This window comes from Raphanus sativus, chromosome 1 (genome assembly GCF_000801105.2).
Source record: "Raphanus sativus cultivar WK10039 chromosome 1, ASM80110v3, whole genome shotgun sequence".
Taxonomy (NCBI): domain Eukaryota; kingdom Viridiplantae; phylum Streptophyta; class Magnoliopsida; order Brassicales; family Brassicaceae; genus Raphanus; species Raphanus sativus.
In genome coordinates this window covers 5,180,952-5,245,845 of record NC_079511.1, presented here as the reverse complement: position 1 = coordinate 5,245,845, position 64,894 = coordinate 5,180,952, and the positions used below count along the sequence as shown (strand labels likewise).

At 30.8% G+C, this 64,894-nt stretch overlaps 7 protein-coding genes across 8 annotated transcripts; 3 read left to right on the top strand and 4 right to left on the bottom strand.

The window, feature by feature from the left end:
- The first annotated feature begins 21,329 nt into the window (after positions 1-21,329).
- Positions 21,330-22,659, top strand: LOC108814602 (AP2/ERF and B3 domain-containing transcription factor RAV1). Its single transcript, XM_018587209.2, has one exon. It carries the CDS (start codon positions 21,451-21,453, stop codon positions 22,486-22,488), a length of 1,038 nt encoding a protein of 345 aa, XP_018442711.1. The 5' UTR covers positions 21,330-21,450; the 3' UTR covers positions 22,489-22,659.
- Positions 22,660-27,306: 4,647 nt separating this feature from the next.
- LOC108814501 (zinc finger protein WIP6-like) lies at positions 27,307-28,801 on the bottom strand. The gene is made up of 2 exons (XM_018587090.2): positions 28,397-28,801; positions 27,307-27,920 (listed from the first exon to the last, which is right to left on the bottom strand). Exons 1-2 carry the CDS (start codon positions 28,745-28,747, stop codon positions 27,345-27,347), a joined length of 927 nt encoding a protein of 308 aa, XP_018442592.1. The 5' UTR covers positions 28,748-28,801; the 3' UTR covers positions 27,307-27,344.
- A 5,795-nt stretch (positions 28,802-34,596) lies between these two features.
- On the top strand, positions 34,597-36,247 carry LOC130498488 (transcription factor HRS1-like). Of its 2 annotated transcripts, XM_056991933.1 has the most exons (5): positions 34,597-34,775; positions 34,884-35,167; positions 35,249-35,429; positions 35,551-35,627; positions 35,738-36,247. In XM_056991933.1, the coding sequence occupies exons 1-5, from the start codon at positions 34,640-34,642 to the stop codon at positions 36,101-36,103; spliced, it is 1,044 nt and encodes a 347-aa protein (XP_056847913.1). In that variant the 5' UTR covers positions 34,597-34,639; the 3' UTR covers positions 36,104-36,247. The 2 variants fall into 2 exon arrangements, with proteins under 2 accessions (XP_056847913.1, XP_056847885.1); XM_056991905.1 differs by having other exon boundaries at positions 34,884-35,429.
- A 4,792-nt stretch (positions 36,248-41,039) lies between these two features.
- Positions 41,040-44,224, top strand: LOC130510449 (homologous-pairing protein 2 homolog). Its single transcript, XM_057006774.1, has 7 exons — positions 41,040-41,175; positions 41,280-41,305; positions 41,498-41,765; positions 41,835-41,905; positions 41,985-42,173; positions 42,259-42,364; positions 43,952-44,224. Exons 1-6 carry the CDS (start codon positions 41,148-41,150, stop codon positions 42,355-42,357), a joined length of 681 nt encoding a protein of 226 aa, XP_056862754.1. The 5' UTR covers positions 41,040-41,147; the 3' UTR covers positions 42,358-42,364; positions 43,952-44,224.
- LOC130495909 (uncharacterized) lies at positions 42,398-46,339 on the bottom strand. The gene is made up of 5 exons (XM_056987512.1): positions 46,166-46,339; positions 44,215-46,051; positions 43,953-44,084; positions 43,873-43,892; positions 42,398-43,236 (listed from the first exon to the last, which is right to left on the bottom strand). The coding sequence occupies exons 2-5, from the start codon at positions 44,674-44,676 to the stop codon at positions 42,567-42,569; spliced, it is 1,284 nt and encodes a 427-aa protein (XP_056843492.1). The 5' UTR covers positions 44,677-46,051; positions 46,166-46,339; the 3' UTR covers positions 42,398-42,566.
- Positions 46,340-47,862: 1,523 nt separating this feature from the next.
- LOC108853372 (uncharacterized) lies at positions 47,863-48,819 on the bottom strand. Its single transcript, XM_018626791.2, has one exon. The coding sequence runs from the start codon at positions 48,760-48,762 to the stop codon at positions 48,127-48,129; it is 636 nt and encodes a 211-aa protein (XP_018482293.1). The 5' UTR covers positions 48,763-48,819; the 3' UTR covers positions 47,863-48,126.
- Positions 48,820-60,968: 12,149 nt separating this feature from the next.
- LOC130509132 (homeobox-DDT domain protein RLT1-like) lies at positions 60,969-63,689 on the bottom strand. The gene is made up of 4 exons (XM_057004804.1): positions 63,396-63,689; positions 63,302-63,331; positions 62,998-63,224; positions 60,969-62,822 (listed from the first exon to the last, which is right to left on the bottom strand). The coding sequence occupies exons 1-4, from the start codon at positions 63,426-63,428 to the stop codon at positions 62,804-62,806; spliced, it is 309 nt and encodes a 102-aa protein (XP_056860784.1). The 5' UTR covers positions 63,429-63,689; the 3' UTR covers positions 60,969-62,803.
- Positions 63,690-64,894: the final 1,205 nt, after the last annotated feature.

Genomic DNA, 64,894 nt, shown 5'->3' with positions numbered 1-64,894 from the left:
CTGAGAAAGTACGCTGTGTGGTAGATTTGTAGTGTAATGAATGGTTTCCCTCATAATTTATGTGTTATCTGGTCTGTAACATTATTTAAGGCCCGATATTGTTATATCTGTGAAACCCAGTTATAATGGCCCAATATTTACAATTTATGATGGATAGGAGACGAACTTTGAAAAAAAAAAACCTGAACCTACGTAATGAATAAAAAAACATTCCAACTATATTTACCAAATTTTTGTGAAATTACAAATTTAATTTTTGGTGTCATAATCTTTTGTTGTTTCTAATCATAACATCAAATTTTAGACCAATTACTTAATGTTTTAGTTTTAATTTTTATTATTTTTTGATTGATAAATAATTATTTTATCACATTTAGATTATTAGTTACATTTTATTATATTTATAAGTGACAAATGATATAGTCATAAAGTGATTTATTGTGAAAAGAATAATTAATTATGTGAAGATAAATTAAAAATACAAATAATACATTATATTTATGTATAATTATAGTAATTGAACTATATTATTAAATGAAATATAATAAAAATATATTTTTAAAATATTAGTGTAAATTAATAGTGAGATTTGATGTGGTAAATAGTATTACACCAAATTTAGCGTAATAAATATTATACTATATTTAGTGGGAAAATATCAATTTTGTATTTTTTTGGAGATGATAAGTATTTTATAGTCTGGCTGGAGGATGACCTAAAGTAAATAAACATTATTAGAACTTTGATCTCCTTGCATTCTTTTAGCTTTGATCTACATCGTATTTTTTTTTACGCAGTCTTTAATACTGACTTTCAGCTGTAGGATAGGATAAGAAGACAATTATGTTGAGAATATAATCCCGCTTAAGTAACTGAATATTTGTAGCATGTTAGAAGGAAAACATTTCCATATGATGATTATTATAGTCATGCACTTGCACGAAGAAACTAAAGAAAACCAAAACATTGACGGAGCTTAAAAGACAAAATGAAGCGTACAAGTAGGCAGATAGCATAGGCTCATAGCATAGAGACTTGCGGAATTAATTAAGAGTCTAAGGGGGTTGTATTGAATTGTGGATTTTAAAGTGTTTGGTTTTGTTTTAAAATCATCTGTTATTCAACTAAGGATTTCTTATTTTTTTTCAAATCATCTGTTATTGAATATGACATTTAGCTAAAATCACCACAAATCACTTGTAATCCACTGTTATTCAATTAACAATTTATTAAAACTAAATCAAATTCACTGTTATTCAATGACAAACAATTCTAAAAGAAAAAAACTAAAAAAAGGATTTGAAATACGCTTTCTATCAATTTTAGTCAGAACTATACGTAACGAAACTCACACTTGTATACCTGTTATTTGGAAAACCCCATAATTTTAATATATAAAATTTGGCAGCGAAGAAAAAAAAAGACCTAGCGCTGGTGATGCTCCCAGACAATATTCCCCTCAGAGCGCTCTGTTTCCACCCCTTTCCGACGCCGAAGGAGCTCGAGCTCACCGGCTTCGGGACCTATCTCGCCTCTGCATATATGTTGTGTCTCCGACCTTTCATCTGGATCTCCTCTCTGCTCTGTTCTCTCTCTATCTCTTCTCCGATGGGGAAAAGGTTATACTTGACGTACATCACTCGTTCCGGACTCTGTTGCTCTGGAGAGCTCCGGTCAGACATGACTGAGGGTCGCCTCTGTTCACTGTGACCACCGCTGGAACGTCTCATCCTCTTCAAAGTCCTAGATCTGCTATCCTCGTTCCTCGCCGTCAAGGTCTTCACCGTACGACGCCTCTCCTTCCTTTGCAAATTGCAACCCCTAGCCACTCGCTTAGCCATTGACGTTCTGACGACGAGATCCGCCAACTCGCTTTCATGTAAAGTTTGATACAGCTTGGTGACAAGCGATCTTGGTTGGTCTTAGGCAAACTACAGATCCATCACGGAAATGTTGGATTCCAAAGTATCTGTCTGAACTCAACCATAGCTTACTCTTCAACACTTGTCAAGGTCACATCATGTACCCGTATTTACACAAGCAAATTTTCCTCTCTACATCTCTCAATCTCGGGGATGTCTCTACACTTTCTCTCACAAGCAGGACAGTGAAGATGAAGCTTCTGCCACCTCGTCGATTCCTTAACAGGATTCTCTACAATGGAGCTTCTGTGAACATTATTTTGTTGTTGGTCAGTGATATGTAATGACTGAATCAACTGCAGTTGAAACAAGTTGCATCACCACGTTCTTAAATATATGAATGATGCTTTATTGGAAGAAGAAATATTTTATGAATTCTTACTTCACGTTCTTTAATATATGCAACAAAATAAATTATTGATATCAAATGATCTAAAATACTCTGAAACTTTGGAATAAATCCCACCCAATTTTTTTTTCCTTTACTAAATCCTAACCATACAAATGAGATTTAGGTAAAATCTCTTCAAACTCTATTTTTTCACAAATCCATCCAAACTTTTAAAATCCACAGTTCAATACACCCCCCCTAAGACAATGAGAAATCATTTTAGGTCGACCGTGAAGTTTTTTTTTCTTTTTTGAACTTTCACCGTTAAGTTCCAGTGCTGGTACAACTATTCTTGCGTGTATTAGGGGTTTCTAAAAACACTTATATGAACAAAATCTAGGGTGCGCTATAAATATCGTACATATTTAGCAAAATAAATAAATTATAAATATCGTACATGTTCATTTTATAGTCATTACATCAAAAGATGATAATTTACTATACTAATTATTTTTGATATGCTGGGTCTCTCTGACCAACATTAAGATTTCAAAAAATATCGGTCTATAATATCCATTAACTCAACTCATCCATATTATATTCCAGTGTCCTGCACTGTAGAAATGTTATCATCTCTAACTAACAACATTTTAATTATTTGTGCATGGAAGCATGGGATTAATTTGTCAACTCCTCCATGCGAAATTTTGGTTAAGCTTAGTGTAATGGTTTTCAATCGTTAGAAAATGTTTTGATCTACAATCGATTTTTAACATTTGTGTCTTCTAGATCAAACCTGTAAGTTTTTTTTTTTTGAATAATAAACCTGTAAGTTATTAAGTTTAAATCTGGAATGGATAACATAATATATTTTGATATAATATGTTTGATGTTAACCTTCTAGTCTGAAGATAATTCATCCATAACTTTCCTTTAAAGACGTTTTAAATCAAACCAAACTATCAGAATTTTCCATATACACGTATCTGAATGTAAAGTACTCAGGGTACACATGCACTTTAAACATTATATATATATTTGTATACGACTGAATTATCATTGATAATTGATAGAAGCGTCAAAAAGTCAAGAAAATATATTTGCAAGGCTGGCAGATAGACTTTGATGGACTTAGAAGGAGAGAAGACTTTTATGGAGATTGGTGTTTTTTTGAGAATTATAAAGAAGAGCAAGTGGGTACTTTCTTTTAAGGACCAATGACCCATCTCTTGTTTGTTTCTAAGTTGTGGTTACAAACAAACTAAAATCACAAATAAATCATACTAGCATTTAGATTATCTATGTCGATTACCTGTGTCCAAACTCCATGTCGTAATCAGATTGATATTTGGTGCCAAATAATATAATTAAAGAGTAAACGTAGACTTATAAGCAGAGTTTCAAAGCTAGCTATGATGTTGTTGTTAATCAGTTATCTTGTATCGAAGTCTAATTGTAACATTCTATCGTCTACGATTAATGAACCATCCACGTCCGCTTACTTGGTCTATGAGTCTCATTTCATTCGACTGCCAATTCGTTAATTTTTTCAGAGACTCAAAACTATTGTTTACTGTTTTTACAATCACCATATGACTTTTTTCACGTGCTTCGATTTCACTCGCATGTTATTGCGAATCACTTTACGATAAATTACATATTCTTCCATTACCTAATTAAACTACACTTAACTCTAGAATTTGAAACAGATGTGTGATGAAAAAGTTAACGCATTTTGGAGATATAGTTAACCATATCGATTCTGTTAAGATTTTCATATATTACAACTTTGGAAGTTACAATTTACTCTCTCTCAAAGAACTTAACATTTTCGTTGCACTCCACGCAAGTCAAGGTGCCTCTCGGGTTAGAACCGAGATAACTAACCAGCTCTGATAATACTTGTAGCGTTCCGACCGTCATGATTAATGGACCACTTATGCACGTTCACTTGGACCTTCGGTCCTTTCTCATCCGACGGTCGGTTAGTTAATTTTTTAAAAGTTTGAAATTATTGTTTAGTGATCCTACAATTACCACATAACATTTCTCTGTACTTTGACTTTACTTGTATGCTATCGTGAATCACTTTTTGATAGATCATTAATCTTTTTATTGTTCCACTTCAAACACACTTAATTTCTGAATTTTAAACAGATTTGTGTCGGAAAAGATATGCGCATTTTAGTGATGTTGGTAGTTGAATCAATTTTTTTTTTTTTTTTTTTTTTTTTTTTGAATCAATTTTCTTATTCCTTTATATATATCACAATGGGAAATGTTACACTAATGATTGATCTTTGATTATACATACTTTTTAGAGTAACATGTATCGTTACCAATGAATATTATATAACATGATTATGAGAGAAGCATAAACGGTAGTTATATGTACGGGTTTTTATTTGTAAACTCTTGACGGTCGCAGAAAATATTTTGACGTTCTACTATATCGAACCTTCTTTTAGTTATTGACTCTTCGTTGTTTTGGATTTTTTGGTCAACTGTTGGGCTATTTTTTTATTGTAGTATTGAACTTTTCTTCTTTAGCTATCGTTATTTTTCATGGACATTTAAATACAAAAACGCGACTTTGCTTTTGAAGTCTTCGACCTCATTTAAGTTTTGACTATTCGGGAATAAGGTTATTTCGCTCGAGGCAAGAAAAAAGGTTATTTATAAACTTTGCTCACGACCACTTCCAATAAATAAAGTGAATCATTTGCTTAGTTTACATTTGTTTTGTAAAGACAATATGTAAGTTAGTTAATTTTCTTTCACTCACGAACGATACTTGGTTTTTTATTATTTAAAAGATACTATACTCGAAACCCCAAATGCATTTTCAGAAGAAGTAATGGTAATTCGGAAACAAACACGAAACCTATATTAAAATTAACAAGTAGATGTACGTAATTATATTTTAAGCCGTAATTGTCATTTTAAGGGCAATTGTAATGTTGGACTCCGTCAAAGTCATCGGTGGAATGTGTAACATCATATGGTGTTTCGAAATTGTCGGTCCCTTAATATATACGTATACAGATATATGCAATATGTGTCTTAGGGTTTGGAAAATGCATACATATTATATAGCTGGTAAATATAAATAAACATTTTGTTTGACTTCTTGTAAGATCCATGAAAAATTGGCTTTTCGGTTGCAGAGAATGGAGGGAAAAGAAAACCCAACTTAATCGAGGTGTTTTAATAAATATACTGGATTTGATTTAGTTCTGAAATTTATTTTTGGAGCATCAGTAAATTATGTATAAATATAAAATGCTGTCGGAATTTATTTGATGAAGTGATTGACAACAGAAGAGATAAAAGATTTATGCTAGATATGAAGTTCATACACCAATATATGCCATTTTCCCACAGATTGTATATACACCAATATATGCCATTTTCCCACAGATTATGAGTGTAGGTTACTGATAATCTAATCCCTTATTTTATGGCTGTAGTTGGTAAATTAAAATAGAATTAATGAAACAAAAACAATTGAATGATATGAATGGAATATTGAAAAAAAAAATAGAATGTATTCCATTCACTTATGACCAAATCTGTTATGAAATAGTTTTTTTTATATTTTATCTAATTATTTTTTGAATGGGTGGAAAGATCATTCCATTTTCTTCATAACAAATGGTAAATAATTTATAAAGTCAATGGAATCAACAATTTCACATCATTTAATTTTAAAATATTGTAATCCAGTTGTATCTACATTTTTTTTTCTCATATGGAATATGTTGTATATTTTAGAAAATTAGATACAATTGTACGAATTTACGATCGTAAAAAAGAAAAAAAATAATAATCAAAACATATTGAGATTTTAAGAGGAATTTATATAATTATACAACTTCGTTTTTTATGTTTTTCTTATTTTATTATTGTGTTTTTTAAAATACAAATATATAAACCCCGGCTAAAGCCGGTTTAGACTACCTAGAATACCCACATTCTCAACCAATGGCAGAGTTATCCGCACACTGAAATAAAATGGGTCCCACACATATGTATATATATATATATATATATGTTTTCTATAAACATAGTCAACAAAAGCAACCTCAAGTTAACATGATAAAAAAATTAGCTCGTGAATTTAATATAATTATTAGTTGCTAATATTCATTTTACTATTAGATTGCTTTACTTTATAGGCATGATTTTAATTCCGAGCCCGTCATTTATTTGATTTGCAAATAATTCAAAACTCGGATTATGTATTACAGAACATACTGGTGATGAGTATAATTGTTGGAGTACTATTCGATTCAATTTCAGATTACAAGTTCAGTCGAATAACAATAAGACACACGTTTATGGATAACTACAGCAGAAAAGTTAAAAAATCCATTTCTAATCTGAAACTAAAGATGAATTTGAAACTTTTTTAAAAAATTACAGTTTGACCTTTTACAAAAGAAAAAAAACAATTTATGGTCTGACTGGTTTTTTCGCTACCATCCGCAAACGTAGCTTTTGCGGTTGGTAAAAGTTGACAGCGTTTCAAAACAATAATACAAACCGCTACAAATCGCTTCAAATCGTTCTAAACCTCTTAAAATCAAAAGTCATTTCCAGTTAGCGTTTGCAGTTGCGGGTGGATAAATATATAAATTTATTTTTGTCTAAATATTTTAAAATTTACAATTAAAAATAGAAATATTATAAATAAAAATATATACACATTTAGTATATTAATTTAAATTCACAAACAATATCATAAATTTTTTTATAAAAACTTTAAACTAGGTATTCATTAGAATTTTTTAAAAATTAATATACATACATGTCTAAAGATATACACATAAATAAAACGAAACAAAATATTTTTTTAAAGTTTTAATATAAATCTTCAAAAATATATTAAAATTATAACTTCAACTAATTAAAAATTTTAAATAAATAAACATAATATTATTATTAATCATATTATATTAATAGTTATAATATTTTATCACAATAGTATGTTTTTATATTTTTATAATGTTATAATATGTTTATATTGGTAATTTATTACCAGGGCCGGTCTAGAGGGCAAGCCATCCAAGCAACCGATTAGGGCATCCAAATTAGTGGGACATATTTTTTTTAAAAAAAATTAGTTGTATCTATAAGTAAATAAATCTTGTAGGTTTTCTTGTTAAAATATAATTTACTAAGCATTTTTAGTAAGAATAAAATTTGTTACAGCTCTAGTTCTAATTTCTCTTGAATTCAGATTTGAGTAATTCCAAAATTATGAATTTTTTTAGGATTTTTGTTTAATTTTTAAAAAGTTAATAGATGCAAGCGAAGATATTTTGAGGACATCATGTTTGAATCTAGAAGTTTCTTTAAGGAATGTTACGCTTTCATATGTAATTGGTGATGATTTATTTAAGAAACTAAAGATTCTTTGATAATCAATGTCCAAAAAAAGTTCGAAACACATAAATTGTTTATCGCATATTCGATGTAGTCGCCACAGTTGAGAGAAGTTTTTCAAAATTGATGCAAATAAAGATTTATTTGCGGTCTTCCATATAACCAGAAAAAATTAAATGGGTTAGTTATATTATTAATTGAAATAGTTATGGTTTAAAAACTTGATTATATGATTCTAATGGATGATTTTGTAGAAAAAATGTAAGTAAAATTATATTTATAATAATAAGTGTATAATATTACTGTTTTTATAAATAAATTGTAGGTTTTGATTTTTTAAATTAATATTTATGTCATTTTCCACTGTTTTACGATATTGATAAAATCTATGAAAGGGCATAGTTTTAAATTTTGATTGTGGCAGTATTAAATGTCGGTCCGAGTGTGTTTATTACTATCAATCCAAATATTTACGTATATAAAATGAAATTTGGTGGCTATTAATTTGCTAATCGCGAACGCCAGCGTTTTCTAAGTCCCCAAGGCACAAAGGTAAAAGTCCAGTAACAATCGAATCTATCTTATTAAAACAGAAACATTCTGTTGGACCTAACATTTATTTTGTAAGTTTTTAAATTAAATACACCTTTATACTTTATAATTAAACCTACATTAAATCACTAATGTTTCTTTCTTTATACTACTATCCATATTTCCAAACAATATACTTATTTCTTTATACTACTATCAATGTTTCCAAACAATATATTTTTATACTACTATCAATGTTTCTAAACAATACAATAATTAATCTTAATATTTTATATCTATCATTTTCTCTTTAAAATTTTGTAGAAACATCATAATTTCATAAATTGCAAAATAATGAACTTTAAAATTTGGATTATAAGATTACAAATTATGAAATTATTACAATTTAAATCAAATTAGATTACATATTGGCCATTCATCAGTTCAATCGGTTAGTCTCGGATTTTAGTGATTTTTGTTAATATGAATATTTTAAAAACCTAAATTGAATTGTCAGATCTCCGGATTAACCGGTATAATCACAATCGGGTTGAATTTAGAAACACTGATTTAAATGCAAAAATATTTTAAATACACTTTTTAAAAGTTACCAAAATATTTGTTAAGTTATTAGTGAAAATTTTCATCGTAAAATATTCCGCGCTTCCAAAGCGCGGATCATAATCTAGTCATTTATTAAATAAAAGATCATGTTTGGCTCCAACTGGTGTGGTTTACGTGTGAACATAAAAAAATGCAACTTAACGAATCAAAACGCATAATACGCGTGACATCTACGTGGCATAAAGTTCCTATTGCTCCAACAAAATCTCTTTTGTTATCTTATGATAAAATTCGATTTCTCCTTTATATATAGTAGTATATTTTTGAACTCTGAATAATTTATTTGATTACTTATAAAAATAATCAAATTACAGTACACCGGATGCCCCCACTCTTATCACAGTAGTCCTCCTTTTCGACTGACCAAAATCTTCAATAGTTATAAATATCTTTTTTTCTTTACCAACAAACAAATTTCGAATAATAACATAACATAACTTAGATTAATCTCCTTAACATTTAAATTCACCAAACATTTTATAACCAATCAAAATGTTACCTTAACTATTAATAAAAATACTATTATTTTATATAAAAATTCCAAAACAGTTGAAAAAATGACGCAAATTAATGATGCTCACGCTATTAACAAAACCCTAAATTTTAAATTGTAAATCATAAATCCTAAATCTAAATTCTAAAACTAAATCATATACCCTAAATTTTAAATTCAAACTATATACCATAAACTCAAATCGTAAATCTTAAACCCAAATCGTAAATCGTAAACTCAAATCCTATACTCTAAACCTAAATCATATCTCCTAATCCCAAACTGTAAACCTTAAACCAAACCTGATATCCTAAACTCAAATTATAGACCATAAACTCAAATCGTAAACCTTAAACCCAAACCTTAAATCCAAAAACTTTAGGTTTGGGTATAAAGTTTACGTTTTGGGTTTTAGGGCCTAAGATATAGGTTTAGGCAGTACTGGTCCTGAGTTTTCAGAGGTCCTATACAAAAAATTTTAAAAATTAATACCATTAAAATATATTAAATAATTGATGCAAAATTTATTTATTATAATAATTATACATTTTATAAAAAACAATCAACTAACTTAAATAATTTGTTAAAAAATCTACATATTACATAGTCTAATTAGCTTATTTATATTAAAATTTTTAGTTTTATATATTTTGTAGTTTTATTTTAAACTAAATATGAAAATAATTATTTTATAAATATTTTTGTCTAAAATGTGGGCCCCATTCAAATGCATCACAAGTATGTGGTCAGGCCCGACACTGGATTTAAGGTATAAAGTTTGAGTTTAAAGTTTACAGTTTGGGTTTAGAATATAAGATTTTGGTTTATGGTTTAGGATTTGGGTTTATTGTCTAAAGTTTGGCGTTAAGATTTAGCATATAGGATTTGAATTTAGAGTTTGAATTTAGGATTTATAATTTAAGAATTTATAATTTTGTTAGTGGCATTAACATTACTAAAATTAGCATTATTCTTTTTTCAGCTATTTTTAAAAAATAATATATTTTATTAATAGTCTAGTCAGTACTTTGATTGTTGATAAGATGTGCGGTGAATTTAAAAATTCACTTTAAGATGAACCTAAATTTTGTTTGTTATAATAATAATAATAATAATAATAATAATAATAATAATAATGCGTTACAAATGCTACTTGTACCCTCGATGTTAAAAACCGAGATAAAATTTGTGGTGCAGCTAAATTCAAAATATAAATTTCTGGGTTCATTTGTCTTAGTTCTTCATTCAAATGTAGTATGTGGTCGTTCTCAGAGGTCTGTTTATATTATATAACGAAATCTCTTGGTGAATATATCTTTTTCTCCCTGTAACTTTTTTGTTTTGGTTCAGTTTAACTTAAATCTGAGATGTAACTGATAATTATTCTATAACTTCTAATTTTGGTATATATAAAAAGAGTTAAAAATTGATTTGGCTTAATTATATTACTAAAATATGTTATTTTTTGGCATACATCTTTTTAACAAAATACATTATTTTCTGCATAAATCTGTTTAAGACTTTAGAACTAAACATGTTTGAACTAAGCGGAAAAATAAATGACTTACCGGAAAGTGATTCGCGATATCGTGCAGATGTGACCAAAACATGGAAAAAGTTATATGATCATTGGAAAGTCAATAAACAAAAAAAAAAAGAATGCATCGATCATCAGATGGGACATGGCCCACATGCCGAGTGAGCGGCGTGGAAAACCCATTAGCGTGGATGGTGAGGGTATTTGATTGGTATTTGAGTTGGTTAGCTATGTCGGTTCTGATTGGGAAAGCATCTTGAAACCTATCGTAGTGTGTAACGTAAGCATTGCGCTCTATGATTGAAGATAAATTGAAACATCCTGATTTCTGGAATATGTGGAAAATACTAAAAATTGATCTAGGTACCTATGTTTTTTTTTTTGCTAAATTAGGTACCTATATTACAAGACATGATTATATTTTTCGGTACTAGAATCAAATTTGTTTGAACTCGAGTAAAAATAGATTATCTACCAAAAAATGATTTGTGATATCATACCAGTAAATCAAAAATACGGAAAAACATAATATAGTGATTATAAGATCAATAGGCAAAACTTTCAAACCATAGAAATACCGTTCGTTAAATAGAATATAATCCACGTACCAAGTAAACGTCCAAATCTATAAGACATGAACGGTTAGAATATTACATATTTTTTTGAATTCCGCAACAAACAAAAACTTTACGTTTTTGAATGGTAACCAACCGTTCCGCACCGCACCATTGTTAACATAGCAAAAATCTAATCTATGCATATATATATATATATATCTATACATTTTTGTTACTATTTGAATCGTACTGCACTTGTCTCCTAGTTACTTCGCATGTTACTATTCAGACCCGTAGTTTATAGACCATTCAGACCCGTAGTGTGAGATGGGAATGACACATTTTCATCTGTAAACTATTTCCCTTTGATGTATCGTGGATTATTTTGTAGACAGTAATCATCGTCGCTGTCTGACTTGAATAAAGCTATCTGACTTGAACAAAATAAAATAACTTTATGCATTCTCTAACCAAGAACTTATCGAGTTATCTCCAACGTCACGAAAGGACAATGATACACACACATATATAATATACTTATCAATTTGCACAAATACTTTACTAGAATAATTAAATCCCTTCATGTGACGAGATCGACTCTTACAAGAACGAGAGATTCGTTTTTGTCACGGATCCTTATCTGTCTGCAATTGTTTTTCAGCAATATGGAACTAGTTTAATAATTTTATTTCCTATTAATTAGTGCCATAAATCTATCGTTTTGGAAGGTATCTAACGTTTATGAAAATTTGAAGTCATGTAAGTATTGAACTGTGATCGAAAGTTCGTGGTAAAGGTTGTCCTAGTTAATTTTCTAGAACCCTAGGTCGGTAGATCGCAGTCAATCACAAACAATATTCACACAACATTTTCCGTCTACACTATCAGTACATCACCTCTCTTAACTTTTTTTTTTCTTTTTTGGACAAACATCACCTCTCTAACTAAAACAAAAGTAATATATTAATTCTACTCAGTTCATAATTGTAATGGTGTCGGCCAAACAGTACCTGGATTGGACCAACCGCTTTGGAAAATAATGAAATACTAGATCTTGACCCGCACGCCCGTGCGGGTGTATTTTCAAAATTATGTTGCTATTTATTTTTATATTATTAAGGCTGAATAAATCTGAAGAACTAAACTGATTCCGATCCAAAAGAATAGTACCAAACTCGAACCAAAATGATTAAATATATAATTATTCAAAATTTTGATGTTTTAGAGAATCGAAACCGGATCCGATCCCAAGTGAAGTATTTCAGATACCAAAATGTATCCGAAAAAAAGATTTATATACTATATATATTAGATTTAATGTATATCAAAATATCCAGAATATATATGATACTTTTAAGTTGGTTTAAATGCTTAAAATATATAAAAATATTCAAAAATAAATATCTAAAATAGTTAGCATACTCATAACACCAAAAATACAAAATAAGTATTGATTCTCGATCCAAATATTTAAATCAAACCAATTTATATGTTAAGTTTAGGTATTCAGACATTTGTTATTCAAATTTATATGTAATATATTATTTATTTATAGATTTTGAGAAATTTAAAGTATATATAATGAATTTTAAAATTTTAAAATTAATTTAAATAGATTATATGAACCCAAACCGAACCCACAAAGTTTCGAATAGAATTCAAACTGAAATTTAGAAATATCTGAATGGACTCAAATCTTTGATCCCGGAAACCCGAAACCCAAATAGATCCGAACCAAATCCGAATGGATACTCTAACGCCCACCTCTAGTCACTATTATTTATGAAGTCACTATTATATATCATAAATAGTCATATAATTAATAGTATTTTATATATACTATCATATAAATACTTACATATATTATATTTTTAAAATTTAATGTGAAATATAAAAACCATAACTTAAGTCGGTACATTAAATTGGGGTTTTTATTATTTTTTTGATATATATTGAAAACATTTTTTAATTATGGTTATTGTAAAATATTTTAGTAAAAATAAAATTTTGAATGTATGCATATTTTAAATAAATTTCTGATACAAATCAACTTTAAATTATTATTTTGATTTGAAATATGTATATAAAGTTTAAATTTTATTTTATGATTATATTAGACAAAAAATGTTTTTAAGTAATTAGAGTAGTCCATTTTCGTATATTTTAAAGTTGACTCAAATAGATAGTTTTTCATAATATAAAGTCTTCTAATTTTTGTTAATAACATAAACCCATTATTTTTATTAGTATATTGCTATCTATGTTTCCAAACAACAATATATTTTTATAATGCTAATCATGTTTCCAAACAAACCTATTTTTTTAATTGATATTCATATTTCCAAACAAACTTGTTTTTAGACTGTTATCCATGTTTCCAAACAAATATAATTAGTACTTCAATTTTAATAATATAGAATTAGAGCTTGATCTTATGTTTGAAAGATTAGATTTATTCTCGAGCAATATTGCAATTATTAAATAAATAAGAAAACCGAATGGTTTTTACTCCAAACTGAATTTGACAAACCAACTGGTTTTGCATCGGAAAAAAAATGGTTTTGCATCGAAGTATATTATGTAAGAAACCAAAAATATTGATATATATAGTTATTTAGATTTGTGGTAAATCTCTGACCATCGTTTTAATATCTCTTTTGGTAGAAAACAGTTGTTATAATAGTTTAGATTTGTGCTCATGTGAAATATGATTATAAGTCCAATTTATGGTTAGAGATGGTTAGAATTAGACATGTGAACTGGTTAAAAATGGTTAGATAAAATACAATTAGGTCCAGTTAAAAGTAAGTTAAATTAAAAATGTCTAGCCCATTAAAAATTAGAACAAAAAAAATGTGATGGGCTTAAAAATACTCAAAAGATTTTTAATTTAAAGCAGTGGCAGTCAGTTGTAAATAATGAAATGAAGTGAGGGTTAATTCCCATTTGTACTTCACTTTTAATAGGATAGATATATTTATGTGAATCCCCTATATATTAAAGGAGATGCATTGTCATTTAATGCATTCACATTACGTTTGCCACGTGGAAGCTTCACAGCGATTTGAGAACAAATACGCTTACGTGTCACGTGCAGAGGGCTCTCGGCAAAACTCTACATGAATGCGTTCACACTATATATTATTTTACGTTTGTTTCAATATAAAACTCACATGCACGGTTCTACGGGTTATACAAAATTCTACATAAAAAGATAATTTACAAAAAATCATTATTGTCTATACTTATTTTATTTTTACTTAGTTTATTTTAATAGAATAATATTTTGCATGTGTTATTTTGAAAAAAAAAATGTCTTTTAGTTTTACGGTATCCCCTATATATTATTTGAGGATCATTTAAAAAGTATGAACCTTAGTTTTGTAAGAATTAAATGATGATTTGTTTATGATGATATTAATGAAGCAAATAATTTCTTAGTGTCAAATGATAATTTATTTATGTTCTTATAAATTATATTTTTGTAACTAAAACAATACTAGAAAAATCAATTCGATTGAATTAAACAAACACAAACAAAACCAAAATAAAAGGAATTAAACACAAACCAAACTAAACTAAAACTGAATTGAACACAATCCAAACCGAAATAAAACCAAACACAAATCAAACTAAACTAATTTGAATTGACTTTGGTTAAGGGTCTTTTGGACTTTAATAAACCAAATCGAACCTAAACCCGTAGTTATTTTTTAACAAAATCTAAACATGTAGTTAAACTGACATGTTTATTCCTAATAAAACCGAGATATTACTGATTTGACATCATTTTTCAATATTATATATTTTAAATATTTATCATAAAATTCATCATGCGCAAGGCGCAGGTCTTATCCTAGTGTTTATTACGTGGCATGTCGTTAGTAGATGTGGACTGAGATGGCGCAGCCTAAGATATTTTAAGTCATTCTAACTAAAGTTATAGTTATTGTATCAGTTAATCACTAACCGAAAGCGTTCTCTGTGGCACCAAAGATAAACTATAATTTAAACATTACCGCATTATCCCCTAACAATAATCGTGATTACTATAAACTAATTTAAAAGTATTCATAAGTAGATAAATACGCACTTTAAGGAATTATCTACTTTACAGACGATATAACGTTTTAATGATCCGACGATTTACTTTGTTTAACTAAAAAGAATGTTCCTATGACACATCACCGACGAAAAGTTACACACTTAGTTGACTACCATCGTAAGATTATGATGTGGAAATCGTGATGAGGATTGCGTTTGCGTATATATAAAAATTCATATTTTTGTTACCCGATATTCCGATAACCACACGACATCATCGAAAATTGGTTAGTGGAATAATAAAGATTACTAGATTAGACGGCATTCCATCCAATTCTCAACGTTTATCTGTTACATTGTCACTTAGTAGTACTATATTTATTTTTTTATAACATTCGATCCGCTTTCCCTATATCTTTTAATTACATTATGACTATTGAATTTCAGTTTTTTTCTTTGTAAAATATATTATATAAAAAAATTAGTATTGAAATACTATATAAAAAATAAGTGTCCTTAAAGATAAATTGTTTCCTCTAATCACAAGAAAATAATATATCGTGCTAGGTGATGTTCTCAATTTTGGCCATATCCAAAGCTAGCCATTTTTTTGTCTAACTCTATAATCATTACGCAATAGTCAAAATAATAAGAACATGTTTTTCTCGAGGCTCCATCTAAACCAGGACTCTTGTCTTCTTTCCAAAGTTACGTAAATATTTAATACCAGCGAAATACTATAAAAGAAAGAAAAACAACGAAGACATCATAAGAAATGGAATCGTTGAGTTGGATACAGGTAGGAATCCGAATAAATAATTGGGTTTGAAATGTATGAGCATGATGTAGAAATTTGATACTCCCTCCGTTTCAAATTATATGTCGTTCTAGAGCAAAATTTTTGTTTCAAAATAAATGTCGTTTTCGGTTTTCAATGCAAAATTTATTGAAAATATTCTCTATTCTATTTTTATATTGGTTGATGTGTATTGATAATAGTATTTTTATTTTGGAAATATGTAAAATTAAATGTTTTTTTAATCTGTGTGCAAAGACTTAGAACGACAAATAATATGAAACGGAGGGAATATATATCTTAGATACTAACCAGTGGCGGAGCTGAGACAAGAGTTTTGTAGGAGCAAAAAAAAATTAGAATTTCAATTCATAGGAAGCGGTAGAAAAAATTTTACACATTAAAACCAAAAAATTGGATAATCAACAAAAATTAAAAAAATCAGAATTTCATAGGGGGCAGCTGCCCCCATTAAACCCCCTCTCTCTCCACCACTAATACTAACTCCTCCACCCAAAATACGAACTATTTCTCTTCAGTTTCTTTTTTTTATAAATTTGAATAACATATGTTAGAATACGTAAATTTAACATATAAATTGATTTGGTTAAATATATTGATAGAGAATCAATAATTATTTTAAGTATTTTTGGTGTTTTGAATAAAATTTAACTATTTAGATTTACTTTTGACTATTTGTATATATTTTCAAGTATTTAAATCAATTTAAAAATACCATATATATTATAGAAGTTTTTATATACATTAAATCTAAAAATAATTAATATATATACGTATATAAATCTATTTCAGATACATTAGAGTATCCGAAATACTTCAGTTCAGATCGGATTCGGTTTCAGTTATCTAAATATCAATTTTTTTTAAAAAAAATGGATTTTAATCAATTTTCAGTTCAGGTTTGGTACTAATTTTTACGAACAAGAACGGTACAGTTTTTTGAATTCAGATTTTTGGCCCAGCTCTAATATTGACATGAAAAAATAGCAATATATTTTATTAACATATACATGCGCAACTGTGCGGATCAAAATCTAGCTGTGGTTAAATACCATTGAACTCGCAAGGCGTTGGAAAGAGGGATGATTAGCAAGTTCTTTGACCTAAACCTCGGCATCCAGATCTTTGGGTCTGGTTCGGATCGTGTCTTATCTGTTTCGGGTCCTTCGAGTCTTGTAAATTTAGACCTATATAGGTATTTATAATTTCCAGGTTGGTTCCGGATTGGGTTTTATCTGTTTGGGTCGATCTGAGTCTATAATTTTAATGCCCACGAAATACCCATTATTTTGTGTATATTTCGGATCCGGTCGATTCAGGTATCTAGGACCCAAAAATAACCCAAAATACTTGAATCAGACCCCAAAAACTCGAAATTTTTTCCAAAACTTTAAAATACCCGAAAACCACAAATATACTGAACATTTATTTAAAGTTAGACCCGAAAACCAAAAAGATATCCAAAATTATATTTGAATAACCGAATTGTATTTTCTGAAAATCTAAAATTTACATGAAACCTAAAATTATACACGAAAACCTGAAACCAAAAACTTAAAAAAATATTTGAAATACCAAAAATATAACCAATTACCTAAATATACCTAATGTATTCAATAATTTTTGGGTACTTCGTGTACCTGATTGGGTCTCGGATAGGACCCAGATCCGAACCGAGACTCATAAGTCCAGGAAAAATACCAAATAAATACTTTAGCATGGACCCAAACCCGAATCTAAACATGTATGTTTGGGTTGATTCCCGATCGAGTCTTCGGATCCGGATAAAATGTTCAGAACTAATTTGACCATTGCGCACTGCCATAGGTTTACCAGTCCTTCAACTAGGATTTAGCTTTAATATTTTAATTTGCAGTGTGCTTACGGTTAATGAAATTTAGATTAATATTTGCAATGAAATATTAACATATGAAAGTAGACTTTTTTTTTTTTGCTTTCGTTCTAGCTTTAAGAGTTTCATCTATTTGCTATGGAATTTTGTATCTTATACTATAAACAAACCAAAACAACAATTTTATTTTTGGTTAATGAGTGTCTGATTTTACGACATAAAATTTTCAAACCTAAGTAAATACGAAATCTTAAAAAGCTAATCAGCATATTGAGTGTGAAAGCTATGAAGTTCAGAAGATCCATGTTCAATAGAGCTACTTAATTATATAAAACAGCTGGAGTTTTTGAAGTACATCTCTTGTGCGAATCAGATATTTCCCAAATTCGCATTTTGTTTCTTCCACTAATCGATATACCGTCTGTTTAAAACTTGACAAAACTAAAGGAAGGGACTGAAGAAATTTATTTAAACGACAAAAGAATATATTAACAAATTGACAAGCTAGTGAAACTAAAGGACCAAGTTTTTTTTGAACAGAGCTAAAGGACCAAGTTGCGAAAATATGGGTTCCACCTTCGGACCAATAACCGATCGTCCGTACAAATAATGTCATTTATACCTATGTTTGGTTGTTTCATTTTTGCTGTTTATTTAGCATCATAAATCATATGCTATTACTGTACTTCCTTTAAGTACTGTATTTATTTTTCAAGTAAGTCTTTTCACTATTTTCAAAAAGAACGAACCTCAAGTAACCCCTCCTAATATTCAAATATATGAAATATAAATTCCAACGAAAAATTCCAAACAGGCAGGGAAACCACCTTTATTATAAAATGATAAACTAAGAATAGTGTACATAACTATGAAAATCGTGCTGGTGAAAGTGCATTTATTCGATAATTATAACATTTTTACAGTTTTCATAACTAAAATGAAGGGTCTATCACTTTCTAAACAAAACTAGATCTCAAATACTTGAATCATAACAAGAAACACTTATGAGTCCGATCTCTATTACAGAGACAAATTCTATAAGAAAAGAAAGGTAAGTGAGGATGAAGTGCCAACAGCCACGTGAGAGAATAATCACATAGTTCTACAGAAAATTTAACCATCGCATATTTTTCCTTTCTTTTGTGGCCGCATACTCATTTAGGACCATTCGAATTTAAACGCCTAGAAATATTAGGTCGAATTTGGAAATCAGGTTGTTGTGATGTTTATTTTATTTTTTGTATGTATGGGTCTGTGCAGCCAAAAGTATAATCTGCCATCTATTTTTTTAACCAAAAACAGTAATCGAATACAACGTTTAGATGACACAGTCTAGAAAGCTTAATTAGTTTAAATCTCACTTTATATGATAACTAAATCTTATCTTATTAAACAGAATATCAAACAAAATATATAAAGTTTTCGAAAATACAAGAATCTAAAACTAACAACGTCTAGACGATCTACGAATTTGAAGTTTGACCACATGTGTGACACCAATAACCAGAATTATGAAACCTTGTTTGTACCGGTCCTATACTACATTGAACCATCAAGTATAATTTTGAGGAAAAAAAATTGATTGTTCAATAACACTAAAAATAATTGTCCCGTAAAAACCATAGGTTGAAAAGAAAAAATGGAAACACGGATTAAAATGGAAAAACAAAAAGAAAAGTAGTTGTGCTGCTGTCAAGAAGCGCCCATATTTATTCATCCACACAAAACACGTACGACCATGCCTCATAGTGATTTGTCATTGGCCCACCTCCCATCCTAGTGGATCAAATTGAATATAATAAAAAAATACAAATCAAATAGAAACATGTAAATCAAAGATACAAAAATGTCAACAATATTTTTATTGGAGGAAGGGAGAACCAATCAAATGTGGATCTCACGATATTTCGCAGAGCTCTAATTGGTTCTTTGCATAAAAACGAAACCTAACTAACGCTAGAATAATGCTTTGGTAAAGCAACAAATAGATCAGATAAGATTGTAAGCTATCCACATCACTAGTTTTTGTTTGCAAACCATATTATATAATGCATACGAATTTATGGTATTATACCACAAAGTAGTTATTTTCCATAAGAGTAAAAACACAATGAAAGCATGGAATGTAATTGCTTTTGATTTTACCAGTATATGTATATTTCTGATGTTGTCGGTCGTATTATATTATCGACAATAATTTCCAATAAAAATCGTCTTCCATAGTTCCATACAATGTTATGAGATGGGTTAACTTTTTTTTTTTGATCAATGAGATGCGTTAACTAAAAACAAAATATAGAGAACAAAGTAAAGTATATTTTCTGATTTTGGATTTTTGAGTGCATACACGGACGGTCATCATGATAGCAATATACGTTTTTCTATAAAAAGAAACGTAGGATAAGACCGAAGAAAGAAAGAAGAAGAATGAAACGTCTACAAATGTAAAATAGATCACAAGTCATGAATAAAGATGCACATATATATATACCTTTGCCATACTTATGTCATTAACTAGGCAACTATTTGTAATAATAAAAGAAATCATCATTGAAGATTGAAGAATAAAGATCAGATTTGGAGTATGAAATTTTTGAAAAAGAGACTACATTAGCAGCAACAAAATCTCAACACGATAATCAAATCCAATACTATTTTGGTTATTGTTTTTTTCTTTATATTATTATCGTTATTATTTATAAAGAAGCATCAAAACTCAGGGGGGATGAACTTTGGTAAAAGGATGTCAATTTTTCACGTGGACCCTTTATCTAATCCTGGTCCACACGTCGGACCCACGTTCCCATGCACACAGCCCACAACATATTCATTTCTAAATTTGTTCATATACTCATAATATTTATTTTGCATTCAACTAACTAAAACAACGTATAATATTTTAACAGCGCAATGAGCCATGCATTGACCTAATATAGTAACCAAAGTAAATGCGAATCATCATAGTATATTTGTAGTATTAGCTATTTCATATGCTCCCACGAAGCTTCCTTTGGGGTCATTGTGTGTTAAGTTGACCCATACACACAACCCATGTTACTTCCCATACACCTGCCCATATATTATAATTACTCCCCTGAAACACGCATTCTACAGATATTATTTTTATGTGTTACCCAAATAAAAAGTGACAATAAAATAATATCATATGTGACACTTGCTGTTTCTTATTTCCCTCCCTTCACTCTCTCTCCTTCTTTCTATATATGCACACACACATACATACACACACCACAAACACAACATCAGACTATCTCTCAAAAATACATTTTCTTGTCTCTCCATTTTTTCCATAAGAAAGTTTCAAGAAACAGAACAAAAAATTTCAAGAAGTCAATGGAAGTGAGTAGCGTAGACGAGAGTACAACGAGTACAGGTTCCATATGCGAAACCCCGGCGATAACTCCGGCGGTGACGTCGGTAAAGTCGTCGGTGAATCTGCACAGGATGGGAAGTGGATCTAGCGTGGTGCTAGATTCGGAGAACGGAGCTGAGGCGGAGTCGAGGAAGCTTCCGTCGTCCAAGTACAAAGGCGTGGTTCCTCAGCCTAACGGACGGTGGGGAGCTCAGATTTACGAGAAGCACCAGCGCGTGTGGCTCGGTACTTTCAACGAGGAAGACGAGGCGGCGCGTTCTTACGACGTTGCGGTTTACCGGTTCCGAGGACGAGACGCCGTCACGAACTTCAAAGAGGCAAGGCTCGACGACGGAGAGGTCGAGTTCTTGAATTCTCATTCGAAAGCCGAGATCGTCGATATGCTGAGGAAGCATACGTATAGCGAGGAGCTCGAGCAGAGTAAACGGCGAAGAAACGGTAACGGAAACACGGCTAGGACGTTGACGTCGTCGGTTAACGGCGACGGTGTTTCCACGACGGAGTTCAGATCAGCGGAGGCTCTCTTTGAGAAAGCGGTAACGCCAAGCGACGTTGGGAAGCTAAACCGTCTTGTTATACCGAAACACCACGCGGAGAAACACTTTCCGTTACCGCCGAGCAACGTTTCCGTTAAAGGAGTGCTGCTGAACTTCGAGGACGTGACGGGGAAAGTGTGGAGGTTCCGTTACTCGTATTGGAACAGTAGCCAAAGCTATGTGTTGACCAAAGGTTGGAGCCGGTTCGTTAAGGAGAAGAATCTACGTGCTGGTGATGTGGTTAGTTTCAGCAGATCCGACGGTCAAGATCAACAGCTATATATTGGGTGGAAGTTGAGATCCGGACCGGATGTAGAAACGGGTCGGGTTTTGAGACTATTCGGAGTCAATATTTCACCGGAGAGTTCAAGAAACGACGTCGTAGGGAACAAGAGAGTGAACGATACTGAGATGTTATCGTTGGTGTGTAGCAAGAAACAACGCATCTTTCACGCCTCGTAACAACTCCTCTTTCATTTTGTTTCAATAGTTTTTTTCTTTAATTCCACTTTCGATCTCTTTTTCAGTTGCATCAGTTTCTACTTATTACCAAAGGTTCATGAGTTCTTTTTCTTGTAATGATGAACTGTATATTATATTATATTATATAGAATAAAGGGTTATTTAGATCTCTCTCGAGAGTTTTACTAACATGAGAATGTTTTTAATTACCTTATCTCGCTTCGTTTCTTTCTATTTCATGTGTATGTAGAACACATATGTATGCATTAGCTACTACTGCTTATGTTAATTGGTGACGTTCATACGAAAGATACCACGACTAATAATATAACCGATGTTCTAGCAATGAGTCGAGTAGTAATTTAGAAAATGTTGTCTTGTATCAACTGCTTATGTTAATTAGTGACGTTCATACGAAAGATTCCATGACTAATAATATAACCGATGTTCTAGCAATGAGTCGAGTAGTAATTTAGAAAATGCTGTCTTATTGATATATAAGCCAAGTTTTGAAGCGTTATTAGAACATAAGTTTCCAACGAATTACTTTTTCATAGCTGCGACATGACCACTGTGCTGATTCTGAATACATATAATTATGATATATCGTACTCCGATTCACATAGCAAAAGAGATAAACAATTTATAAATGATTTTTGAACGAAAATTGAATGGTCAAAACGACTCACATTTCAATTTTTGTTGAATAATGTTTCTTACAAAATGATTTAGGGAATGAACTGAAGTTTGTTTGTTTGTTAATGGTATGGAATGTGCGTATTAGTACGTAGATATGTATTTGATCTTAGGAATGTTTCATCTATATGGGTTTTCTTCAGTTCATGAACGGCAACATTATTCGAGTATAGAATAAATTTTGTATCAAACAATTAACTGATGCCCACACAATTCGAGAACACATCCACATATATATAAAGTTGAATTCGAGTAATAATACATCAGGGGAATAGGTTAAAATTACAAGACGATAAGTCCCAAGCAACAACATAATCTAATACTAATTCATTCTTCTTCTTTTTCTGAAACACTTTTTTTTTTAAACGCAATACTAATTCATTCTTATAGTTTGATATCAAACTATATATATTCATTTTTGTACGATTCACCGGTCAGATGGTAGAATATACATGTTCGCCAATTAACGTTTGGTAATGATCACCCTAATTTGTCCTTTGAGGCATATATAAGATAAAGTAATCGAATGTAATATACATATTTTACCGAAAAGGAAATGTAATATACATAATACATATAAAAGGCTATGATTCCAGCTTGATTGTAAATATATATGAAATATAAAAGGTGTTGGAGAGAAGATCCTACATTAAAAATATATATGAAATTTGAGTAATATATAAGAGATTTTGGTTATTTCACTTATTGTCAATTGATTTTTAGTTGAAAGCGCAAAAAAATTTAGACCAACGTCCTGATTCATTAATCTGGTTCGGACAATTGTCCGATCAATTTCATAGATGTATGATGGATTGTGTGAAATTAATGGTTATTAATACTATTATCAATTGATTTTAAATTGGAAGTCCAAAAAAATTATCATTTGATTGCTCTTTTTTTGATCAATTTGCAGGGAAACGATGAGCATGTGCATATATGGTCGAGGGACAAACTTTCACAACTAGTTAGCAATTTAAACTCTTACATGTCATGGTGTTCATTTTTCAATCAATCTGCAGGGAAACAATGAGCATGTGCATATAGTCGAGGGACAAACTTTCACAACTAGTTAGCCATTTAAACTCTTACATGTCATGGTGTTCATTTGTTTTTTATATACGATTACTGAATAATAATAAATCCATAAAGGTTTTGCAAAACCGACTATCAAAGTTATTGGAACCACAAAAACGTGTAACATGGCCACGCACACAGCCGGTCCTGACCTCACTTTTGGGAAGCTGATAAAGCTCACCGGAAAACATGTTGAGCCGTCACAGGATGTGAAGGCGACCGCTCAGCCCGGTGGCACAGTTCAAAATGTTACTGTTAACCGTCTCAGTTGATCTCTTTGGATCTTATTTACTTAAGGGGCCTATGTTTTATTGGCATTTTAGAACTCTTTCTCATACACCTAATGTCCATTTAGCTATGAGACCATATTGGGCCTATATATTTATCCATTATTTTAACACTGCTATAACAATTTATAGCATAATGCGCTTAATTGTTGGGCTTTTAGTTAAAAGGTTTCATATTGAGCTTAAAATGGGTATTATAGAGCCGCTTCTCGTTATGTGATCAAGACTATTATATTTTGTAGATTTTTATCGTGGTATTACCATGTAAAAGAGGATGGGCACCCATTCATTTTAGTTATATTCGAGTTTCAAATTTTCAAAGATTTTAGCCTCATTTAAATATTTAAGAATTTCGCTTCGGGTTCAATTTAAATCTTTACAGGTTCGGTCCAGGTTGAATAATCCATTTAAATTATTTGAAATTTTTAAAGTTTATAAAACATTTAAATTCTCAAAATTTCAAGATAAAAATTATTTTTTAAAATATAAATTTAAATAATGTAAACCAATATTCCTAAACTTAATATAAAAATTGGTATGTCTTGAATATTTGGTTCGAGAATCAATAGATATTTAAAGTATTTTTAATGTTTTTAGTATTTTTAACCATTTTAGATATTTATTTTTGACTATTTTAATATATTTTAAAATATTTTAGACAACTTTAAAATATCTTGTACATTTTAAATATTTTGGATATTAAATTTAAAAATAACTAATATATTCAAGTATATAAAAATAATTTGGATAACTGAAATATTTTAGTTCGAACCGAATTTAGAACAATTATTTAGATACCAAAATTTTAATCCAATCAGATATTTAATTAATTTTAGTTTGAGTTTTTAGGGTTTAGATTTTCGAGCCACCTTAATGTAAAACTTCCATGTATGGAAAGTTTGGCTTGTTAGGCGCGTGGCCATTTTCGAGCTCAGAGCCTCAAACTCATAAAAATAATATTTTGAAGAATTATAACGTAACTTATATACTGATACACCCATTTATTTCACAAGAAAATTAGTTCCCCACAACAAAATGAATAATATATTTCCAATAAATAATATTTTGATAGACGAGATATTAATATTTTCCTTTTTTCCTATGTACTAACTTTTTTAAAAATATAAATTGTATTTACTGCACACTTCTATGGAATTATATTAGATGGAATATCATGTACTCTTTCAATACTTCCTCTGTTTTATAATAAACGTTATTTTAAATTTTTTATTTTATTTTAACATTAATTTTATTTTATATTTTTAATGTATTTTGTACATTAAATCTATTTTTTATTTTTTTAAAAAATCAATAGATTCTTATTTAAATCATTTTCATGTAATTAATTATATATTAAATATATATATATATATATATATTAGTCTATTATACAATTTTTTAATCTTTGTAAAAAATATCAAAGTGACCAAGAAACGGAGAGAATATCTATCAGATTTTTTTTTAAAATAATACTCCTTCCGTTTCAGATTAGTTGTCGTTCTAGAGAAAAAATTTCGTTTCAAAATAAGTATCGTTTTCGAATTTCAATGCAAAATTTATTAATAAGATTCTTCTGTCTATTTTTTTATTGGTCAAAATATAGTTAAGTGTATAGGTTATTGTGTTTTTATCTTGAAAATATATAAAATTATATGTTTTATTAATATGTGTGCATAAATCTAAAACGATAATTAAAATGAAACGGATGGAGTATCTACTATCAGTTTATAATTTCCAAAACAACATTTAATACTCCGTACCTTGTAGGATCAGTTTACTCAAAGTTTGAAACCAAAAGTTCTACACAACATTTTATTTATATTCGAATCAAGTTATTTATGACAAGTAGTCTGACAGTTTAACCAGCTTACGTAGTTTTTCTGTTATAACAGTGTGTTGTAAAAATAATCACTTTGTATTTATTTTCTTTTGACAAAAATCACATATAGCATGATGCTATAGAGAAATGATTAGATAAAATAAAGAAAATGATAGAGGGAGGGAGAGTGACAGAGAAACTGAAGTAACCTTAAGAGTCGTGAAATTTCTCTCTCCAAATGTAACATAGACAAATGTGTGTAACGTTAGACATCACTACATAAAGTGACAACAGACAGTTTCTGTGTTTGGATAATTCGAACTGCCACTTTCGACGATGTAATTACCATTATATCTTACCTCCATTATTTATCACAGAGGTGCGCTCTTTTATTTTCACTACAGCATATTTTCATTTTAATTTACGTTGTAGATGTCGTTTATATAAATCATCATTTTGTAGTCCAAGAATATGCTTGATCTATCCGTTTACCGAACGTTAACTACTACAATCGGAATTCTAACTTAGGACAACACTAAGGACATATGCGTATTGTGGATTGCTCGTAAATACCAGCTTTTATGTCCATAGATTGCTTAGCATGTACACGTTATACTGTATAGCAATGAAAAAAAAAACGTTTATGTATATATGTTATCGCAAATGTTTTCAAGAGATAAGTTTCTTGCTAGGTTGAATCAACCCGAGTACTAATTAATGTATCTAACCCATTGCTTTTTTAAGGTACGTAGGAAAACTTCTGAGCTAAGAAGACAGATTAACTGTCTGATGGAGCTATGACAACATTGACAAGGTTAGAAGCACTTATAATCCAACGCCACAGATATTTCGGGAACTCATAATAAAAAGGTACTTTTAAGTTCGCTAACGTAATGAAGAGGTATATAATATACTACCACTCCTAACTTAAAATAAGCCCTACATAAAACCCATCGATCATAATTAAATTGGCCACTTAATTAGTAATTATCATTAGAGATTTGACCATAACGGCGAAATTGTTCATATCTAATCCCACAGTTCTTCTCTCCACGACCACTTTCTCCATTACCATTTTCTTCTTCTTCATCATCATCGCCTCGTTCATCTTCGTCCTCCATATAATCGTCATCATCATCTTCTTCTTCTCCATCTCCAAGTGATACAACACGATCACCTACAGTGTGAGCCGCATGACCATCGCCAAAAGCCCTGACGTGATCTTTGAGAGACCTCTTATGCTTAAAATCCGATCCGCAAACGCAAAACCACACCTTCCCACAGTTCTTCTCGTGCGTTCTCCAATCGCCTCTCACCGCAAACGTCTTCTCGCACTTTTTGCGGCAACGAAAAGGTTTCGCTCCGTGCTTTCGCTTGTAATGCGTTTGGAGCGTTCTAAAGTCTTTGAGAGGCTTTGCTCTTGGATGGTCTATGTTATTCTTACAACCTTCTGCGCAACAGTAGCATGGCAGCCTTAGTATCGAAGATGATGATTTCGTCCCTCTCAGAGACTCTGGACCCTTTCGGTATTGCGAACCATGACCCCACATATGCATCTTCAGAAAGAAAAAACGAAAGATGTAACTTAAATAAAATAGTCATTTGGTTATTTCATGTTTCACGTCAAGTTCATCTATCATGAACATTTACTTCGTCGATTATAAATCATCTTGACGATTATAGAAATATTTAGGAAAACATGATAATTATATACACATATATGGTTAACATAACTAGTATTTATGAAGATAATATGAGATAAATTTTTGTCTAGCTGATATCCTTGAAACGCAGAGAGGTATAGATTCGAAGTTATTCAACAAAAAAAAGTTGATAATTTATTTATTTTTATAATGCTTTTTATAACGATTTTAAATCAGCTAGCAACACATAACAGATTATTTATGTAGATAGTAATAAATGTGGAACTAAAAGGAACTAGGGATATAAATGGGAGTCAGATCAAGAAAATTTCCCGTAATGATAATTACATAAGTTTTGTAGTATGAATAGTATATAATGATATTCAAACCTGCATGTTATTGAAGCGGTTGAAAGTTTTGTTACAGACAGAACAAGAGAACTGAGTGGGACCAACAAGGATCTGAGAAAGAGAAGGAATCCAATACTGTCCCTGCCTCGCCGTCAAACCCTCATGGTTGTCCCCGCTGGTATCTTTTTCGGAAACCGGAGGTCCGATATGAAGAGCTACGGTGACTTCATTAGGGTTTGTTAAAGGGAGATCATGATAGCTTTCATGATTCGAAGAAGGTTTAGTGCTGGTGGGTTTGTGATGGTTAGGGTATTGTTGACCAGGAGGTCCAAGGCGGAGGACTACGGAGTCTTCGTCGCCGGAGATGCAATATTGGTTATTACTATACATTGAGGAGAGAGAAGGAGATATAATAGAGAAGATGGTTTCAGGAAATGGTGGAGAAAGACAATGGAGGCTGGACGAATTGGTAACTAATAAATGGTTATTTATTTTGTACTTACTTTCACTTTTATTCAATCCTCGTAAATTGATGTGTGAGTGAGTTGCAGACCCATGTTTGGTGCCAAAACATAAGATACGTACTCATTAGTCATGAATCGTGATTAATGTTTGTGGGATGTATCTTTTAACGTTTTGGATATGAAATATATATTGGTAACCTTTCAATGTTCCCTTCGTTATTAATCCCTTCGTTTCAAATTAATACATGTTTTAGAGAAAAATGTTTCAAAAAATGTATATTTTACTTTTTCAATGCAATTTTATCAATAGGTAATAATGATAAATATTAAATTTCAAAAAATTAATTGTATTTATTAAATTTTGATTGATTGAAAGTTATGGAAAAACATGATCATAAAAATATATACATTTAATACTAAAATTTTAATGTGTTTTACTAATAAGTGTGAAAAACTCAAAACATGTACTCCTTCCGTTTCATTTTATTTGTCGTTTTAGGTTTATGCACACGTATTAATAAAACATATGATTTTGTATATTCCCAAAATAAAAACACAATTACCTATACAACTAACCATATTTTAACCAATAGAAAAATGAATTGGAGAATCTTATTAATAAATTTTGCATTGAAATCATAAGACGACACTTATTTTGAAACGGAAATTTTGCTCCAGAACGACATTTAAATCGAAACGGAGGGAGTACTAATTAATATTTTGAAATAGAGGGGGTACACTATTACATAGGACAGAGTTAGGATTGTATTTAAGAACTACAATTGATATACGTACAGAATGAGTTTTTTATATCAAACATAAACAGCTTTCATAAGACGACTATCATTATCGATGAATGGAGCCCCATGGGTGATGTTACAAGAAAAAACAAAACCAAAAATTGTTTTCAGTCGTAGTTCAATTTAATGAAGTGTTGTGTTTGAAACAAAAATCTCGTGTCAAAAGATCTACTCCCTCTGTTTTTTAAATATGTATGTTTTAGAGTTTTCACACATATTAAGAAAACACATTAATCATGCATTGTTTTTAAAAAATATCAAATTTCAATGCATTTTAACCAATAATCTTTCAATAAATTCAATTAATTTTATTGAAAATTGCAATTTTTATATAGAAAACATAAAAAATACATCTTTTTTTAAACAAATATTTTTTCCAGAACATGCATCTTTTAAAAACAGAGAGAGTATTATATACTGTATGATATAACCAAGGAATGTAAAATCTAAAGTTTGGAGCTCCATTAGTTAACAAAAATAGAAGTATTCTTAATTGGTCGCAAAAGGAAGAAATAAAACGTTTTATTTCTTAAAAACGTAACTTCTTAAAAAATATACATATGAAATTATGCATATTCTTATTATCTTAGCTGTGTAATCCTTATCGAGAAATTTTTGAATTTTTACCATCATACTAGATAGAAAACGGAATGAATCATATTTACGTGTTACCATATACTAGAGAAAAAACCGAGTGAACCGTAACATTTACATTTGAATTTTGTATTGCCTAGTGATTCATAGCCGAACGAACCACGTTCCAAAATATCGGACATGGATACAAATATATTTATATAACGTGAGGAAAATGTTCTAAGTTAAAAAATTAATGTGGGAATCTGTCACTCATTATTAGCAAAGAATGTACTATTTCACTTGGAACTCGGTCTACTTTCTAGGATCTCAAAACCATCCTTGGTTTCACGACTTCTCTCTTTCAGTTTCTTTTAATCTATTTAATACATTTATGCTATATATTATCTGAGTGACCATTTACTCTCCTCCCAAATCAGAAACCAAAAAAGAAAGGTGAGAGTACACTCTGATAAAAAAGAAAGGCAATAGACATGGAGAAACGTGGCGTTAACTGTAGATGCGAAAGCTTCTGTCTCTCTCCACTTTCATCATCTAGGTTCTGAACCAACTTACTGAGATAGTGATAGTCTCAGTGATGATGATATTATTAAAGTTCCCATATTTAATTTTTAAAATAAATCTATGCTACCACAAGACACCCTAAAGGCCTAAAGGCCCTAAACTATTCTCACACTTTTTACTTTAGTTTAAAATATAAGGAAAGTGGGGAAGTTTACTTATTTGCTTGTTAATGGAACTGGAATGTAAAGTTTGGCGAAAAGTGTACTTTTTGCTTTGCTTCAATGCTACAGTTAATGCTAAATGCATGTGGTATAAGTTTTTTTTTCTCTTCGAAAGAGGTTACCTGTGTTTGAATCTGTTTAACGTAACTAATGAGGATATTATTTTTCTGTGATGTATTGTGAAAACATGAGTTTGTAAAAAAATGGATCAAGTGTTATGATATTTTATTATTTAATTTACATTTCCATTTGGGATTTATGTAAATTAGGGTTTCAATATTTTCTGAATAGTGACAGACTTTTAAAACTTCATTTATACTTCTAAAGTAGATATTTTAGTGTTTTTGTTTCATTAATATTCAGTGAGTCTATTCAAGTTTTGCTGTTAAAACCAGTTATTTTATGCCTGATGAAAAAATTAACTCTTGTACATGTCGATGTGAAACATTTGACCAGCCAAAAAAAAAACATTTGACCAGCCTTCCTATAGTCAGAAAAGGACATTGGTTTTAACTTTTAAGGTTTGTGCTATAAATCAAGGGAAATTAGGCCAAATAACAAAAACACAAATTCACTAACTAACCAAAATTACCTTCTTTTTCCTATTTTTTCTTTCTATCTCTCTATCTTTTCTCTCTACAAAGATAATTTTTTGGGGTTATTTGGCAAATAAGCCCAGAAATTAAATTACTGGACTAGTTGCAACCATTTTCAAGATACGTGTTTTCTCTATTGCTGCATCAGTATAATTAGATTAACATGATTGTCGACTGTACGTTGTTGGTAACTGTTTAAACAGAATCTTCTAACCTCGCTAAATAGTCCACGAGACTTTAAACTGAGGTACTTTCTTTTTTTTTTTTTGGTAAATAAGTACTTTCTATTTTGATTAGACATATCGAAGAAAAACCTTAAAACAATGTCGTAGAGAGAGAGAAAAAAAGTTAGCGAAGAATCACACAAACATATATTATTTGAAATCTTGGTCTGATCAAATTCTTTTCATATTTTTGGTTGATTGAGGCAGTTAGATTCTGAAACTTTAAAGAATCCGAAGCAGAAAAACACAAAATAGTACGGCTGAAACCAAACTGTAGCTCCCTCATCTCCTGTGTATCTCTCCCTATTCTGTCACATTATATTTATTAATTAGTTTAAACTGTTTTTTTGTATATCAATGAAAATCCGTGGAATTGATGAACACACGAAAGTTATTTTTCAATGTTTCCTTTTCATTCCTGTTGTTATAATTTTATTTTCCCGTTTTTTTACCTCACAACTATTCTTTCATAATCCCAACATTTGCTTATCCTTTTTACCTTTTTGTCTAAAAATCCCTTTCACCTGTCATAAGAAAACATGAACGTCTAATGTAGAGTATATAGTGTAATTTAATTTGATGCTCGATTGATAAAATAAATTGTAAATCTGGTGACGTCCTGAAAATTTTAAAGAGTGTACTGGACAAAATAGTCTACTACTGTGAAAGGCTTAAATATGGCTGTCCAACATATGGCCCTATTGGGCTTGGAAATGGTAAGCAATGCAAACAGGTTCAAAGACGGCGTCGTTTTACAATGTGATTGCATGTGGTTTGATGTGAGTAGATGTGAGCCATTAAGATAACTCCTGAGCCTCTGAAGAGTCAATTGAAAGCAAATAGAGAAATACACCGATAGGATGTGCCAACTCATTTCACAATTTCCAATCTAATCAAAAACGAATTGACTCAATAATCACCGAATTCAAGCTTATTGGCACGATAATAATCATTAAAGGTAACAGCTAGATCGTTAGTGATGTCTTCTTTTTTTACATGAAAATATCATCTAAACAATATAAAGGAAAATAAAAGTATGTACGAATCAAAACTACTGTTGATTGTGAAAGGCATTGGCGTACCATTATCTTGGAAACTTGGAATGAAGCATGAGGATCTTTGCTAATACAGTCCAACACGTTATGTGTGTTTTTTTTCATGTTTTACTTGGTAATGATAAAGATTCAACTAGTTAATATTACCGGTCTAAAGTCAAATATATTATACACATACATATACAGAAAAGAAAAAATAGATATATAGAACGAATTCAACAAAGTCAATTTTCTATAGAATATATGTGAATCCAAGTGGTGGATAACGGCATTTTATTTTGCATGAAAGGACAGAGAGGGAAAAAACTTAAGTGAGGTTATCTTCTTGTACAGCCTTTTTTTCTCCCATGATTTGGCTTCTTCACGAAGAGACATTTGGCTTTTGAGTTTGAAGTCATATATTAGTCAATACATGTTTCTTGATCATCCTCTAACAAAACCTAAATCTCATCATATTTTGACAATTTTGTACAGTAAATTAGTACTGTACACTATAGCAAGCTCATGCATGCCACTTTTCTTTCCGGGCTTATCTAAATATTTAATACTACTATATAACAAGCCAGCATTTATTCCAAAATTCCTAATAAAAATAATTTGTGTGAATTATGTATGATATATGATTATTGCTAGAATAAGATTTTTTTTCAAAGGAATGTAAATAAATGAAATTATGGAATACGAAAATATAATTTTATTTCATCTCATTCCATTTTATGCATGATTTTTTAATCATAAATGTGATATCACTTTTTATGTGCACAAAATCATTAAAATCAAGTCTAAAGCACTTCAAAGATAACAACCAGTACTGGTATATTAAACGGTAAGATGAACAACAATAACAAAAAAACAATAAAACAATAAAACATGGGACACAAGTATTAAAATGAGATATTATTTCAAAATAAAGAGATCCGCGAATAATTTTCATTTGAATCTTTAAAACCATAGTTCAAAATAATCTGAAAAGACGTTGAAATACTCTAATGAAAAAAAATGAAAAAGAGAGTAGGAAACTGATTGAGGCTAAAGAACCCGTAAAACAAGAAAAAATGACTGCAACCGTTTAAATCGCCCCAGAAGACTAAATGAATCTCAAAAGATTCGATTTTTCATACATTCCACAAAAATATAGGAATGAGTTTGTTTTTATAATCAATATGAATCTATGTTATTAATTCCATACCGGAAAATTTGCGAGACTCCGACTGTATCCATTACCAAATGATGATAAACTGATTCTTTTTTTGTTCAAGATGATAAAATCTGACTTGATTTGTAGCATGAATAATCCACTATAGCTTTCCTCATATTTTATAGAAGACAACTGCAATTTCTTATAAATACAACTGTAATATAAAAACTATACTTAATTTAGCATTTGTATTTGACTTTTATTTTCTTAAAGTCAATTTTAAACAAAAATCTCGAAGAATAAAAACCAATATTTTATTAACATTTTCAAGTGCCTTTTTTTATTCTTATATAACTAAAAACTCCGAATCACAGTACCGAATACTCACCACTCCCTATCTACTACTATAGCATAACAAAACATATAACCATATTAGTTGTGTCTTTTATAAACATAATATTTAAGCACATCAAGGCGTATAAAATATAAAAATAAAAACATGAACCGCAAGATTCGTCTTGTAATGCCGACTATGTTTTTTATTCGACTATGTTTTTTATTCGATCAAGATAGTGATCCTTGAGAGGCTTTATAGAGCCATATATATATGTGTGTGTTGATCCTTCTTCTCTAAACAGAATAAATCTCAAACTAGAGGTGAATTATTAATTTATCCCTAAAGCACCATGATTAAGAAGCTAAGCATTATGGACTACAACCGGGAGAGATGTGGTCAATACATCGAAGCTCTTGAAGAAGAACGTCGAAAGATTCTTGTCTTCCAACGTGAACTTCCTCTTTGCTTAGACCTCGTAACCCAATGTACGTATAAATTCGAGATTGCGAGTTATGTTTTCCTTTTCTTGATTAAAACGAATAAAAAAATAAAAATATATATGAAAAACTTATATTTTTCTTTTGTTTGTTAAGCGATCGAGAGGTGTAAGAGGGAAATAACGGAGACGGGCACAGATAATGTGTACGGACAATCAGAATGCTCCGAGCAAACAACCGGACAATGTACGCCTGTCTTGGAACAATTTCTTACCATCAAAGACTCATCGACCTCCAATGAAGAAGAGGTAGAAGAAGAATTAGAGGATGAGCAGGGAAATCACGACCCCGAAAATGATTCTGAGGACAAGAACATGAAGTCTGATTGGCTTAAGTCTGTTCAGCTCTGGAACCAACCTGACCCGCTTCTTCCAAAAGAGGTAACTATATTAGAGAACCCATATCGAACCTCAAGACAAATCTCACGAGGACAATCTAAATATTTGCATTTTGAGTTTCAGGAACAGTCGCAACAGATGATGGAGACGGAGGTGAAGAGAGATGAAAGTATGAGAGAAGATCCAATGGCTAACAGTGGCGAACGAAGGAGAAGAGAGACGGAGAGAAAGCAAAGAAGGTGTTGGTCGTCGCAGTTGCATAGACGCTTCTTGAACGCTCTCCAACACTTAGGTGGACCTCATGGTGCGTTTTTGATAATATTTATATACGGGGTATATAATTTTCTAACGATTTAGTAAATAAGTTTGTATTTAGGGTTCATCAAATTTTAAGTTAGTATACTTACTTTGGTTCCATTTTGCAGTAGCTACGCCAAAGCAAATAAGGGAGTTTATGAAGGTTGATGGATTAACAAATGATGAAGTTAAAAGCCATTTACAGGTAACGCGTGCATTTCTTTTCTTTCTATTATTTGAATTATAAATTCAGGGCAGTAGAAACTCTATTTTTAGACAAAACTGATGTTATTTTTTCAACTGGATATATAATAGAAATATAGACTCAATAGAAGAAGACCAAGCCAAACAGTCCCTAACAACGGGAACTCTCAAAAGCAACATTTCGTAGTCGTCGGGGGTTTATGGGTACCACAATCTGACTACTCTACGGGAAAGACCACCAGAGGAGCCAGCACTAGCGGCACTACCACGACAACGACCACAACCACAACCACCACCACCGGGATCTACGGAGCAATGGCCCCACCACCAGCGCCACAGTGGCCGAGCCACTTCAATTTTACGCCGTCTATTATTGTGGATGAAGGATCGGGAAGCCATAGCGAAGAGGTGGTAGTCCGATGTAGCTCGCCGGCGATGTCTTCCTCTACTCGCAATTATTATGTCACTAAAAATTAATTTGTTTTACGTACCCTCTCTAATGTATCGATTCATTTTTATTGTGCTGTTATTGTGTCCCATGTTAGAAAATGTGATACCGTGACTAAATGAGTGTATAGACTATAGAGTTTTGCACCGGAAACAATACTATATATTAATATTCAGGATACATGCCATTTTTTCATTTGCATATTATTGTTGCTCTATTCGTTTTTCTATTATTTCAATTTTGTTTACTTGTTATATTCTTGACATTAACGCATATGTGAAATAAGAAAATATGGAAAACAAGTTTTGGGGATTTGTTCTGTCCATATTACAATTCAGTCATATTGTGTTCAAATTAGAACAATGTGTTATCTGTTATTGTGTTTTTTTTTGTTTCAGAGGTATATCGGTTCTGTGTAAGAGCTCAAACTAATCTTCAAATGAAAATGTATAAGTTTCTTTTTGAATATTCAAATGGACCATAAGCAATAAATTTATATACGTAAATAGCTTGTATAAACATGGCGGCAGAGTACTAAAGGGATCTTAAAAGTATATACTTTTTTTTTGTCGACCATATATATTTATAAGATGCACAAAACCACATGACAACAAAGTTGATTTATTATGATAACAAGACCCGGAAGAGGACTGACTTATTGAATTGGTTGCATTGACGGGACGAATATGCCCGAATCCGAATGCATAACTTACTATACTTATAGTTCTATATATACCATTGTCAACATATTTTCAATATTTAAATCTGATTTCATGTTACCTGAATATTATTATAAATATGCACGTTAGCTGCTATATATGCCCTTGTCGTAGAGTATATTCCCGGGAAATAGAAGACTTTTATCCATTAAGGGGCTGACTGGTTTTCTTGCTACCACCCGCAAACGCAGTTTTTGCGGTTCATAGCGGTTGTTGGCGTTTCGAAACAATCACAGAAAACGCTATAAATCGCTTCAAACCGCCCCGAACCTCTTAAAATCAAAAGCTGGTTCCAGCTAGCGTTTGCGGTTGCGGGCGGTTGCGGGAGGGTAAATTTTTTTCTTTAAAAACAGAATAAATAAAAATAATAGTAAAATATCCGATAAAAAATTTCAATTGAAATAATAGAAATTGTAAAATGTATTCATATTATATTTCAATTTATATTATAAAAATTCAAAACTAAAATATTTTCTATAAATTTTTAAAATTGAATAATATGATTTTATAAATATAAATTTTATATTTATCATATTATTATGATTTTTAATATTTTTTATAATTACATAAAATGTAAATATTGTTAAATTATTATTTAACAGATATTGCGTTTGGTAGTTTACCAGTCATGAGAGTCCCGCAAACGCAACAATTTCTAACAATTGTACCAGTCGTACAAATCTCTAGAAAACGCTTAAAACCGCAACCATCTGCACCCACAAACTCTCGCAACCGCAACCGCAACCGCTGCAGTTACACCAGTCAGGCTCTAAATAGCCATGGGTAAGTTAATATATTTGCCTATTTGGGCAGTATCTCTCCGAATCTTGAATTAATCTAAAGATTGTTTTAATAAATTTTATTAGTCGTACCGGTCTTACAGTTAGGTTTGCCTTTTGTGGTGGCTCTAGGTGCCATGTCGCCTTTTAAAAACTTATGTCTATACCAGATTATTGGTGTGAAAAGTATAAAAAGTGTAAGATATAGATACTAAAACAAAGATGTTTCGCGATATTACTTAACAAACCATATTCTCTCTTTCACTTTTATATTTTTAAAAATAACGATTTCTTTCACTTTTATATTTTTTAATTAATTACAAATTACATAGCACTTAATCAATTTAATACTCAAATGTATTATTTTTATGTAAATGATCAGAGTGAACATATATAGTCTAGATGTTGCATGAATTTTAAATTAAATTAATTATGTAAAATTTATGAAGTTTGTTTTAAAAATATTTACTACTTATATATGATTATACATATTACATAAAATGTCTAAGATTTATCTTTTGGTATCCTAACTATTTCAAATAATGTCTTTAGAATTTTGAAAAGTAAAATGACATGACATGAAATTTTTAGAATTTTAATATATTTCCATTTATTATTTAAGGATGCATATTTCCATTTTGAGATAAGCTTGTTTTCTGACGTGCAGATTATCAATAAGATTGTTACAGAAAAAAAAAGATTATCAATAAGATGACTCTCCTCTTCAAGATCGGATCAACCTGGCGAAAATTCTGTGTAGAATAAACAAACAAATTAGAACAAAAAAATTAGATTACATTTTACTTTGAAAATATAAATAAATGTATATATGGTGTATTGACGAGACGACATCCAGATGACCAGGAATCGGACTAGGACTTCATTAAGTATGGGTTTAAAAATAATAATTACTAATTAGGTTGGCTTGTTAGTTAAGCTTTAAGCATGAGTTTATGTGACCTTTCACACAAGTTAAAGAACGAAATGGCTCTTGATACTTATTTTGAGAGAAGTATTTATAATTGAAACAAGGGAAACATACAGTCTACAGATAATTAAACAATCAATAAACCTCATGCTTTATTGGTCTACTAGTATTATTCCCATGCTACGCATGGGTCAAAATAATTATATTTAAAATTATGTAATAATAAATTTGTAATTTTACAATTATTAATCAAAATAAATAATTATTTTAATTAAATACAGTATAAATATAGATATGAATGGCCTGTGAGGTGGTTGCATTCAAACTAAAATGTTGGGAACTATAAAAAAAAACATTTCTTGTATTTTTTTAAAAATATAAAAAGTACTATATTTGATTCACTTGTTTTCTTTGTATTTTTCTTGTAAATAAATATTCCATATAGAGCATAAGTTTGTATTTTTGATCATAAAATAGTTATAAAGAATATATTTTGTATAATTAAAATTACAGTTTATTAGGTAACTAAAATTATTATCTTTTTAGTCTTTGATTCTCATTTATATTTTTTTTCCTTTAGTTATATCTTTTATATTTCTTCTTTTCAAAGTTATATTTTCTCCCACATTTTTGTTTCCAAATGACTTTACAAATATGGTAACACTATATAAGAACTAAAGCAGTATATATATATGTATCAAGCGAAAAATAAACAAAATAGTATCTTGACTGTATTAATATAATCTAAACACATAAGAAAAACAAAGGAAGACCAACCTGATCAAGTTAGGCTTTTATCCATATAATTCTTCTATCACCCGAGTTTCTTAAGTTCCATTTGTTGTTTTCTAGTTATCATCACATTTCCATCTTCGGTGCGTCTCACGTTAAAGGCCATGTATATGTGCTTTACTGTGAGTCTCTCTTGCTCTTCTTCCCTGAATTATCACCACCACGCAAATAAGCATATTCCAGCAAACTGGAACTGATTTAATCAATTTTGAAAATGTTATAGACTTGTTTTGTTTATGTTTATCTATTTCACCATGCAGTATGTAGCATTTTACTATTTCTATAAAATCAGAAGTCATATACAGATTTGAATAAAAAAAGTTTATGAGAAATGTTTTTTTTTATGAAAAATAAATTATCATACCGCAAATATGCTTTGAGCATTAAGAGTTTGGTATTTTTAGTTACTAACCTGGCGTTCAACTTTGGAGTATGCATTACCTATCCCATCCATTGCAAATTTGTGTTTCTTCTCAATCTATTGAAATATTTATTTTTAAGACTACTGTTGCCACCTTTTGACTATATTGATATGGATCCAGAATTGTAGACTCCGAAGATTGAATATGCTCATTATAATTTTTTGATTTATCACACTTTAGGGAGAGTTGAGATATGTTACGTACAAATAATAGAGATTTTGAAAGGAAATAGAGATGAATTTAATGGTGTTGTATAAATGTAACGGTTGCAAAAATTATGAGATCATGGTGAGAAAAATAAGGAATTTTGTATTTTATAGAAAAACTTAAAAGAAAATTGAAAGCAGTTAATAACAAATTGGTGAAAAGCATGAAACTGACTTTTGCATTCAAATTCTTTTGTTTTTACATTTTTCTTTAAATTTTAAATATATTCCATGTGTCAGATTTTTATTGGTAAGGTAACTTGTGTTTTAGTATATAGGGATATCCAACATCTAAAAATCATAAACTTTTTTTTTACTAAAGAAATATTAATTTTGTAGGAAGAGTACATAAAACTTGCGTGGGATAATTCGAATTGGCCTAATTAATTCGCTATATCAAATTTGTAGGAAGAATACAAATTTTATGTACGACCTTAACTTATCATCTTCTGTACTGTATGTATACATATTAAGTACGTGCTAATCTTGTTTTAATCTTCAGCAAAATGGTTGACATTGTGAATATAATTTTGGTTAAATCTTCAGCAAAATGGTTGACATTGTGAAATAACTAATATTTATACTGTCTCCCAGCAAATTACTGGTTGACATTGTGAAATTAATCATTGACTATGTAATATAAACCCTTAAGAAGATCCTTCGTGGTGACTAGTAAACTAGATAGAAGCTCGTAAAAATATTATTGAATATGTTTAAAAATAATGAGATAGTTAAAAATTAAGCGATATGCATTGTCCAGGCAGTGTGTATCTGTGTATTATTTGAAGGTCATACTCATCACCTGAGTCCTAAGATATCAATAACGTTATTAAACAAATGATTTTGGTTCTGACTTTTTAGTTCTGATATTTTCCCAATGAGAGAATGATTCTCCAACAATATGTCCAAACTGTGGGCTTGATGGGCTAGCCCATCTTTAGTCCACAATGTCAGATGCCCAATCACCACCCCAAAAACAAGCCAGGTCTCAGCTGAAGCAGCTGCCCATTTAATTGGGCCTAGAAAGAAGAACTAAATGGGCCTAAATATAATGGCCCATACGTTATGTCTCGACTAATACGACGTCGTATAAAGGAAGCTTCTCACTCACTCACTCGTCAGTATCATCAATCATCTTCCTCCCGGAAAAGAAAAAAAAAAGTTGCCGTCGCTCTCTCTCTCTCTCTCTCAAGGGTTTCTATTTCCCGCGCATTATAGACGAAAAAAATGGCTCCTAAAACGGATAACACAGAAGGTATAATAATCTCGCGAACGAACAAATCATCTACTCTCTTTTGATTTTGATTTCTCTCTCTCTCTCTCTCTCTCGTTTCCTGAATTTTTGTTTCGAATCTGCAGCGATCGTTCTCAAGTTTGTAAACGAGGTAATAATCACTACTTTTCTTCGATTCCGTTTCTGCGTATCGGTAAAACCTAGTTTATAGACATATATACAACCAATGGATTCGAATCCCGAAAATTTGAGCTAAAGTTTTAAGTGATGGTGATGAAACTGATTCGCGAATCGATGTGGAAAAAAAAAAATCAATCGCGTTTTGAATTATTGTGTGTTGCAGCAAAACCGACCTCTAAACACGCAAAACGCAGCTGATGCTCTGCAGAAGTTTAGCCTCAAGAAGACGGCTGTTCAGAAAGCGCTTGACAGCCTCGCTGAATCTGGCAAAATCACTTTCAAGGAGTATGGGAAGCAGAAGCTGTACATTGCTAGGCAAGACCAGTTCGAGATTCCAAACGCTGAGGAACTTGCTCTGATGAAAGAGGAGAATGCAAAGCTCCAGGAGCAGCTTCAAGAGAAGAGGAAGACCATCAGTGAAGTCGAGTCAGGTTTGTGTTGCGTTTGAATCGCTTCATAGTTGCACACGGATATCATGATGATCTTATGGTTCTTTGCAGAAATAAAGAGCTTGCAGTCAAACTTGACACTAGAGGAGATACAAGAGAAAGATGCTAAGCTGAGGAAAGAGGTAAAATGTTCTCTCTCCTTGAGTAAGCTTTTTAATAGGTAAAAAGCTTAAATGGTTTGAGTTCAACATTGTGTACCAGGTTAAGGAAATGGAAGAGAAACTGATCAAACTACGCCAAGGTGTTACGTTGGTGAGGCCGGAAGACAAAAAGGCTGTTGAAGATATGTACTCTGACAAGATCAACCAGTGGAGAAAGCGTAAGAGGATGTTCAGAGACGTTTGGGATACTGTCACTGAGAATTTTCCCAGAGATATTAAGGAGTTTAAGGTGCGAAATCCATACAAATATACTTTTTTGCGTAAGTTTTTCTCTTTCAAACTACATTATTATTAACCTAATGTTGACTTGGTAGGAGGAGCTTGGAATTGAATATGATGAAGATGTCGGCCTAAGTCTGCAGGAATATTCTGACCTGATTCCACATGGTAAAAAGAGAGGCAGAGGGCAGTAATTTACAGGTAACTTCTTTGAAAGTTCAATTTGTTTCTAGAAACTTAGACAACATATGCCACCACTGTTCAACATTATTGAAACCTAATATCCATAAAGTATACAATACAATAATGTTACACCCTTGACCAAAAAATAATGAACAGAGAAAGAAATTGTACAAAACTCAGTCATTATACCATAGATGCACCTGACAAAATTTTATACTTCTTAGTATCCACGAACCTGTCTGGTCCTGACTGAAATAGGACCCTTTAAACTAGCTTTACTCATAATAGGTTCTTCAACCGAATGAACCATGCTGTCCACATGTCCTGTATCCGCTCTATCAGAACAATCCTTAAGACTTTCCTCATCTTTAACCTCAGTAGTAGTATTAGTCTGAACAGTATGTTTGGTTTCTTCCTCACTGTCGTACACCACAACAGCCTTCTCCAACAGCTTCACAGGGTCTTCTCTAAATGACATCACATCCTCAATATTATCTTCTGTATCCGATATAGACTTCTTAGATTCTGTGAGATCTTTTGTATCCAATATAGACTTCTTAGATTCTGATCTCACATCCGCTTCACCTTCTGAAAGATCATCGTCATCATCATTACCTTCTTGTTCTGTTTTATTGTTTCCAGAACCACTAGATGAACTTCCCCCACCAGTATTACCCGTATTGTCTGGTCCACAAGGCGCAAACTGACAAAGCTCTACAGCTGCTCGTGCAGCCGCTGCTGCATGAGCTGCTGACACAAACGCTGCTTGCGCAGCATCAGCCACATCTTTGTACTTCTGCTTTCCTCTCTTAACCAAATCAGACAACCCTAAGCCTTCTCCTAACTCATCTTCTCCAACTTCACTTGCTAACTTAGCCTTGGAAATAGGCCTGGGCGTTCGGGTACCCATTCGGGTACGGGTCGGTTCTTTCGGGTATCGGGTTTTTCGGGTTTGGAAATTAAAACCCATTCGGGTATTATAAAATTTCGGATCGGGTTCGAGTCGGATCTTTCCGGGTTCGGGTGGGTTCGGTTCTGATGTAAAGGAACCTGAAAATAACCGAATAACCAATGTATCCGTAACGGGTTCGGATAATAGTACCCAAAATAACCATATTACCCGATTCGGTTCGGGTATTTTGTATCCAAACTACTCAGATGTACCAAAAAATAACCAAAAATACTCATTTGACACAGTTTTGTTTAAGTACTTCTATCCAAACTACAATATTTTATCCGAAAATACACAAAATTATTGAAAATAACTAATATATTAAATTTATAATTAAAATTAAAATAATTATACATATAATTATAAATAATATTTTGAAATCTATATTTTATTTCAGATATCTTCGGATACCCATTCGGTTTTCGGTTCGGGTCGGGTTGGATACCGGTTCTTCGGATACAACAGTTTAGGACCCAAACGGTTATTTCTGAAGAACCGAGTAGACCCGATACCCTGATTTTTCGGGTCGGTTCCGGTTCGGGTCCTCGGGTCCGGTTTTTGTGCCCAGGCCTACTTGGAAACATCTGATTTTCCCTGCACGAATCAGAATATTTAATGATTAGCTCATTTTCAAAATTTGTTTTTGATTGTAGGTTTACTTACCTCATTGGTCGTAGAAGAAGCAACTTCTAGTTTCAGAACGATGTTATTTTCTGCAGCAATCTCCTTCAAAACCTTCATCCTAGCTTCTCTCGGTGGATGTCTTGTCGACAACTTCTGAATTATCTATAGTAGTAACACCAAAAAAGAAACATGAATATATTAAGTTCAGTAAGTATTTTCTTCTGTATGTAGAGATATACAATACAAGGTATTTGAATACATTATAAGGTTGAGTTGAATCAAAGTTGCTTACTTTGGGATTAACCCCACAATCATTGCGCAACTCGATGGACCTAGCCGCGATATCTTTACCAAAACGCGAAACCAAAACGTTACGAATCTCTTGAAGCTCAGGAAACTCTCCTATTCTAGAAGCTGCAAAAAGCAAACTCGAAACAGCTTCTAGAAGCTCATCAGGGCAATCTCTGCTGTGTTCGAAGAGGTGAACGCGGTCGAGCAAGAGAGTGAAGTAGCCATGGATGAAAAAGAAAACATCGAGGGTGTTCTGGTCTTTAATGACTTGGTCGACTCTCTGGTAAGCGTTCTCGTGTTGGCCAAGCTTAAGAAGCTGGGTGACATCAGAGGTGGCCTGAGAGCATTTGACTTGACGTTGGTTCTTGAGAATAGAGAGCCTGGTGAGAGCTAAGTTGAGAAGAGACTTGAACTTGTTGGTTTTGAAAGTCCGACCAAGCAAAGCGTCTAGCCTCTTCCCCATCTGCTCTGAGATAAGATAAAATAGGTTGAATGTGCTTCCTGGTTTTAATGTGAGTTTATATGAAGGAAAGAAAATATAGACGCGTTACGAGTAACGACGTTCGATGACTTAGCAACGGAGTTGGAAAAAAACGACCAACTGAAGAAAAAGCATGGGGTCAGTAATTATAAAAACAAAAAGGACCACTTCTGAAAATCGTGCGCAGAGGGTTAATTAACGCGAGGATTAGTTATCTTTTAGATTAAACAATAAATTAATTAAAATGTACATATGAGAAGCTACGTAACAAAATGAGTAACATATGTCCTGTCTGCACATCTCAAATGTGATTTTCCGTTGCAGTCTCTAATATACGGTATAACGTGGATTCATAACGAGGAGAACGTACGTTCGTGTACATATTAGTTTCAATAAACTATTGTAAGAAGAATTCACAACACAAAATACGTATAGGCTAATAGGAGAAGAGAGTCTCTTAATTCTATTTTGGTCAACATTATGCTCCTTAAGTCACATTTCTATGGTTCCAACTTTCATTGTTTTTTTTTGTTTTCTTCTCTTTTTAGCTTTCTTAAGCTCTTATTGAAGCATTCGTTTCAAACATTGTGAAATAGACACCAGGAACTGTCATGGTTACGGCTCTTATTCTTCTTAATATAATTTATTTAAGAACGACAGGTTTAAAGGGATTATTTACACGTTTCCCCTTGGCACTAACAGCCCATTAGAAAACACCTTAATCTCCACTTTATTAGGTGTGACATCAAATTAAACAACAACAAAAATTTGAAAACCTTCGTAGACTTCTGCAACTCGTCTTTAAGTAACTTTCCACATCATTAACATTTTTTGTATTAAGTCTGGTGACCATGTTGTCATAATGATAAGGAGAGGCTTTTACATATGTTAGGTAGGAAAGAGCTGTTTAACTACGAAGCAAACTCCCCTAATTAATCTCGATTATCTCAAGACACTAACGAAACCAAACATGGTATAATCTTTTGTAATTGTAGATTTGCAAATCAAAATTTCTAAGGCTACTGCAGACCTCAAGCGTTTCCTCAAAGAGATGCATGAACATGATATTATGTGAATCCACCTACCAAAGAGGAGAATCTAAAATCAAAATTACAATGTGTAATAGACACATATGTATCTAGAGCAAGAAATATTATATATAGTGTTCACTTTGCTCGTGATGAATGTGTAAGCTAATGCATGTGACACTGTAAGTATCTTTTCAAGATCAAGTATGGAAATCTTTGTCCAGAAGATCTCTGAAATGAACTAACACCTTGGTATCCTCACCTCACCTGCATATAAAGCCTTTAATCACTGAACCAAAACCTCTTCCCTCATTTTTCTCTTTATTTGTCTGAGAAAAGAAAAAGATAAAACAATTGTTTTTAGGATAAAACAATTACTAACCCTTAATCATAATATTCAAATTACATAAAAGTTCTAGATATTATACGGAATGGGTTTTTACCTTTTCAACTAACACTGTCCCCCTCTGTAGAGCCATCGGTTCAAACGCCATTCTACAAAAAAATTAAATCACTTATACCCTTCACTAATCTCAACATCCTTCACCAAAATAATCAAAATATGGAAACCCCAAATCAAAACCTCCCCTCTCATCAAAACTATAACCTAACCCCCCTATATAGATTAGTGAACCCATGGATAAATATTTAATTTCTATATTTTTCAAATTTGAAAAAAAAGTTTCAAAATCGTTTTTAATTATATTTTAATGATTTTCCTGAAAATATCAAAAAAACAGTTTTTCGATTTTTGAAATATTTTTATAAAATTCTATAAATCAAATAAAAATTATTGACGTTTCCGTTATAATTTTATGATTTTTAGTTTGACAAATGAAATTAAAAGAAAAAAACAGGGAGATTTGGACTTTAAGTTGTTGAACTAAGGGCGTGTGAGACAATTACTCCCCTCTGTAGCATTGAGCTTAAGTCCTGATGATCTATAAATGGTCATTGTTAAATAGTAGAAGGTATCAGAACAAAACTAAACGTGGATGCCTTTAAACCGAAGAAAAATAAAATCTCCAATGTTAAACTTAAAGCTCACCTTGCGAAGCATCTTCTTAGGGAAGGGACCTTTCAGTTCCATATGGAGGCGTAATATACCATTGTTGCGGAGCCAGGGAAAAGAACTATGCACGTTTCTGTAGCTCTTTAGAAACGACTAACAAGTAACAAGATAAGGTGTAATTAAGTGTGTAACTTCGTTTTTAACAGCAACATTGAGCTACTAAAGTCACAAAGCTTTTCACACGTTGTTGTCTAGCTCCATTCACCTAGACAATCAAGTCACGACCAGATGTTAGAAATTAGTGAATCAATCAGGAAAAAAAAAACAGAAACACATACAAGAATAGCCTACCAACATATTGCCTATGTCGCAGTGAAGAACAGCACAGTTCTTTAGATTTTAAGGTATATGAGTAACTGCTTCGCATACAATCTAACTGCAGATAGCTTTAGACAACCAATGTTACGACCACACTTCTTCAAAACCTCATGTTTTTGCAGTCTAACCACGTTCTTCGCACAAGCAATGTGACACTCAGGTTATCTAATCTCACAGACTAAGAAACGGGAAAATCAGAAGAAGGTATATAATTTGTTTTTGTATACTGATAGGTACCACAAGACCTCAAATTATGAAAGAGAGATATAGACTTTCCCTAGTTCGATAAAAGCTTACTGAGGTCATCTTCTGCTAATAGTCAAAACTATTACATGATATAACCCTGGATAGGTTTATAAGCTAGTCCAGCTTAACTCGACCGGTTATCCCGGATCTTTATGTGCACCTTGTTACAATTAGCTCCACAAATTCGGTTTTCAAGAAATCATATATGGCTAACTATAAACCAAAATCAGTCTCAAACGATGAAGAAATACTTGTAGTAGTTGTTTGGTTTGGGCTTTATGGGGGATATGGTTCATGGGCTATCTTTGTCGCCTTTTTCTAAAGATGTGAGCAGACTTGCTCTAATTTCTTTTCTTTTTTTTTGGTCGAAAAAAAAATGAAGGTGTCAATTGTCAAATACAAGAGACTGAGAGTAAATTTCACATTATGTCTTAACAAAAACTATTAAGGATCTGGCTAAATCGAAAAGTGAAGGTGTCAAATAAAGAGACTGAGAATGAAATCTCCTGCTAAATAAAATTTCACATTAACAAAAACTATTAAAGATCTGGGAAGAACAAACAAACGAATTCGCTTACAATAATCTAGAAATTTACCCCCACTAACAAAGTATTTAACTTTCCTAATCCTAACAATTAATTAATAGAAAATTAACAATCTACCATAAAATGATAGGGGTTAAAAAACATGGAAAAGCCACACACGCTTTACAAAACGTCACCGTTTAACCATTTCCCACCTAATTAAAAAAAAACTCCGAAAAGTTTTTTATTCCGCCGGCAAAGACTCCGACCGCCACGAAAATAGATCGCCGGCATCGAAACCATCATCGGAAAATCCAAACAGCCCATCCACGACGACGTAATCTCCGCCATCTCCGACGCCGGAACCGAAATCCAACGAGCCGTAGTTCGAAAATTGGTCATCGAACCCCCAAAACTCGTCGACTCCAGACGAATCCGACGACGCTCGCACCAAATCCGTCGTTTCAACCTCCTTCGCAACGACGGGAACCGGAGAAACCGGCGGCAGACCAAGCTCGTCGTCGGAAGCCTCGAGAAGGTAACCGAGATCCGGCTGGGTCTCTTGCGTAACCGTCGAAGATAACTCGTCCTCGAAGCTCTTCATAACCGAGTCGAGTTCTTGACTCACCGGTTCGGGATCCGAGTCATCGAGAACTTCGAGTAAATCATCTCTCAGCCTCTTCACCTCGGGGGAGTCGAGAATCGCGTCGTCAGACTCGTCCCGGACTCGTTTTTTCTCAGCTGAGTCAGTCCGAGTTAGCCTTTCCTCCGCCATAAGCTTTCGGTTCTTTTTTTTTGTTCGGTGAAACTTTTTTATTTTATCAGTGGCAGTATTGAAATTAGTGAGGGATAGAGGTGCAGAATGGGAAGAAGGGAACATGAGGCTTTATAGTAAGAGAAAAGAGAGAGAGAGAGAATGTGAGAAGGGGAAATGTAAAAGGGAGAGATAAACGCGTGAGATGTGACGGATTGTTAGGCGCGTGGGAGAGCGAATCCTTTGGAATCACGGATCCCTCGCTTTTTTTTTTCTTTTTTAGCTTTTTCCTGGTTTTATATCTTTTTAATACTGCTATATATTTTCTAAAAATATTTGTTTTGAAAACTTCCAGATGTCTCTTTCTGGTTTTTAAAGTATAATTAATTGATTTGAATTCGGAACTTGAAGTCCGGTCACGTTGATGTGCACATGCCCAGTCAATTACGCCCTCTGGATTTTTCTTTATTTTCCTTCTTTAGCAAAGCTTCTTGGTTTTTACAAAATAATTTTCTATTAACTTTTTTCTGGAAATTCGATTTTTTTCTAGAAATAATCTCACGTAACCTCAAACCTGGAATTGATTTTTATTTTATATGTATATAACAATAGAAGTTGAAAACAAATAGTTATGATAATAAATAAATTTCTATTTTTCCTGGTTTGCTATGTGACAAAATTATGTCAATACATACTATTTTATCAACTAGAGAACGGACGACAAACAAATAAAAGTCCCAACTAGGCAACTAGTAAAATGAAGCAAACCATGCGGTAAATTTATTTACATTTTGCAGTTAACTACTATGTGGAAAAATAGCAATAAACAATTCACAAATGTTATTTTATAGTTTTAACGCGATTAACGGTAATAAAAATTTCTGCATGTACCATATATCAATATATTTTTATAATCTTTAGAACAATACTGCAGTTGCAACGCTCAGTCTGGAATCACCATTCGAAGTCTTAAAGAACAAAACACTATGTTGCAGGTATTGTTTTACTCCTACAACTAGACCTGAGGACTTATTATCCGGGATCCGGATTCGGTCTGAGATCCATTTTGGATCCACTTTGAATATCTAAGGCGCCCAGATCCGAATTCGGATAATAAAATTAAAGATCTGTAAAAATAATTGGATCTGGATCGTATTTATAAAATATATTAAATTTTTTATTAATTATATTTGATATATTGATATTTATTCATAAAACTAGTTTTATAATACTATATTTCAATTTTAAATATTAAATTCATATTTATTTATAAATTGTATGAATATTTAATTTATGTATTATTTTAAGATTTTCATATTCTTGAAATTATTATTTTTATTTTATTAATTATTTTTACGAATCTAGATTCGATATCCGAGAGTAATATGATATAGACGGATATATGAAATCCGAATACCCAGAAACCTTGAATTCGGATCCGGATAATAAATCCACAGATCCGACGAATTCGAATCAAGATCCAAATATCTCAAATTTCCAGGATATTCGGATCCGTGTCGGCTCTACCTCAACGTTCTTTACGTGCTTGTTTGCTTTTGTTCTTAGCTACTTAGCTCCGTTGTGCAACTAGAATGCATATGCATGGCGTTAGTGTTTTGGAGCCTTTGGTCCAAGCTGTGTTTTATGAGAGAAACTATACAAATACAAATGTTAGATGAAATTGAAAATCAGCGTTATGGTCTTCTTTGATGGAAAGACTGGTGATTGGTTTACAAGATCGAACCGCAACCTTCCTCTTTTGATATTGCTTCCAACCTGTAGTCCATGCTATATGGCACAAGAGAAACATTCGCCGAATGGCAGAAGCTCCTCAATCCCTTACTCGACTTCTCATTTTTTGGATAAGTTGATTCGAAATTGAATTTCATCTTTGAGAAAGAAAGCGGGAAGCAAACATGAGAAAGCCATAGATATATGGTTTGGAAATAGATGACTCATTCATTTTCTTCTCTAAATAATCTATAGGTTTTTACTTTTTAACACAGAGTAATATTATTTTGTACAAAAGTTTTTTGAAGTGAATAAAATTTAATATTCTTAAAAAAAAAATCAGCATTATGTATCAATATATAACACATATAAAATGTTTGTCTTACTATTAAATCCAGTTGTCGTAGACTTAGGGTGGTCCTTTAGCAATTAGCACCATAGATTCAACTTTATCGACCATGGTACAGTTTAAAGTTTTAACAGACATGAGAGAAAAGAAAAATACATTTTTTGTCAACAAAGAAGAATACATATGAATGCACATTGTGTGATATACAACCTTTTGTCTATTTTGTTATGTTAAATCATCGACCCATGTCGAGCGATGTGAATGCATTTTTATATGAACTATTTCATTCCGCATATCTACATTATCTGAATCATGTTTTGATCATTTACGCGTAAAAGTAATATATTTTATCATAAATCATTTCTCATGTTCATACTTGTATATGGATGAAGCGGACAGTGTTGCACAAAAAAAAGGGGAAAATCGCATAAAAAACCCTCAAAGTGTCACTTACTAACACTTTAAACCTTGAAGTTTTTTCACTAACACTTTTAACCTTCAAAGTGACATTTGTATTATAAAAAACCTTCAAATCAAAAAATTGACCGGTTCAGCAGGTAATTTTTAAAAAATAATTATTTAATTAATAAAATAAATAAAATAAATAAAAATCCAAAAAATAAATAAAAATCGAAAAATTCTAATAAAATTTACAAAAATGGAAAAAAATCAAAAAAATAAATTAAAATTTTGGAAAATTAAATAAATATATTAAAAATTAAATTATTTTCTAAAAATATTAATAAAAATAACTAAAAAGTTAATAATAAATAAGATTAAATTTAAATAGAGAAGAACTAAATAAAAAGTTCACAATTTTTTTTTAAAAATGGAAAATATAAAATTCAAAATCACTAGTGACGATGATGGTTTCTCACATAACCATTAACAATGACGATAATTGCCATATCTCCAACGATAGTTTCCAACATCATCTTGAAAATGACAAAAAAAAATCTTTTTCAAACTTTTGAATTTTCATTTTTTTGAAATATATGAATTTTATTTTTCTGTTTTTTAATTTAATCTCATTTAGTTTTGAATTTTAATTTTCTAAATTTTAGTTAATTTTCTGATTTTTTCTAATTTTCTGATTTTTATTAATTAATATATAATTACATAAGAATCAAAAAAGTTAGAAAAAATCCGAAATTAATTATTATTTAGAAAATTAAAATTCAAAAATAAATGAGATCAAACTAAAAACAGAAAATAAAAAATTCATATATTTCAAAAAAATGAAAATTCAAAAGTTTGAAAAATATTTTTTTGTCATTTTTAAGATGATGTTGGAAACTATCATTGGAGATATGACAATTATCGTCATTGTTAATGGTTATGTGAGAAACCATCATCGTCACTTGTGAATTTTGAATTTTGAGTTTTTATATTTTCCATTTTTTTAAAAAAACTGTGAACTTTTTATTTAGTTCTTCTCTATTTAAATTTAATCTTAATTATTATTAATATTTAGTTATTTTATTAATATTTAGAAAATATTTTAATTTTTAATATATTTATTTAATTTTCTAAAATTTTAATTTATTTTTTTATTTCTTTTTTTTTATTTTGTAAATTTTATTAAATTTTCGACTTTTATTTATTTTTGGATTTTTATTTATTTATTTGTTTATTTTATTAATTAAATAATTATTTTTAAAAATTACCTGCTGAACCGGTCAATTTTTGATTTGGAGGTTTTTTATGATACAAATGTCACTTTGAAGGTTAAAAGTGTTAGTGAAAAAACTTCAAGGTTTAAAGTGCTAGTAAGTGACACTTTGAGGGTTTTTTATGCGATTTTCCCCAAAAAAAAGGATGAAGTAGACAACATTTCTTGATTGGTCGATCATAAAGACAATTCATAAAAAGAAGAAGAACAATATATATGACCACCTCGAATCGACAACGACCGTAATATATGATATGCAATTTTTTTAATAAAAATAGATCTTTAGTAGCTTCCATGCTTATAGTTAAGTTATGTAAAATTTTAATAATCTTTTAGGGATAATTCAAATAAAAAAATCACACATGAAAGAAATTATGATTTTTATTTTATTAGTATAGATAAATTGTTTTCTCAATCGAGTAGTTTTCCGGAACAGTAATCATTATTGTTTATAATTCCGCTGATGGAAAACACGGAATAAATAATATTATGGTGAGCAATCGAGTTAATGAAACTATAGTCCAGTAGTTTTTGCGATTTCATTATTCAAATGTATCTTTAATATTTAAATCGTTATGTAGTCCTACTATTGAGAGCATCTATTTAAAAAATAGGTAAGCTGAGAAATTATGAGTTTTGGAATAAGGTATGATTTAGACAAGAGGCTATTGTTATAATTGGTGGGCAGTGGGCATCTTGGTATATTGCCAATATACGTGGTTTTAGCAAAGTTGAGTGACAAAAAAAAGCAAAGTTGTGATTCTTGGGTAATACAAATACTCAATCCATTTTATAATGGAACTATAACTTAAAAAACGAATATGATTGTAGTATCAAATATGCACGTTCCTCTTATCTTTTTTTTTTTTGGTAAAAACGTTCCTCTTATCTTGGTAAGACATTTCGAGCGGTCCAAACCAAACATATTGGTATGAATTCTGGTGGTGAGTGACCTACGTCTTGAATATCTTCTTTTCGTCTAAATTTTTTTTATTCAATATTATTTATAAGAAAACAATAACATTTAAACTGATATGATTCATCGCATCAAAAAGACAAAAAAAAAACAGTTTAATCCGTCATACAAGTACAAGAAAAATCAATGATAAATTCCAAATCAAAACTTGGTTGAATGTTTTTTTTTTTTGGAAAAAACTTGGTTGAATGTTAATAATACAATAATATCAAAATGATATTTTTTGCGTTTTTTAACAATCAAAATATTTTCATGTATTACAACAGACTACAGTCATCTTCATTGTATACCACATAAAAATCTCTAGATAAAAATAGATTTTTTTGGTTAAAGATTTTTCGGAAGATATTTTTTGGAAAAAAATACTCTAAAACCCGTCAAATAATTTACGATCACCATAACAACGAAAATTGAAAAAGCTGATGGAAAATAAAAATGTCCCCATAAATTTTTTAAAATACCAGTAAAATCAATACATAATACTCTAAAAATTCTAGCATATGTACTATGAAAACCACCAGCGTGTACACACAGAAAAATCTTTTTTTTCTCTCCCTCTAACTGCTATGAAACCACTCTTTGTTTAGAATTCTATACGTCTTAAATATCTATGGTATTATAGTTTGAGAAATTGTTTAAAATACTATTAATTGAGTATCAACTTTTTAAGAATACTTTAACTAAGCTATCTTAATATATAAGATTTAAAATTTAGTAATTGTTGTTTAGATTTTAATGATTAAAATGAAAATTAAGTTTATAAATATCTATTAGTAATTGTTAACATTAAAAATTTACTATATTTATAAAATTAGTTATCATTTAAAATAAATTTAAAAGGATCAAATTTGTGATAAATTTCCTTAGAATTTAATCTTTTATCTAGGGAATAATCTAATTTGCTCGTCAAAATCTTTGGTAACTATTTTTATAAGGTATATACAGTTTGAATCTTATTATAAGATATTTTCCGAGTGAACAGATATTTGATTTTTTATTTTGTCGATAATATTAATCAATCTTCAGTGCTGGGCTATAACTTTTGATATTGTCTCTTTATCAATACTGCAAAACAGTGAAAATAGCTTAAATATTTATTTTCAAAAAATCAAAACCTAGTTTATAAAAACAATGATATTATATATACTTATTGTTAGAAATATAATTTTACTTACAAATTTTTCTACAAAAAATCATCTATTAGAATCATATAGTCGAGTCTTTAAACTATAACTATTTCAATTGATAATATAACTAACCATTAGATTTTTCTGGTTATATGGAAGACCGCAAATAAATTTTTATTAGCATCAATTTCGAAAAACTTCTTTCAGCTGTGGAGACTACATCGAAATAGTCAACAATATGCGATAAATAATTTATGTGTTCCGGACTTTTCGGACATTGATTATCGAAGAATCTTTAGTTCCTTAAAACAAGTCATCACCAATTATATATAAAAATGTAATATTTCTTAAAGAAACTTCCAAATTCAAACATGATACTATCAAAATATCTTCGTTTGTATTTATTAACTTAAAAAAATCCAAAACAAATTCATAATTTTAGAATTGTTTAAATCTGAATTCAAAGAAAATAGAATTAGAGCTTTAACAAATTGTATTCTAAATGAAAAATACTTAGTAAATTATATTTTAATAAATAAACCTACAAAATAATTTATTTACTTATAAATACGACTAATTTTTTAATAAAAAATATGTTCCACTAAAGGTAGATACTTTAATCTATTACGTGGATGGCTTGCCCTCTGAGTAAGTCCTATCAATCTTTCATAACATTCGTCTCTCAAGCGATATATGGTTAAATTTAATTCTAAGATGCTAAACAAAGAACGCCACTAGATGCAAGTTTCTAAAGAAAATGCAACAAACATGATGAATTATCACCTTTATTAAATAAAATGACTTTATATATGCAAATTTCTATCACTTTAAACTTTATTCCTGAATAAAATATTTTCATTTTTATGTGGTTTTCTACTGCATACATCCACAGGGAAGATAGGCTCCAGAAACTGAATTTTAATTCTAAATATAAAATATTTAGATGACAACAAAGTAGGTACAAAAGACAAAATGTACCTCTTCGGATATTTGGATGGTTTTAGTTCTTTACTAGAAAAATTATCTTATATCACTCAGGTATGCGTATACGTATGCATACATGTGATATAACTTTCGTCTCGTCGTGCATATCATACACGTATCAACAAATAAATTTCAATAAACCCAAGGTCTTTTGTCGAAAATATAAAAAAGAATCCCCAAGGTCCACTATAATCAATAAATTGACACCATTAATAAACATTGCACGTAGTGAGTTACGTACTCTCTCAAACTTGGAAAACCACATTAATGTCAACTAAAAACTACTACTATAAAGGGTTCTTATGTTTAATCTAGTTTAAACAAGAGAAAATTAGAAATAAGAGACGTTCTCATCTTGGATTTGTCACTTTAGGATTTTTAGAAGATGTTTTAGAAAAATAGGATTTTGATTTTCTTTAAATACCATATTACCCTTAATTTTTCTATTAAGTTGATTTATAATTATAGTTTGTAATTTTTGTAATTAATTTAAAATGTTAAAATAGTAAAAAGTTAAAAAAAACAAAAAAAAAAATAGACTAAAAGGAAAGAGGGAGTAGTCGATACCCTTCTTGTCTTCTCCGCCATAGAATGCTTTTTCATGGTGATTTAGGTTTCAGCAGAGAAAATTCTTGTTCTTCTGTGTTTCATCTGCCCATAATCTCTAATCTCGTTTTTGTCATCTTTCTCTATGATCTTACTCAAGATACAATGAAGTCCAAGTGTTGTTCATCTTTTCGAAATCAAATTCTTCTTTCATCAATTTCGACGAAATCTCACAAATCTTCACACAAGATATTCGATTACTTCTATTGATTCTCATCTAAATTGAAATCGAAGTGTTCTTCCATTTAACCTATATTTTCTTAACCCGATTTGTCATGTTTCTTAAAATATATTTGTTTCTCGGATTGATTAATCATCTTTTACACCACGATTAACTCTTTGCATGTTAATGTTTTTGATTTGTATTTGTAGAATATTGATTAAGGTTTTTGGAGAGGGGAAAATACGGGAATTGAAATCTTAGACTTGCTGTTGTCCGGTCCTGATCTTCCGGCGTTACGGATCTGTGATGATAAATATTATAGGCTAATCCTGTATACTTTTTTGTGAAGCCTAAGAGTGTCATCGGCTGGTGTGGGAGTTGAAGGAGAAGGTGATAAGGTTTGTTCTTGCTGTACTCTGTATGAGATTGATGAATATGGGGTGAAGAGTAAAGGGGAGACAGAACAAAGCTATATGCGTGAATTGTATTGCGTCTTCATTTGTGGCTACATGTATGTTCCAACTTTGATCCCTCTTCCATGGGTAAGAGATTAGGGCTTTGTTTCTTGTTCTATAAGCTTTCGTTTTACTCTTTGTTCGTTGATCTTCTGCCATGTATATCTTGAAAGGAACTATATGATACATCTGTATTGTGCAGATGTTACTGAACATGACGTTGGGTTTGGTTTTTGTATTACAATCCTGACAAGTTTTAGTTTATGGTGCACTGTTATATCATGTGTGTCTCAGTAATGATTATGTTGCTTTAAATGCTGGTATGTGCTTAAGTCTTCTGATAATAATTTTCTTGTTCAAGAGGTTGTCCATTAATCCATTTTTGTAACATGACATATCTCTCTCCTCTGGTTTTTTGGACTTGGACTAGTGTGTCATGCTGCCTACAATCAAACCCACATATCAGTTAAAAAATATAAGTGAAAACCACTATCAAAACGTTAGAATGGACACAAAGAAAAAGGACTTTCTTTAGTAGCAAATGTCAATTTATTGATGCAAGTCCTAGTGTATCTGCCCAAAACAGAGCGGAATCTAATGAGTTCATACGTCTATCATCCATTACATTATTTATACATATGAGGGAATTAAAAAGAATACTAGTGACTGACCCTTTGATTAACTCGAGGGCTTGGTGATTGACGTAACCAGCTTCCACAAGGCCAGGGGTGTCAATGATGTTTATAGTGAAACCTCCCATTGTTCTTGAAACCATCACTGGCCCTTTACATTATTTACTGTAGCAAACTAAACCACTAACATCAAACGTATCTGATCATAGGTGGCGATTTGGATGATGGAGAAAAAGCACAAGATAACCCAAACATATTTTAGTGAATAACTATATTTAAATTCTGGATCAAAAATAACGAAAGTCTTTGTGTTATATTGGTTAAAGCCCTTGTAAAATTGTCATAGGTGGTGGGTTCAAAGCCACAGAATATCCTTTTTAATGTTGTTCGAATTTTAATTAATTCAAAGATTGTGGCAGAAAAAAAACGTGAGAGATTTAAAGAAGATTTGATATAAAATTTAGGAAATATCTATAACCAAAAATGGAAGTTTCCATATTTTTCAGATTTGACTAGAATACGCAATATACCTAACCAATAACACAGTACAACACGTGCAACGCCTATTCTTCCTTAGGCGTCACATAAGGTAAAAGGTAGAAGAGTCTATGACACAACATCTAAGGAAGGTACATCATAGAGTTCAGGCTATATGTCGTTATATATCTGCTGGTACACTGAAGACATATTGTCAGATTGTGACGTAACTAATTCTAGCTCAGATATAAGGTAGAAGAAACCTTAGTTTACGGTATATACCCTAGATATATCTATGTATTGAACTTAGTATCCGTTTTCTGGATTAAGTAGACTAATAGAATGTGTATTCTATTTTGGTTAGAAGAGAAAATAAAATATGATTCCCTATTTAAAAAAAAATAAATTTAAACATATAAATTATCATACCTATGTTTCCTATCATTTTCATATTTTTTTTACATTTTTAAAATTATATTTAATATTTTTTCCATGAATGAAGGGCAAAACATGTCAAAAATTGCCAAAAATATGAAAAATCCTAAATGGACAAACAAAAGTTCAAAGTGTCTCTTTTTTCTAATTCTCCCTTTAAACAACGCATGAGTCTCTTTGTAATCTGTATTTATAACTGACTTGGAAAAGTTTGAATCGTGAATGATAATAAACTAATTAAAGTGGAGGCATGGAGCATAATTGTGTTTTCGTGAGCGGTAATGCCCATGTATGAAACATGAAACTTGGGACGGTTTCAAAAAGTAGCGTATGTTTTTAATTTCAATATACCGTAGCATATACTATGGTTTCATTTTAATATGATAAAACCAAATGTAAACTATTTTTTAAATGTAATTGTTACTTGACCAATCTATCTTATTAAAACAGAAATACACATATAAAAATACCCTTAGTTTTCAAATTTAATTACACTTCTATGCCACTGAGAATTAAATTGAGTTTCCTATTTTAATGCTTGTCTTTTTTAGTTATATTAATGTGTTTCTTTTTCTTTCCTATTTTAATGTTTGTCTTTTTCAGTTAGATTAATGTGTTTTTTTTTCTTTCATATTTTAATGTTTGTCTTTTTAGTTAAATTAATGTATTTTGTTTTTTTATTCTTCAACAATTAATGATATTTTAAAGTTGTTATTTTTTGTCAACTTAAAGTTGTCTAAACTATTTGAAAATATAAAAAATAGTCAAAAGTAAACATATAAAGTAGATAAACAATAATCAAACACCAAAAATATTTAACATATATATTTATTCTTCATCCAAATATTGAAGTTCAACCTGTTTTTTTAATTTTTAATTTAGATATTTTGGCTTACATTACTCAAATTTATATGTTTTGAGAAATTTAAAGTATATAAATTTTGAAAATTTTAAAATAATTCAAACGGGTTATTTGTATTCGAACCGAACCCGGAAATATCCGAATCAAACCGAAACCAAAATTTATAAATATTTGAATGTTGCTGAAATCTTTAAACTTCTGGAATCTCAAACTCAAATGGATTTTAACGGAATCAGTGGGTATCCAAATACACATCCCTAACATAGTCAATGTAAAACGATCAAGTATTACAAATACATCATTTAGTATAAATAAATAAAAACTAAAATAGAAAATTAATACCCGTGCGGTGGCACGGGTCAAGATCTAGTATTAACTTATACAAGGCCCCTTCACAACGCATCACGTGAGAACAAAGCAATTAAGTACACAACCTTACAAAGTAATTTACGTGGCCTCCACCCGCGATGTCTCATTTTTTCATTTCATTAGAAAAGTAAAAACTCATACTTTTTGTCTAGCACCGTACCGCCAAGTGGTAAAAAACAAGTTTAGAATTCAAATTCTATTTACGCGAAATTTAGTTATATTATTTTTGAACATCTACAAAGATATGAAATTTTACTTACAGCTCATTTACATACTCTAATAAAAGAATCATTTATAGACTGCATTTTTCTTTATGCTCTTCCATATGTTTATGATATCCAAAAAAAAACTCATATTTTCCTTTGATTTGATAATTGTACTACTGCTTCTAAGGGTGCCAACTCAATCGGATGTAATTAAGCGTTTAAATTTTGAATTGTATATTTTGGGCATGTGTTAATTTGTTGTTATAACTCGCATGTAGATATGCATATAGGTAACTTCTAAAGCACTACAGTTAAAAAGTGCCAGTTGATGAATTCCATGTGCCCACCAAACTTTGTACAGTACATATATAGCTTGCATCTAAAAGGTTTTATATAGGTACCATCGATCTGATTTTTGATACTTTAAATGCTACTGAACTTAGCTCAAGCTTGTAATCGGGCTAAAATAATTTTCACTATCCATTAATCGTTTTGTGTTTGTTTGTTATGTTCGACATTTTTAATCCAGATATATATTGCAATCAAATCTTAAAAAAAAATCAAAACTAACTCTCATACCAAAATTTGCTTTGAGAAAATTACAAATGATATACAATTTTATTAGCATAGCGACTTAACCCAACAAAGGATATACCAATCTCATGTCAACGCATGGCCTAACCCTAATGTAGGTTTGAATGTATTTTCTTCTTTTGAAAGGATCTATTATCATTAATGTTTTTATTGCTAGTATTAATTTCTTTTGTTTCACCAGCAAAAGAAAATCAGGTTTATTTGTGAAGGTACAGAACCATACTTATGATGCTTATCAATCTTAGATGAGGATTACTTCAAGTTTATAAGTTGGAAAAAAGTGAGTTGAGTATGATTCGATCCATAGTCCAAAATATTATATTACCCAGCTACACAAGCTTAAAAAGCACAAAATTGATTTTGTTTCGTGTGGTTAACCACTAAAACGAATTCATGGGAAAACAACTTTACCATCTTACGGTCCATAAGAAACTTTTTAAAGATAATAACCTTACAGATTTGCCTTTCATTTATCTGGCTTTTAACAAAAAAAACTTATAGTTTGGCCGTTTGGTTTTAGGTTATATTAAATATGGATTATCTTATTTTCAACGTTTGGTTAACCAAGAATAATATGTGGATATGGAAGACCAGGGACATACGCAAGAACACATAATTCGATATCTTTTTGTTGTTTGTCAAAACATCACACGCTTCGACATTTAAAACCATATAAATGACATAGTTATAATATATACTAGATTCTGACCCGTCCTTAAAAGGACGGGTATATTTTTTTGCTTTAAATTTAGTTTTCATATTTATGTTTTCTTTGTGATTGTATTCGTATTTTTTTGTAATAATATTTGTGTGTAAATCTTAATCAATATATATTTAATTAAATAATGGCAATTTAAAAATTGATCTGGTATATATACGTTTGGTTAGGGATGGGTCGTGGGTCGAACCCGGCCCGCTGACCCGTCAACCCGCAGGTTTCAGTTTTGTTTTGGTCAAAAATTTGACCCGTACAACCCGCAAACAAATAATTTTGTACCCGTTCTACTTAATTTTGCGGTTATCCGCGGGTTATATTTTTTAAACCATAATTCTTTAATTTAGTTATGATAAAAATATATAAAATATATTTATAATAAACTTTTTATATATTATCAAAATTCATATACAGTTATATATTTTAATTTGAATCAAATAATATTTGAAACTTAAATAAAATATATGGTTTGAAAGTTGAGGTAGGATTATAATTTTAATTTGTTATTTTTCATTTTAGTCAAAACAAACCAATAATTTAAATATGTAATTTCAGTGCCAATCAAAAATATTTATCATAATTATCAAAATTATATTAAATTAAATTAATATTAAAATAATATGTTTACAAAAAACTTCATATATAAAAATTAAATTCTTCAAAATAGTAATTTAAACAAAAATTATTACTACCTTTTAAAGGACGGGTCAAAATCTTTAATTAGTCGATTATTATCAATTAATTATAATAGCATAATTAATCGATAATAATCGATTCAGACGTTCAAAAAAAAAAGACGGGTCAAAATCTATAAGATACCATGTAAAGTAAAGATACCAAAATCGTTTGAAAATTCTATAAGAAATTATAAAAGATATTAGTATACCAAGTATGATACCAATCTCGTTTGAAAACATTGGGTACCAAATTTAAAACTTTTATCTACGGTAATAATTATTGAATACACATCATATATATACGTTGATAATCTTTACATAAAATATATAGACGAACATTAACTATTTCTAATTTATTAAAAAGTAAAATATTTTAAGATACTTTATAGTTTGATATGGATACTTTAATATATTGTGTTTCTATTATATTAACTGTTAAAAGTAATTTCCACACAATATATTCGGATATGATTAGAATAGCATAGAATAAAAATTATGCAAACAGCTATAGAGCCAACAAATCAATAAGAAAATTAAGGGATAGTTCAAATATGATATTTCGTTATGGATTTGCGGTACATAAAAAGATAATTTTGTTGCTTTTTGAAATTTTTATTTTTCTGCAAACAGTTAGAAAACCAACAAATCAATACTAAAATTAAGAGTTAGTTCAAATATGAGAATCTTTTGTTGTAGATTTGCAACCAGAAACATAATTCTGTTGTTTTTTTTAAAAAACTATTATTTTACTTATTACGTCAATATATTTTCACCAAAAATAGACATATTTGTAATGCTGAAAAATGAAAGTGGAATTTTATTTAACTTGATGATAGAAATTCAGAAAACTAATTTTGCTGCTTGAGAAAAAAAAACTTTGTTGCTTGAGACCGTGTATGAACTTTTGTAGGTTACGCTGAAAATTACATCAGTTGCCATGGTTATTACGATTATTTATATATATTAAAAGCTTTATATAACTAAAGTTATGTCATGAGAGTTGTGAAGGTATGTAAAAAGAAAACTTACATATATGGTCTGGGGAAGATCAAAGGGGGCACAGTAAAAAACCATCAAGCATATCGTTGCTAGAGCCAAAACCAATCGTAGCTAAAGAGGTCTCGAACCCACTCTGTATCAAGTTTCATCTTTTAACCTAACCCACCATAAGCATTGAAAGCTCTTAATTGAAACTAAAAAAAAAGCTAATCTATCATGAGATCAATCAAAACCAGTTGTCAATAAAAAAGCTTTACTCTCAAAAACTCATCAAATATAACTGAGATATGCACACTGCGTTTGTATGAACACAGACAACCGTTTAGACACACCTTCCCCATCCTCTCCTCTCGTATTCATCCAATTCAGCTCGAGAGCTACCACTGCCACTCTCAAAGTTCCTAGCTCCTTGACTCCAAATAAGGGCTGCATCCTGAGCAGAATGTGAACCAGACCTATCATCAGCAACCGGTAACTCGTTAACCGATGACAACGCAGCAGAAGGAGCAGCCAGTTGGACTGGTTTCTTGGCCTGACCATCGTTCTTGCCTTTAACCTCCTGTGGAAAAACCACATCAGTGACTGACGTTCTTGAAAAACCACATCAGTGACTGACGATCTTCTCAGACAACTCACCCCTAGTCGCCTCCGAGGGATACTTTTCCTCTGTTTGAAACAGAAACAAAATCAAAATCATATTCTAACAACAAAGAAACAAACAAAACTAAACCTGCATAAACTTCCGTAGAGCTGTTGCCTGCATTGATCTACGCTTTAATAGCAATTTAATTGGTCAAATTGAAATATTTAGATACTGTTTTTGTTATAACAAAATCGCAGAAATGCCTCCAAAGAATCAGCAGGCGAGATTTTTTTTGTTAACTATAGATTTTTTGAGAGGTTTTGCGGAAAATAAAAAAATATTTAATCAAAAGCTTAGTCTAAAAATAATTCAGTGGCATAAAATAGTAATTACTATTGAAACAGAAGGGCACCTCAAAAAAGGGCCTTCTGTTTTAATAGTATAGATATGCCTATTTGAAACTATATCTGTATCTATATTCACTTATACATATATGATATCTTAGGAGATATTTCCCACTTATCTACATGATTATATTTGGGCATATTTCGACATCAAAACATGCGAACAATTAGCTAAAAGAGGGACCGTGTGCTGAAGAATCATCAATACAACGGAGCAACAAATTAAAGTGCGCAGGGGTGTTATATATTACTAGAGATTATACTATTAATTACGAAATTAATCACTGCATTAATTTGTGATTAATATTATTATCATTATATGGAATGGTTATACATTAAATAAAATAATGTAAATAATCAAAAAATATAACTGAATATATTGACTTAGTATGACTATTTTGTAATAGATAAAAATGATACTTTTATTTTAATAGAGAAGATATAACTATAGTCAAAACTAAATGAGTATATTCCGTGTCCCAAACAATTATCAGATATATTTCTTAGAACAAAATCACAAAATCTAAAAAAAAAATTACAAAATCTAAACGGAATAATAATAATAATAATAATAATAAAAATAAAATAAAAATTCATTTGGTTAGTTTCTTACGGAAGGGAACTTTGAATTTTACAGTTTAGAAGGATGATTCAAGTGCGCATCGGTTTCACGTCCCATTGTCAGCTGTCATTGCCACGATATTTTGCCTCCATGGAATGGTCTTCTGATACAACCTACTGTATTACAAAATTACAGTAACTGTTTTAAAAATCTGATTAGTTTTTTACTCTTTACGGTTGACAAAATATTTTTTTTTACTCTTTACAGACTAAAATAAGTTTCTAAAAGTAAGTTTCAACGAAAATAATGCGGTTAAGGTCCTTAAAGAATTTGATTGGGCGTCTTAAGCTAAGGCTGAAAGGATCTTTCAGAAATGCTTCCGAGTCTGGACCGTGTGCTCAATTTAAATGACAAGAATATGCGGTTAGTTTAGTTTTTAGTCTGAATATCTTTTTAAAACAAAAATTAGGTATTTTTAATTTATCCATGCCCCTCTTTGCTCAACTAGTACTTTAAAATAGTATTATTTTAGCTAGGACTAGAACTTATTTCGAATCAGAATTGAGATTTAATCTGAACCCGCTTTAAAAATAAGATATTCTAGATGTTCAGATCCAGATTTAGATATCTTGTAAATCGAAATACAGGGAGCCCCTCCCTCAAAAAAAATTGATTTATTT

Excerpts from the sequence above, each read along its gene's own strand:
- LOC130495909 (XM_056987512.1), bottom strand. The coding sequence starts at position 44,676 with ATGGGGAAGAGGCTAGACGCTTTGCTTGGTCGGACTTTCAAAACCAAC. Across the intron at positions 43,893-43,952 it reads CGACCAATGAGGTAAGTAAA|GGAAAATCAGATGTTTCCAA; the intron begins CCTACAATCAAA and ends TGATTCGTGCAG. Across the intron at positions 43,237-43,872 it reads GGAAAATCAGATGTTTCCAA|GCCTATTTCCAAGGCTAAGT; the intron begins GTAGGCCTGGGC and ends CCGAACGCCCAG.
- LOC130510449 (XM_057006774.1), top strand. The coding sequence starts at position 41,148 with ATGGCTCCTAAAACGGATAACACAGAAG. Across the intron at positions 41,306-41,497 it reads TTCTCAAGTTTGTAAACGAG|CAAAACCGACCTCTAAACAC; the intron begins GTAATAATCACT and ends TGTGTGTTGCAG. Across the intron at positions 41,766-41,834 it reads CATCAGTGAAGTCGAGTCAG|AAATAAAGAGCTTGCAGTCA; the intron begins GTTTGTGTTGCG and ends GGTTCTTTGCAG.
- LOC108814501 (XM_018587090.2), bottom strand. The coding sequence starts at position 28,747 with ATGTATAGTAATAACCAATATTGCATCTCCGGCGACGAAGACTCCGTA. Across the intron at positions 27,921-28,396 it reads ACCGCTTCAATAACATGCAG|ATGCATATGTGGGGTCATGG; the intron begins GTTTGAATATCA and ends TTCTTTCTGAAG.
- LOC108853372 (XM_018626791.2), bottom strand. The coding sequence starts at position 48,762 with ATGTTCCCTTCTTCCCATTCTGCACCTCTATCCCTCACTAATTTCAAT.
- LOC130509132 (XM_057004804.1), bottom strand. The coding sequence starts at position 63,428 with ATGCAGGCAACAGCTCTACGGAAGTTTATGCAG. Across the intron at positions 63,332-63,395 it reads CTCTACGGAAGTTTATGCAG|AGGAAAAGTATCCCTCGGAG; the intron begins GTTTAGTTTTGT and ends TGTTTCAAACAG. Across the intron at positions 63,225-63,301 it reads TCCCTCGGAGGCGACTAGGG|GAGGTTAAAGGCAAGAACGA; the intron begins GTGAGTTGTCTG and ends GTTTTTCCACAG.
- LOC108814602 (XM_018587209.2), top strand. The coding sequence starts at position 21,451 with ATGGAAGTGAGTAGCGTAGACGAGAGTACAACGAGTACAGGTTCCATA.
- LOC130498488 (XM_056991905.1), top strand. The coding sequence starts at position 34,640 with ATGATTAAGAAGCTAAGCATTATGGACTACAACCGGGAGAGATGTGGT. Across the intron at positions 35,430-35,550 it reads ACACTTAGGTGGACCTCATG|TAGCTACGCCAAAGCAAATA; the intron begins GTGCGTTTTTGA and ends TCCATTTTGCAG. Across the intron at positions 35,628-35,737 it reads AAGTTAAAAGCCATTTACAG|AAATATAGACTCAATAGAAG; the intron begins GTAACGCGTGCA and ends GATATATAATAG.